This window comes from Bos grunniens, chromosome 7, assembly GCF_055505025.1.
Source record: "Bos grunniens cultivar Pamir isolate PY7600 chromosome 7, Bosgru_T2T1.0, whole genome shotgun sequence".
NCBI classification, from domain to species: Eukaryota; Metazoa; Chordata; class Mammalia; order Artiodactyla; family Bovidae; genus Bos; species Bos grunniens.
Genome location: NC_141171.1, coordinates 10,294,781 through 10,366,869, shown reverse-complemented (window position 1 = coordinate 10,366,869; position 72,089 = coordinate 10,294,781). Strand labels below are relative to the sequence as shown.

The 72,089-nt window shown below is 39.2% G+C and overlaps 2 protein-coding genes and 2 pseudogenes across 2 annotated transcripts; all 4 read left to right on the top strand.

Moving 5' to 3' along the window:
* Window positions 1-11,178: 11,178 nt before the first annotated feature.
* On the top strand, window positions 11,179-12,183 carry LOC147368343 (olfactory receptor-like protein OLF4). Its single transcript, XM_086413561.1, has one exon. It carries the CDS (start codon window positions 11,179-11,181, stop codon window positions 12,181-12,183), a length of 1,005 nt encoding a protein of 334 aa, XP_086269687.1.
* A 23,209-nt stretch (window positions 12,184-35,392) lies between these two features.
* On the top strand, window positions 35,393-36,456 carry LOC147368342 (olfactory receptor 7A17-like). Its single transcript, XM_086408781.1, has one exon. The coding sequence runs from the start codon at window positions 35,412-35,414 to the stop codon at window positions 36,375-36,377; it is 966 nt and encodes a 321-aa protein (XP_086264907.1). The 5' UTR covers window positions 35,393-35,411; the 3' UTR covers window positions 36,378-36,456.
* Window positions 36,457-47,554: 11,098 nt separating this feature from the next.
* LOC147368341 (olfactory receptor 7A5-like) lies at window positions 47,555-48,403 on the top strand (annotated as a pseudogene).
* A 9,046-nt stretch (window positions 48,404-57,449) lies between these two features.
* Window positions 57,450-58,393, top strand: LOC147368340 (olfactory receptor-like protein OLF4; annotated as a pseudogene).
* The last annotated feature ends 13,696 nt before the right edge of the window (window positions 58,394-72,089 follow it).

Sequence of the window (72,089 nt, the reverse complement as noted above, 5' to 3'; positions counted from 1 at the left end):
AGTACAGCCACTATGGAGAACAGTGTGGAGATTCCTTAAAAAACTGGAAATAGAACTGCCATACAACCCAGCAATCCCACTGCTGGGCATACACACTGAGGAAACTAGAATTGAAAGAGACACGTGTACCCCAATGTTCATTGCAGCACTGTTTATAATAGCCAAGACATGGAAGCAACCTAGATGTCCATCAGCAGATGAATGGATAAGAAAGCTGTGGTACATATATACAATGGAGTATTACTCAGCCATTCAAAAGAATACATTTGAATCAGTTCTAATGAGGTGGATGAAACTGGAGTCTATTATACAGAGTGAAGTAAGCCAGAAAGAAAAACACCAATACAGTATACTAATGCATATATATGGAATTTAGAAAGATGGTAACAATAGCCCTGTATACGAGACAGCAGAAGAGACACTGATGTATAGAACAGTCTTATGGACTCTGTGGGAGAGGGAGAGGGTGGGATGATGTGGGAGAATGGCATTGAAACATGTATAATATCATATATGAAATGAGTTGCCAGTCAAGGTTCGATGCACGATACTGGATGTTTGGGGCTGGTGCACTGGGACGACCCAGAGGGATGGTATGGGGAGGGAGGAGGGAGGAGGGTTCAGGATGGGGAACACATGTATACCTGTGGCAGATTCATGTTAATATATGGCAAAACCAATACAATATTGTAAAGTTAAATAAAATAAATTTTTTAAAAAAAGCTAAAAAAAAAAAAAAGAAAAAAAAAGAAAATCTCAGTGGAGTTACTTTTTAATGGAGTCACAGTTATACAAAATAGACTGGAAAACCAGAGTGCTATTCAGTATCAGAACTGCCTAGAATGAGAAGCAATATATTAATTTAATTTCCTCAGTTCTCTTCACTTGGATTATTATATCAGTTTGTTGCTGCATAACAAGTTGTCCTAAGAGCAAATGGTTATTAACGCACTTATTATCACATAGGAATATATGATGGGGTGAAGTTCTGAGACAGGTTATCTCTTCTTCATGGGTCTACTGTCAGGCTCTATTTCGTGTTTTAAGGGCGCCTCCATGATGTTGTGTGTGGTTGTAGTGCTCTTCTCTCTTGAGCCACTTTATGCCAATTTCTTCCTTTTATATATGTAGTAGTTGTTGAGTCACTCAGTCGTGTCTGACTCTTTGTGACCCCATGGACTGCAGTGTGCAGGTTTCCCTATCCTTGATTAGCTCCTGAAGTTTGCTCAAAGTCATGTCCATTGAGCTGTTGATGCCATCCAACCATCTCATCCTCTGTTGACCCCTACTCTTCCTGCCTTCAGTCTTTCCCAAAATCAGGGTCTTTACCAATGAGTTGGCTCTTCACATCAGGTGGCCAGAGTATTGGAAATTCAGCTTCAGCATCTGTCCTTCCAATGAACACTCAGGGTTGATTTCCTTTAGGATTGACTGGTTTGATCTCCTTGCAGTCCAAGTGACTCTCAAGAGTTTTCCCCAGCACCACAGATTGAAAGCACCAATTCTTCAGCATTCTTCATGGTTGAACTTTCTTTGTGGTTCACCCTTCCTTATGGTTCACTCTCACATCCATCCATGGTTACTGGAAAACCCATAGCTTTGACTATATGGACCTTTGTAGGTTAGTCTTTAATTTACAGAAAAAAAGTGGTTTATCAAATGTTAACTGCTTTATTTTAATTTGACTGTTCTTATATCCATATAGGACACTTTGTTTTCTTCCTTAGTAGAAGAGATATCTCCCAATCTTAGGTGTGAATCAACTACATGGGATTTATTTACTACCTTGAATCATGCAAAACCAGAAGTTTTAAATTCTAACTAATTCATTGGAGTATAATTACATACAATAAACTGCAAGTTTTAAACTATACAATTTGTTAAATTTCAAAAATTAGCAGTACACACTACATGGTTCATTTTTTAGAGTTCAAAATGTGAACAAGCTTAATAGTAAAACTTAATTCAGGTGCATGCTGTAAGGAATAAATGAATGTTAGATATATATTGATTTATTTTGATGAGTCCAAAGAAAGCGTTCAAGAATAGCTAATGTGTGAATGTATGTATGTGTGTGCATTTGTACATATTGTTCTTTCAATTAAACACACTCACACATATGCATATATACATAGATTCATTCATCATCTCATCTACCATGTTGAAAGAAAACCTGAGAGAGAGATTGAAGGGTATGACATTTGAATAAACACAACCTAGAAGATTTAAAGTAGAATATATTACTTTAATTTGAATAAGGGATTGCTTTTTTACTACCTTAAATTCCCAAAGCCTTTGAAGTCAGAACCACATTTACATTATGTAACAAGAAATTCTCTATACCAGGTAATGGTATTGAGTATCTCCAAATTAACTCTAATTTCTTTTATTGAAAAGGGATTTCAATATAGAATGACATGCCAAGGGTGAATGATTTGAGAAGCTTAAACTCATTTCCTGGCAACAATATTTTCTTGGTTAAGTATCTGTATTAGATGCCTCCTGCTGCTAACTCATTATCAGAGAAATGCAAATCAAAACCACTATGAGGTACCATTTCACACCAGTCAGAATGGCTGCGATCCAAAAGTCTACAAATAATAAATGCTGGAGAGGGTGTGGAGAAAAGGGAACCCTCTTACACTGTTGGTGGGAATGCAAACTAGTACAGCCACTATGGAGAACAGTGTGGAGATTCCTTAAAAAACTGGAAATAGAACTGCCTTATGATCCAGCAACCCCACTGCTGGGCATACATACTGAGGAAACCAGAAGGGAAAGAGACACGTGTACCCCAATGTTCATCGCAGCACTGTTTATAATAGCCAAGACATGGAAGCAACCTAGATGTCCATCAGCAGATGAATGGATAAGAAAGCTGTGATACATATACACAATGGAGTATTACTCAGCCATTAAAAAGAATACATTTGAATCAGTTCTAATGAGGTGGATGAAACTGGAGCCTATTATACAGAGTGAAGTAAGCCAGAAGGAAAAACATAAATACAGTATACTAACGCACATATATGGAATTTAGAAAGATGGTAACAATTACCCGGTGTACGAGACAGCAAAAGAGACACTGATGTATAGAACAGTCTTATGGACTCTGTGGGAGAGGGAGAGGGTGGGAAGATTTGAGAGAATGGCAATGAAACATGTAAAATATCATGTAGGAAACGAGTTGCCAGTCCAGGTTCGATGCATGATGCTGGATGCTTGGGGCTGGTGCACTGGGACGGCCCAGAGGGATGGTATGGGGAGGGAGGAGGGAGGAGGGTTTGGGATGGGGAACACATGTATACCTGTGGCGGATTCATTTTGATATTTGGCAAAACTAATACAATTATGTAAAGTTTAAAAATAAAATAAAATTGGAAGAATAAAAAAAAAAAAAAAGAAATTAACAGACTGTGACTTAAATAAACATTCTATCTTAAACCTCTAGAAGTCAGAAGCCTAAAATAGGTTTTTAATGGGTTTAAATCAAGACATCTGGAGAGTTTGGATCTTTTAAGATGTTCCAGGTGAGAATGAATTCCTTCTTCTATTCCAGTCTCCAGAGGACATCTTCATATATTGGCTTATGATCCTTCCTCCATCTGCAGTGCCAGCAGCACAGCATCTTCAAATCTCTGACCCCAATTTTTCCTCTGTCTTCCACATTTAGAGGATCATTGTGTTTACATTCCTGATAGCTCAGTTGGCAAAGGATCTGCCTGCAATGTAGGAGACTTGGGTTTGATCCCTGGGTTGGGAAGATCCCCTGGAGAAGGGAAAGGCTACCGATTCCAGAATTCTGGCCTGGAGAATTGGTCACAAAGAGTCAGACAGGACTGAGCTACTTTCACTTTCAAGGTGGATAATCTGGGATAATCTTCTTATCTTAAATATGAAAGTAAAGTGAAAGTGAAGTCACTCAGTTGTGTCTGACACCCCGTGGACTGTAGCCCATCAGGCTCCTCCATCCACGGGATTCTCTGGGCAAGAATACTGGAGTGGGTTGCCATTTCCTTCTCCAGGGAATCTTCCCGACCCAGGGATTGAACCCAGGTCTCCCACATTGCAGACAGACGCTTTAACCTCTGAGCCACCAGGGAATCACATCTACTGTCTCAATTACCTTGTTGTGTAATAAATATATTCCAAAGTTCTTTGGTCTAGGATATGAAATCTTTTGGAATCCCTTATGCTGCCTACCCTAAAATCTTCTTTTTTTTTCCCTTTTTAAAAACTATTTGGCTGTGGCATGTCTTAGTTGAGGCATGCAGGATCTTTTTTTTATGTGGCATGAGAACTCTAAGTAGCATATGGGATCTAGTTCCGCAACTAGGGATTGATTTCTGGCTCCATGTATTGGGAATGTGGAATCTTAGCCACTGGGCCACCAGGGAGGACCTAAAGTCTTTTTAATATATATTGTATTTGATGTCACTCAAGAGCTATAATATTTTAGAGATCTGGACACAATTATCATCACCTATGAAGTGAGTGAAAATGATTCTTTCAAATGACCCTTCCTTCATGGAGAAGACTAAAGCTAAGTGTACTTGACTCTAACACAGGACCACTGCAATGATATCCAAACTGTGGTCCACAGAAAAAGACCTGCAGCTTCAACACATAAAATTTTGCTGCAAAGGCAGTCCCTGGGCCCTCTAGAGACCTGATGAGTCACGATGTGCATTTGAACCACAAACCTTGGTGATTTGTGTACACAAAGAACCTATAGAAGTTCTGGTCTAAAGATAGATTTCCCTACCTACTCACAGGCTGCCCTGGTGATTCAGATAGTATGGAATCCACCTGCAACGCAGGTGACCCTTTGATCCCTGGGTGGAGAAAATCCCCTGGAGAAGCAAATAGCAATCAACTCCAGTATTCTTACCTGGGAAATCCCACCGACAGAGGAGCCTGGCAGGCTACAGTCCATAGCATCGCAAAGAGTCAGACACAACTGAGCAACTAAACACGCACACATTCTCACTGTTGGCATTTGAGGCAGGAAAGGTACAGGGTGCTATCCTGCTGTATACTGGGGATTAGAAACATGCTTTGCTACTGGTGCTGCTGCTGCTGCTAAGCCACTTCAGTCGTGTCTGACTCTGTGCAGCCCCATAGATGGCAGCCCACCAGGCTCCCCCATATCTGGGATTCTCTAGGCAAGAATACTGGAGTGGGTTGGATTGTAGCATCCTTTAGGCATTGTCAAATATCCCCAGGGACAAAATCATCTCTGATTGAGAATCACTGCCCAGAGTTTGAGAACTGAAAGTATCTTGACCAATTCCAATCAAGATTCCATCCTTTACTTGGTTTATACCTTTAAGCAGAACATTAAATCCCTCTGAGTACCATTTCTGCAGTGTTGAATGGAGTGCTTATACATTCTAACTCATAGAACACACAGTTGTCAAGATTAAACTTGACAGTCCCTGTAATTTTCTAAACTAGTGCTACAGATCAGATCAGATCAGTGCTACAGAACAACATCTAAATATATATTTTATAATTTTAATGTTTTATAATGAGGGGCAAATGACAGATGTTACTATCAGTAATAAATCCTTATTGCCTTTGTAAAACTTTCTTGAAACCAAAGATTTTAATATCCAAGTTTTACATTAAAGAAGTGGAGTTAGCCCCCATTTTGAAGAGAGAAATAGTAATTCTCAGATATTTCAGGAGTTGTATTGCAACCACTAATCAAAGCACTGAAGACCCTAAGGACCTAGTCAAGACATATGCCCATATGAGAAAATTTGAACTCAGGGATGTAATGAGGTTCTGGGAGGCCTAGCCTTTTGGAAGCAGAAGAGTTAAGTGAGAAGGAGTGATAAAAATTGAATTCACCTAACTTATAATGCAGTCTCCTAGGAACAGAGAATCAGCAGGAAAAAAATCCATTCTGTCCAGACCAATATCTCCCAGGAAAATCATGTATATAGAGGTTGGAGTGACAAGAAGAAACATGCCTAATGAGCTGCCAGAGGAAGCTGTAAATATCTCCTCTGCTGCAGTCCCTCAGCCTGTGCCACTGTGGTTGGATAGCACATGGTCCTCGCTTATACAGTCCTAAATCTGGCTGAGAGACCAATGTTGTTGTCTTGTTTAGGGACAAACTTTGGTCTCCATCACCAATTATTTAGGGGGTGGGGGATTTTGACCTTCACAGGGAAAACTTCCATGCAGACTTTCCAAGCAGGTGAGTCTGCGAGCCCCACAGATACTCTGGGAGAGGATCAGAGAAGAGGGAAGCCAGGAATGTGTACCTGAGGTCACCTGAGGACCAATGTAGCATAGCCCAGAGGTCAGAGATCATTGTGGCTGTTTGCTGGCTTTCCAAGTAAACGTTGTGCTTGGAAACATGAGTGTCACTTTTAACAATTAAATCATGCTAGTGGAAGCCCGATAGAAGAAGGAATGGGAGTCCTAAACTGCTACCAGTAAAAGTAGAACATGAGTCCAGGAATCTTGTTGATTACCAGGACAAATAGGGTACCTGGAGGGTCAGACAGTGAGGTAAGGACACTTCTTTTTATTGTAAGATGGGATATATTAGATTCTGTTTTCACATGGAGGAGAAAGATCTAAACTGAAGACTGTTTGCAAATATACCCTTGCAACACCTGTGAATGAAATCTACATATTACAGTATCTTCTCTCACAGTGGGTATTCACATAAAAAAAAAAAAAAAAAACATAGTTACATAGGTGAAAAGATGTATGTCAAGAGGTTTACTTTTCAATTATTTTATTACCTGTGAGGCTGAATATATTTGTGGATTTGTTAGGCGTTGAGTGTTTCTCTACTGAAAAATATCTCTGTAACTTTTGTTTTATGTAGCGGTATCAGAGTACTATTATTCCTTTTTAAAATTTAATTCTTTGAAACAAAGAATAGCTTTTTAAACAAAAAACTGTGTTGATGTATGGCAAAACCAATACAATAGTGTAAAGTAAAAAAAAAAAAAAAGAATACATAAATAAAAGCAAAAAAAAAAAAAAAAAACCAGAATGAAGCAGCATTAAAAAAAAAAGAAAAAAAAAAACTGAACATCATTTAGTGCTTTTATATATGTATAGATATATCTGTGGGGATTGTATAAGCATTCATAAATTATTTCAGTCAAATCTGTCAAATATAGCATTCTCTTCATCACTTTTCAGAAAGAATTTGGGTAATTTGACACTGTGGCTCAGTTGGTAATGAATCTGCCTGCAATGCAGGAGACCAGAGTTCCATCACTAGGAAGGGAAAACCCCCTGGAGAAGGAAATGGCAATTCACTCAGTATTCTTGCCTGGAGAGTTCCATGGACAGAGGAGCCTGGAGGGCTACTGTCTGTTCATGGGTTCTCAAAGAGTCAGACACAACTGAGAGACTTTCACTTCCTTTCTCTGACATATAACAACATATGAGTTACATGCATTCAGCATGTTGATTCAGTATTTGTTTATATCACTAAATGATCACCACAGTACATCTAGTTAACATCTGTCACCACACATAGTTCCAATTTATGTCTTGTGATGAGAAATTTTCAGATCTGCGTCTCTTAGCAACTTGAAGGTATGCTATAAATTATTATGAAAATATGTGGAGTTTGTTAATTTAAAACTGCTTCCCAACCAAGGGTAACTGTGTCCTCCAGGGGACACTTAGTGATATGAGTGGACATTTTTCACTACCACACTGATGAATGGTAGATGATGGGCAGAGATGCTTCTAAACATCCTACAGTATACAGGGCAGACCCCACCACACAGAATGGTCTGCCAGAGAATGTCCAGTAGTGCAGAGATGGAGGAACTCTGAGTTAAAGAATATTTGTGCTTCCACAATCAAGAGCTGTCACAGGTAGTTTCCACAATGTTCTCCACATCACATTTTTGCCAGTAAAATTACAGAATTCCCCTTATGTCTGTGATGTCTGTTTAGAAGTTTCAACCTCAATCTACAGTAAGTGTTTTCACCAGGCTGAGGCTTATGAATGAGACTTCCTGGTGATTTTTAAACTATTAGTTACTTTGAGTAAAGATTCATATATTTGATTAGCATGTCAATTTTTATTATCATACATCTATATATTTTATGCCTATTTCTCAGCAGTTAGCTGCATTTTCAATGATGTTGACAAATTATTGGTTCTGCAATTGACTTTTGGTTGGGTGTTTTTGACCATAAAAATGTTAAGTTTTATAGAGTCAAATATGTCTTTCTCCTTGCTTCTGATTTTCTCACCTTAATTATGATAGTCTTCCCACCTATTGATTTTATGTGTAGTTTTTTATATGTTCATCTAAAGTAGACTGTTTACTTTTGGGATCTTTGGTCCCTTTTTAAAAGATGTGCTATATAAGGAACCACTTCATTTTCTTCCAGGTAGACAGCCATTTATGCCAAGTTTTATTCAACAATCTGGACTTTTCCAACCAAAAAGAAATATAATGCTCCTATAGGATAGTGTTCGTATCTAAGGGGACCTAATTCCTAATCATTCAACAAATAATAGCAAAGCATCTGCTATGTGCCAAAATTTCTGGGTAAATTATATGTTATATTCTCCTGAGTCAAAGTCTTTTCTTAATTAATTATTACTTAATGTTGTAATTGTCCAATGACTGTTATTATATATCATGTTTCAGTTTTGATGTTCCACTCAGTTTTATTTAATCCAATTATGCAAAATCACCCTTTATTTTTACTGTTTTTGCTATTCTTTTTATTACATAATTTCTAACTTTCTTAAGTGCATTTTTAAATAAATGTACATATATTCACATATCTTTGGGAAAAAATGAGTGAACAATGCAGTTGAAGTCTCTACTGATATTGCATTATAGTGACAGAGTTGCAGTACAGTAGAGTAAAATGGTTTCCCTGGTGGTTCAGACAGTAAAGAATTTGCCTGCAATGCAGGAGACCTGGATTTGATTCCTGGATTAGGAAGATCCCTTGGAGGAGGGCATGGCAACCCACTCCAGTATTCTTGTCTGGAGAGTCTCAGTGGACAGAGGAGCCTGTGAGCTACAGTCCATGGTGTTGCAAAGAGTCAGATACAACTTAGCAACTAAGCACAGCACAGCACAACACAGCACAGACTACAACATAGTGTCCTCAGGTTTAAATTATGCACATACATTTATCCAGAATAATAGAATGAATTTTCATTTATAAGGCTTTATAAGTATGGTATGGAAAGACCTTTGTAAGTTGGACAAAGGCCAGAGCAAGAATTAAATTGTGCCCACTGGATTTATTAAAAAAAATATTAAGCACAAGAATAATAAATAAAATACCTCCCATAAGAAAATAGACAGGTCTTTCTTCATTCAGTATCAGATCACAGAAATATAATTTGTAAAATAATATGAAAAACACTTAGGACAAACAAATCTTCTACTGATTAATGTAACACACAGAAATTTTGTTGTATTCCATGTTTCCATTTTGATTTCTTAGTTTACTCCCTTTGCTTATTTTTCTCTTGGGGTATTAAATCAGTATGATTTTTCACATTACATATATATCACTGTTTCTGTCATTGGGAAAATATTTTTCTTTATGATTTTACCTGGGCATTAAGAATATGTAGCTGAATTTGCAATGTTCCCAAATGAAGGAGATTTTTATTAGTCACATTTTCTCAGGGGCACTGGAGGTCATTAGATCTTTTTCCTTCATTATATCTATCTGTCTCTAATACTTTTTTATATTTCTTTAAATACTGGGTGGTTGTTGTCATTGCTCAGTTGACAAGTTGTCTCCAATTTTTGTGACTCCATGGACTATAGCATGCCAGACTTCTTTGTCCCTCACCATCTCCTGGAGTTTGCCCAAATTCATGTCCATTGAATCAGTGATGCCATCCAACCATTTCATCTTCTGTTGCCCCCTTTTCCTTATGCTCTCAATCTTTCCGAGTATCAGGGTCTTTTCCAATGAGTTGGCTGTTTGCTTCAAGTGGCCCAAACAGAAAGGAACCTCAAGTTTATTGCTTCCTTGGAAATTTATGAAGTGGAATTTCTAGGTACCTTTTAAAAATTCTTTAGAAGAAACTTAATCTGATCCAACCAGCTTGAGTTGTCACCACTGATGGCCTAAGGAGGGTGGTTCTGGATGAGAAAATCATGACAGTAATACAGTCCAGGAAGCCACGGTGTGTCTGTACCTTGCAAAGTGAGAGCAGTTCTTAAAGCAGAAGCACCCGGTCATATATTAAAGTTACATAATAAGGTGAGAGAGGCCAGAACTCAGTGAACAGGTGGTACTAAGAGGATCTCCTTCAATTCACAGGGTGCCTTTGCAACTAAATTTCTGACGTGCTGGGAACAACATGGAAGGAAGGATTCTCTGTGTAGTGAAGGTTCAGCTGTAGCAGGGAGACCATGTTTTTCCTTAGCATCCCTGACACCATCTCTAATCACTCCGCCTCTTGCTTATTCCTTTGCCCTACTGGCTTCTTTGTTTTCATTTGAACATGTGGAACCAGCATCTTCCTCTGATCCTTTGCAGTGGCACCTCACTCTTCCAGGAACACACTTCTCCTATTATCACACTAGATGCTTTGCTCTCTTTCTTGATGTCTCTTCAAACAACCCTTTGTTTGCAGACCTTGCCTGAACACAGTGCAAAATAACTCCTTCTACTACTCTCTCCTTTGTATCTGGTTTTATTTTCTTCATAACATCTGTCACCTTCTGACATATTTTATAAAATATTTATTTTAATATCATCTATCTCCATTATTGAAATGTGGAGATTTGTTTTTCTGCACCCCTCTTTGTGCTTGGGACATGTTGGCTCTCAATACATGTTTCTCAAAGGCATTAAAACTTTAAAGTGAAAGTGTTAGTAGCTCAGTCGTGTCTGATTCTTTGTGACCCCATGAACTGGAGCCTTCCAAGATCCTCTGTCCATGGAATTCTCCAGGCAAGAATACTGGAGTTGATTGGCATCCCCTTTGCCAGGGGACCTTCCTGACCCAGGGATCTAAACGCTTGTAAATTTACTGAGAACGGGACAATAAAAATTCTAGTCCGAGATGAAATGAGGTATACCGTCAGAAAAATTCATATATATGCAACATATTAACATCAATTTCTTGCCTACAAAATAGAAATTATAGTATTTCAGCTATTTCAGGTATGCCTGTTTAAGTGAAAATTAATCATGTTGCTTTCTTTTTTCCCCAGTAGTCACATTTGCTATATGGAACTGGAGAACAATACACAAATTTCAAAATTTCTTCTTCTGGAATTTTCAGAGGAACCGGAAATGCAGCCCCTCATATTTGCGATTTTCCTTTCCATGTACCTGGTCACTCTGTTTGGTAACCTGCTCACCATCCTGCTTGTCATCTCAGACTCCCACCTCCACACCCCCATGCACTTCTTTCTCTCCAACCTGTCCTTTGTAGACATCTGTTTCACCTCCACCACCATCCCAAATATGTTGTGGAACATCCAGACACATAGCAAAATTATCACCGATGAAGCTTGTGTCACCCAGATGTATTTTTACATATTCTTTGCAGGATTAGATGACTTTCTCCTGGCTGTGATGGCCTATGATCGGTACATGGCCATTTGCCAACCCCTGCAGTACATGGTTATCATGAGCCCCTGGCTCTGTGGACTGCTGGTGCTTCTGTCCTGGATAATGAATATCATGTATTCCTTGTTACACAGTTTGATGGTGTTGCAATTGTCCTTCTGTTCAGACTTGGAAATCCACCACTTTTTCTGTGAACTCAACCAGGTGATACAACTGTCTTGTTCTGACACTTTTGTCAATAACATAGTGATCTATTTTTCAACTGCTCTCTTTGGTGGTGGTCCTTTTGCTGGCATAATCTACTCTTACTTTAAAATAGTTTCCTGCATAACTGGAATCTCATCAGCTCAGGGGAAGTGTAAAGCATTTTCCACCTGTGCATCTCACCTCTCCGTTGTCTCCTTATTTTATTGTACAGTCTTAGGAGTGTACCTTAGCCCTGCTATTACACACAGCTCACACACAAGTGCAACAGCCTCAGTGATGTACACTGTGGTCATGCCCATGCTGAATCCTTTCATCTACAGTCTGAGGAACAAAGACATAAAAAGGTCTCTGAAGAGATTCTATTTGGGGATGCCAGGTATAAATTTGCCAGTTACAAATTTGCCAGTTACATGAAGGAAATGAATGTTTTCTTGATCACATGACTCAAAGACTGGGAAGCAGATATTGCAATGCTTTGATCTTTGTAGAATAAAACTTACTTCTTCTATTTATTTCCTCAGATTTCCCTTTTATTTTGATTCAGCTTCTCTATGCAAATTTTAGTAACTGTCTTTAAGTTTTTTCATCAGCTTGATATTCAGACAGTATACACTGTTTCCTACTTCAAAATTTTCCTAACTTTAGGTTAGAAATGTTTGGAAGTCCCATTCTTCTGATGGCTCATCACAGATGTATTAAGAATAATTGCTTCTCAAAATGGTGATACCCTAGAGGGGTGGGAGGGATATATATAGTTATGTCTGATTCCTGTTGTTGTAAGGCAGAAACCAACACAACATTGTAAAGCAATTATACTCCTATTAAAAATAATTAATTAATTTAAAAAACTCATATGAAACCCCAAGTAATTTTCATTTGTCTTCCTGAAAGAATCATGAACCCTCCGCTGAATAACCAACAAATCACAGAAGAAATCAAAAAAGAAATCAAAATATGCACAGAAATGAGTGAAAATGAAAACCAACAACCCAAAACCTGTGGGACACTGTAAAAGCAGTGCTAAGGGGAAGGTTCATAGCAATACAGGCATATCTCAAAAACAAGAAAAAAGTCAAATAAATAACCTAACTCTACACCTAAAGCAACTAGAAAAGGAAGAAATGAAGAACCCCAGGGTTAGTAGAAGGAAAGAAATCATAAAAAAAAATCAGGGCAGAAGTAAATGCAAAAGAAATAAAGGAGACCATAGCAAAAATCAACCAAGCCAAAAGCTGGTTCTTTGACAGGATGAATAAAATTGACAAACCATTAGCCAGACTCATCAAAAAACAAAGGGAGAAAAATAAAATCAATAAAATTAGAAATAAAAATGGAGAGATCACAACAGACAACACAGAAATACAAAGGATCATAAGAGAGTACTATCAGCAATTATATGCCAATAAAATGGACAACTTGGAAGAAATGGACAAAATCTTATAAAAGTACAACTTTCCAAAATTGAACGAGGAAGAAATAGAAAATCTTAACAGACCCATCACAAGCATGGAAATTGAAACTGTAATCAAAAATCTTCCAGCAAACAAAAGCCCAGGTACAGATGGCTTCACAGCTGAATTCTACCAAAAATTTAGAGAAGAGCTAACACCTATCCTACTCAAACTCTTCCAGAAAATTGCAGAGGAAGGTAAATTTCCAAACTCATTCTATGAGGCCACCATCACCCTAATACCAAAACCTGACAAAGATCCCACAAAAAAAGAAAACTATAGGCCAATATCACAGATGAACATAGATACAAAGATCCTTAACAAAATTCTAGCAATCAGAATCCAACAGCACATTAAAAAGATCATACACCATGACCAAGTGGGCTTTATCCCAGGGGTGCAAGGATTCTTCAATATCCACAAATCAATCAATGTAATACACAACATTAACAAATTGAAAAATAAAAGCCATATGATTATCTCAATAGATGCAGAGAAACCCTTTGACAAAATTCAACATCCATTTATGATTAAAAACCCTCCAGAAAGCAGGGATAGAAGGAACATAACTCAACATAATAAAAGCTCTATATGACAAACCCACAGCAAACATTTTCCTCAATGGTGAAAAATTGAAAGCATTTCCTCTAAAGTCAGGAACAAGACAAGGCTGCCCACTCTCACCATTACTATTCAACATAGTTTGGGAAGTTTTGTCCACAGCAATCAGAGCAGAAAAAGAAATAAAAGGAATCCAAATTGAAAAAGAAGAAGTAAAACTCTCACTGTTTGCAGATGACATGATCCTCTACATAGAAAACCCTAAAGACTCCACCAGAAAATTACTAGAGTTAATCAATGAATATAGTAAAGTTGCAGGATATAAAATTAAAACTCAGAAATCTCTTGCATTCCTATACACTAATAATGAGAAAATAGAGAAATTAAGGAAACAATTGCATTCACCATTGCAATGAAAAGAATAAAATACTTAGGAATATATCTACCTAAAGAAACTAAAGACCTATATATAGAAAACTATAAAACACTGGTGTGAGGAGGAGCCAAGATGGCGGAGGAGTAGGACGGGGAGAACACTTTCTCCCCCACAAATTCATCAAAAGAGCATTTAAACGTCGAGTAAATTCCACAAAACAACTTCTGAATGCCGGCAGAGGACATCAGGCACCCAGAAAAGCAACCCAACTCTTCGAAAGGAGGTAGGAAAAAATATTAAAAACAAAAAAAAAGAGACAAAAGAGGGAGGGACGGAGTTCCGTCCCGGGAAGGGAATCTTAAAAAGAGAGAAGTTTCCAAACATCAGGAAACCTTCTCACTGCCGAATCTGTGCCGAGCTTTGGAAGCACAGAGGGCAACATAACAGGGAGAAAAAATAAATAAACAATTTAAAACTCGCAGATTGCGAGCCCTACGGTAACTCCCCCAGCAGAGAAGCAGCGCAGACGCCTGCATCCGCCATTAGCAAACCGGGGCTGGGCAGGGAGGCGCGGCGTGGGCTGCATCGCTGAGAGTAAGAATCTGGCCTGAATACCCTGAGCGCTATCTGAGCGAAATAATTTGGGCTAGCAAACCAGACTGTGGGATACCTACCACGCGAAAAGCCAGCCCTAACCTAAGACCGCCAGGCCCGCGCACAGAACAAAGGACTGAACAGAGATAGCCGGCTGCAGACCTTCCCCCTCCGGTGACAGGCAGCCAGAGCCGGAAGGGGGCAATCGCAGCCCCAGAGAGACATTATCTATAAAATTGTAAGCAGGCTTCTTTGCTAACTAAAACTTCTTGGGGGTCTGGACGGTCAACATCTGCCTGAGAAGGTGCGCCGGTTTTACATCCAGATAACTGAGTGGTGGGGAGGCGATAAGTCGCAGCATTGGCGCTCGCCTGGGAAAAGCAAATTGGCGCTCGGACCTGGGAAGAGCACAAAACGCAGGCCCAACTGAGTCTGCGCCTCTGAGGACTACCCGAGTGCCTGAACCTGAGCGGCTTGGACCTGGGAGGTGCATGCAGCCCAGGGCCAGCCTCGGATTGTTCCCGGCGGAACAACCTAGAGTCTGAGCAGTGTGGACAGGGAGGCTACACGCGCCGTGAGCGGGGGCAGACCCAGGGTGGCTGAGGCACTGCGAGCCCACGCCAGTGTTATTTGTTTGCAGCATCCCTCCCTCCCTCCCCACAGCGCGACTGAACAAGTAAGTCTAAAAAAAAAAAAAAAGTGGCCTCCACCGTGCCCTTTGAGTCAGGGCGGAAACCAGATACTGAAGAGACTAGCAAACAGAAGAAGATATAACAGAGGGAAACGCCTTGGAAGCTACAGGCAATAGATCAAAACCCTGTGGTTACTACGGACTACATAGGAAGGGGCCTATAGATCTTGAGAAATATAAATCTGACCAAGGAACTAGCCAAAAATGAACTGAACCCACAACACCCACAAAAAAAAAAAAAACAACAAAAAAGTCCTAGATATATTTTTATTATTTTTACGATCATTCTTTCTTTTTTTTTTTAAATAAAAAAAAATATATTTTAAGTCCTCTATTGTTCCTTTAATTTTCACTTTTATAACCTATTACTTTGCAAAAAAAAAAAAAAAAAAAAAGACCCTATTTTTTTCTTCTTCAGCAAACTTCATATATATATATTTTATAATTTTTTGACCTTGTTTTTTTTGTTTGTTTTTGTTTTTTTCTTCTTTTCTTTAACATTGTATTTTTGAAATTCCAAACTCTACTCTAGATTTTTAATTTTCGCTTTTTGGTATATGTTATCAATTTTGTACCTATAGTTTTTTTTTATATAATTTCTGTGACTTTTTTTTTTTTTCTTCTTCTCTGTTTCTTTCTCTTCTTCTTTTATATAACATTGTATATCTGAAATTCCAAACTTTACTCTAGATTTTTAATTTATGCTTTTTGGTATTTGATATCAATTTTGTACCTGTATTTTCTTTATAATTTTTGTGACATTGTTCGTATTTGTTTGTTTGTTTTCTCTCTTTATTTTTCTTCTTCTTTTTTTTTTTTAACATTGTATTTTTGAAATTCCAAACTCTACTCTAGATTTTTAATTTTTGCTTTCTGGTATTAGTTATCAATTTTGTACCTGTACTTACTTTATAATTTTCGCGACCTTTTTTGTTTTTGTTTGTTCGTTCTTTCTCTCTTTCTTTTCCTTCTTCTTTTCTTTAACATCGTATTTTTGAAATTCCAAACTCTACTCTAGATTTTTAATTTTCGCTTTCTGGTATTAGTTATCAATTTTGTACCTGTACTTTCTTTATAATTTTCGCGACCTTGTTTGTTTTTGTTTGTTCGTTCTTTCTCTCTTTCTTTTCCTTCTTCTTTTCTTTAACATCGTATTTTTGAAATTCCAAACTCTACTCTAGATTTTTAATTTTTGCTTTTATGTATTTGTTACCAATTTTGTACCTTTAAGGACCCAATCTTCAGGACCCATTTTTCACTAGGGAGTGAGATTACTGGCTTGACTGCTCTCTCTCCCTTTGGACCCTCCTTTTTCTCCACCAGGTCGCCTGTGTCTCCTCCCTAACCCCTCTCTACTCTACCCAACTCTGTGAATTTCTGTGTGTTCCAGATGGTGGAGAACACTTAGGGAACTGATTACTGGCTGGATCTGTCTCCCTCCTTTTCATTCCCCCCTTTTATCCTTCTGGCCACCTCTGTTACCTTCCTCCTTCTTCTCTTCTCTGTATAACCCCGTGAACATCTCTGAGTGGTCCAGTTGTGGAGTGCACATAAGGAAGTGACTACTGGCTAGCCCACTCTCTCCACTATTGATTCACCTCATCTCATTTGGGTCACCTCTAACTCCCTCCTCCCTCTTCTCTTCTCCATGTAACCCTGTGAACCTCTCTGAGTGACCCTCACTGTAGAGAAACTTATCATCTTTAATGTAGATGTTTTATCAATGGTGCTGTATAGAAGGAGAAGTTTTGAAACTACTGTAAAAATAAGACCGATAATCGGAAGCAGGAGACTTAAGTCCAAACCCTGACTCCAGGGAACTCCTGACTCCAAGGAACATTCATTCACAGGAGCTCATCAAATGCCTCCATACCGACACTGAAACCAAGCACCACACAAGGGCCAATAAGTTCCAGGGCAAGACATACCAAGCAAATTCTCCAGCAACAAAGGAACACAGCCCTGAGCTTCAAGATACAGGCTGCCCAAAGTCACCCCAAAACTATAGACATCTCATAACTCATTACTGGACATTTCATTGCACTCCAGAGAGAAGAAATACAGCTCCACCCACCAGAACACCGACACAAGCTTCCCTAACCAGGAAACCTTGACAAGCCACCTGTACAAATCCACACACAGTGAGGAAACGCCATAATAAAGAGAACTCCACAAACTGCCAGAATACAGAAAGGACACCCCAAACTCAGCAATTTAAACAAGATGAAGAGACAGAGGAATACTCAGCAGATAAAGGAACAGGATAAATGCCCACCAAACCAAACAAAAGAGGAAGAGATAGGGAATCTACCAGATAAAGAATTCCGAATAATGATAGTGAAATTGATCCAAAATCTTGAAACTAAAATGGAATCACAGATAAATAGCCTGGAGACAAGGATTGAGAAGATGCAAGAAAGGTTTAACAAGGACCTAGAAGAAATAAAAAAGAGTCAATATATAATGAATAATGCAATAAGTGAAATTAAAAACACTCTGGAGGCAACAAATAGTAGAATAACAGAGGCAGAAGACAGGATTAGTGAATTAGAAGATAGAATGGTAGAAATAAATGAATCAGAGAGGATAAAAGAAAAACGAATTAAAAGAAATGAGGACAATCTCAGAGACCTCCAGGACAATATTAAATGCTACAACATTCGAATCATAGGGGTTCCAGAAGAAGAAGACAAAAAGAAAGACCATGAGAAAATACTTGAGGAGATAATAGTGGAAAACTTCCCTAAAATGGGGAAGGAAATAATCACCCAAGTCCAAGAAACCCAGAGAGTACGAAACAGGATAAACCCAAGGAGAAACACCCCAAGACACATATTAATTAAATTAACAAAGATCAAACACAAAGAACAAATATTAAAAGCAGCAAGGGAAAAACAACAAATAACACACAAGGGAATTCCCATAAGGATAACAGCTGATCTTTCAATAGAAACTCTTCAAGCCAGGAGGGAATGGCAAGACATACTTAAAATGATGAAAGAAAATAACCTACAGCCCAGATTATTGTACCCAGCAAGGATCTCATTCAAGTATGAAGGAGAAATCAAAAGCTTTTCAGACAAGCAAAAGCTGAGAGAATTCTGCACCACCAAACCAGCTCTCCAACAAATACTAAAGGATATTCTCTAGACAGGAAACACAAAAACGGTGTATAAACTCGAACCCAAAACAATAAAGTAAATGGCAACGGGAACATACTTATCAGTAATTACCTTAAATGTAAATGGGTTGAATGCCCCAACCAAAAGACAAAGACTGGCTGAATGGATACAAAAACAAGACCCCTACATATGTTGTCTACAAGAGACCCACCTCAAAACAGGGGACACATACAGACTGAAAGTGAAGGGCTGGAAAAAGATTTTCCATGCAAATAGGGACCAAAAGAAAGCAGGAGTAGCAATACTCATATCAGATAAAATAGACTTTAAAACAAAGGCTGTGAAAAGAGACAAAGAAGGTCACTACATAAAGATCAAAGGATCAATCCAAGAAGAAGATATAACAATTATAAATATATATGCACCCAACACGGGAGCACCACAGTACGTAAGACAAATGCTAACAAGTATGAAAGGAGAAATTAACAATAACACAATAATAGTGGGAGACTTTAATACCCCACTTACACCTATGGATAGATCAACTAAACAGAAAATTAACAAGGAAACACAAACTTTAAACGATACAATAGACCAGTTAGACCTAATTGATATCTATAGGTCATTTCATCCCAAAACAATGAATTTCACCTTTTTCTCAAGCGCACATGGAACCTTCTCCAGGATAGATCACATCCTGGGCCATAAAGCTAGCCTTGGTAAATTCAAAAAGATAGAAATCATTCCAAGCATTTTTTCTGACCACAATGCAGTAAGATTAGATCTCAATTACAGGAGAAAAACTATTAAAAATTCCAACATATGGAGGCTGAACAACACGCTGCTGAATAACCAACAAATCACAGAAGAAATCAAAAAAGAAATCAAAATTTGCATAGAAACGAATGAAAATGAAAACACAACAACCCAAAACCTGTGGGACACGGTAAAAGCAGTCCTAAGGGGAAAGTTCATAGCAGTACAGGCACACCTCAAGAAACAAGAAAAAAGTCAAATAAATAACCTAACTCTCCACCTAAAGCAACTAGAAAAGGAAGAAATGAAGAACCCCAGGGTTAGTAGAAGGAAAGAAATCTTAAAAATTAGAGCAGAAATAAATGCAAAAGAAACAAAAGAGACCATAGCAAAAATCAACAAAACCAAAAGCTGGTTCTTTGAAAGGATAAATAAAATCGACAAACCATTAGCCAGACTCATCAAGAAACAAAGGGAGAAAAATCAAATCAACAAAATTAGAAACGAAAATGGAGAGATCACAACAGACAACACAGAAATACAAAGGATCATAAGAGACTACTATCAACAATTATATGCCAATAAAATGGACAACGTGGAAGAAATGGACAAATTCTTAGAAAAGTACAACTTTCCAAAACTGGACCAGGAAGAAATAGAAAATCTTAACAGACCCATCACAAGCATGGAAATTGAAACTGTAATTAAAAATCTTCCAGCAAACAAAAGCCCCGGTCCAGACGGCTTCACAGCTGAATTCTACCAAAAATTTAGAGAAGAGCTAACACCTATCCTGCTCAAACTCTTCCAGAAAATTGCAGAGGAAGGTAAACTTCCAAACTCATTCTATGAGGCCACCATCACCCTAATACCAAAACCTGACAAAGATCCCACAAAAAAAGAAAACTACAGGCCAATATCACTGATGAACATAGATGCAAAAATCCTTAACAAAATTCTAGCAATCAGAATCCAACAACACATTAAAAAGATCATACACCATGATCAAGTGGGCTTTATCCCAGGGATGCAAGGATTCTTCAATATCTGTAAATCAATCAATGTAATACACCACATTAACAAATTGAAAAATAAAAACCATATGATTATCTCAATAGATGCAGAGAAAGCCTTTGACAAAATTCAACATCCATTTATGATAAGAACTCTCCAGAAAGCAGGAATAGAAGGAACATACCTCAACATAATAAAAGCTATATATGACAAACCCACTGCAAACATTATCCTCAATGGTGAAAAACTGAAAGCATTTCCTCTAAAGTCAGGAACAAGACAAGGGTGCCCACTTTCACCATTACTATTCAACATAGTTTTGGAAGTTTTGGCCACAGCAATCAGAGCAGAAAAAGAAATAAAAGGAATCCAAATTGGAAAAGAAGAAGTAAAACTCTCACTGTTTGCAGATGACATGATCCTCTACATATAAAACCCTAAAGAGTCCACCAGAAAATTACTAGAAATAATCAATGACTACAGTAAAGTTGCAGGATATAAAATCAACACACAGAAATCCCTGGCATTCCTATACACTAATAATGAGAAAACAGAAAGAGAAATTAAGGAAACAATTCCATTCACCATTGCAACAGAAAGAATAAAATACTTAGGAATATATCTACCTAAAGAAACTAAAGACCTATATATAGAAAACTATAAAACACTGGTGAAAGAAATCAAAGAGGACACTAATAGATGGAGAAATATACCATGTTCATGGATTGGAAGAATCAATATAGTGAAAATGAGTATACTACCCAAAGCAATTTATAGATTCAACGCAATCCCTATCAAGCTACCAACAGTATTCTTCACAGAGCTAGAACAAATAATTTCACAATTTGTATGGAAATACAAAAAACCTCGAATAGCCAAAGCGATCTTGAGAAAGAAGAATGGAACTGGAGGAATCAACCTACCTGACTTCAGGCTCTACTACAAAGCCACAGTTATCAAGACAGTATGGTACTGGCACAAAGACAGAAATATTGATCAATGGAATAAAATAGAAAGCCCAGAGATAAATCCACGCACATATGGACACCTTATCTTCGACAAAGGAGGCAAGAATATACAATGGATTAAAGACAATCTCTTTAACAAGTGGTGCTGGGAAATCTGGTCAACCACTTGTAAAAGAATGAAACTGGACCACTTTCTAACACCATACACAAAAATAAACTCAAAATGGATTAAAGATCTAAACGTAAGACCAGAAACTATAAAACTCCTAGAGGAGAACATGGGCAAAACACTCTCCGACATACATCACAGCAGGATCCTCTATGACCCACCTCCCAGAATATTGGAAATAAAAGCAAAAATAAACAAATGGGACCTAATTAACCTTAAAAGCTTCTGCACATCAAAGGAAACTATTAGCAAGGTGAAAAGACAGCCTTCAGAATGGGAGAAAATAATAGCAAATGAAGCAACCGACAAACAACTAATCTCAAAAATATACAAGCAACTCCTACAGCTCAACTCCAGAAAAATAAACGACCCAATCAAAAAATGGGCCAAAGAACTAAATAGACATTTCTCCAAAAAAGACATACAGATGGCTAACAAACACATGAAAAGATGCTCAACATCACTCATTATCAGAGAAATGCAAATCAAAACCACTATGAGGTACCATTTCACACCAGTCAGAATGGCTGCGATCCAAAAGTCTACAAATAATAAATGCTGGAGAGGGTGTGGAGAAAAGGGAACTCTCTTACACTGTTGGTGGGAATGCAAACTAGTACAGCCACTATGGAGAACAGTGTGGAGATTCCTTAAAAAACTGGAAATAGAACTGCCTTATGATCCAGCAACCCCACTGCTGGGCATACACACTGGGGAAACCAGAAGGGAAAGAGACACGTGTACCCCAATGTTCATCGCAGCACTGTTTATAATAGCCAAGACATGGAAGCAACCTAGATGTCCATCAGCAGATGAATGGATAAGAAAGCTGTGGTACATATACACAATGGAGTATTACTCAGCCATTAAAAAGAATACTTTTGAATCAGTTCTAATGAGGTGGATGAAACTGGAGCCTATTATACAGAGTGAAGTAAGCCAGAAGGAAAAACATAAATACAGTATTCTAACGCATATATATGGAATTTAGAAAGATGGTAACAATAACCCGGTGTACGAGACAACAAAAGAGACACTGATGTATAGAACAGTCTTATGGACTCTGTGGGAGAGGGAGAGGGTGGGAAGATTTGGGAGAATGGCAATGAAACATGTAAAATATCATGTAGGAAACGAGTTGTCAGTCCAGGTTCGATGCATGATGCTGGATGCTTGGGGCTGGTGCACTGGGACGGCCCAGAGGGATGGTATGGGGAGGGAGGAGGGAGGAGGGTTCGGGATGGGGAACACATGTATACCTGTGGCGGATTCATTTTGATATTTGGCAAAACTAATACAATTATGTAAAGTTTAAAAATAAAATAAAATTGGAAGATTTAAAAAAAAAAAAAAAACACTGGTGAAATAAATAAAAGAGAACACAAATAGATGGAGAAATATACCGTGTTCATGGATCGGAAGAATCAGTATAGTGAAAATGAGTATACTACCCAAAGCAATCTATAGATTCAATGCAATCCCTATTAAGCTACCAATGGTATTTTTCACGGAGCTAGAACAAATAATTTCACAATTTGTATGGAAATACAATAGCCAAAGCAATCTTGAGAAAGAAGAATGGAATTGGAGGCATCAACCTGCCTGACTTCAGGCTCTACTACAAAGCCACAGTCATCAAGACAGTACAGTACTGGCACAAAGACAGAAATACAGATCAATGGAACAAAATAGAAAGCCCAGAGATAAATCCATGCACCTATGGACACCTTATCTTTGACAAAGGAGGCAAGAATATGCAATGGAGAAAAGACAGTCTCTTTAACAAGTGGTGCTGGGAAAACTGGTCCACCACTTGCAAAGGAATGAAACTGGAACACTTTGTAACACCATACACAAAAATAAACTCAAAATGGATCAAAGATCTAAACGTAAGACCAGAAACTATTAAACTCCTAGAGGAAAACTTAGGCAAAACACTCTCCGACATAAACCACAGCAGGATCCTCTATGAACCACCTCCCAGAATATTGGAAATAAAAGCAAAAATAAACAAATGAGACCTAATTAAAATTAAAAGCTTCTGCACCACAAAGAAAACTATAAGCAAGGTGAAAAGACAGCCTTCAGAATGGGAGAAAATAATAGCAAATGAAGCAACTGACAGAGAATTAATCTCAACAATATACAAGCAACTCCTACAGCTCAATTCCAGAAAAATACACGACCCAATCAAAAAATAGCCCAAAGAACTAAACAGACATTTCTCTAAAAAAGACATACAGAAGGCTAACAAACACATGAAAAGTTATACAACATCACTCATTATCAGAGAAATGCAAATCAAAACCACAATGAGGTATCATGTCATGCAAGTCAGGGTGGCTGCTATCCAAAAGTCTACCAGCAATAAATGCTGGAGAGGGTGTGGAGAAAAGGGAACCCTCTTACACTGTTGGTGGGAATGCAAACTAGTACAGCCACTATGGAGAACAGTGTGGAGATTCCTTAAAAAACTGGAAATAGAACTGCCATACGACCCAGAAATCCCACTGCTGGGCATACACACCAAGGAAACCAGAAATGAAAGAGACACATGTACCCCAAAGTTCATCGCAGTACTGTTTATAATAGCCAGGACATGGAAGCAACCTAGATGTCCATTAGCAGAGGAATGGATAAGAAAGCAGTGGTACATATACACAATGGAGTATTACTCAGCCATTAAAAAGAATACATTTGAATCAGTTCTAATGAGATGGATGAAACTGGAGCCTATTATACAGAGTGAAGTAAGCCAGAAAGCAAAACACCAATACAGTATACTAACACATATATATGGAGTTTAGAAAGATGGTAATGATAACCCTGTATGCGAGAGAGCAAAAGAGACACAGATGTATAGAACAGTCTTTTGGACTCTGTTGGAGAGGGAGGGGGTGGTTTAATTATTGGGTATAAAGAGATGACTATAAAATTATATTAGAACTTTTGACTATGCAAAGGGTCAATGCCCCTAACCCTTGTGTTACTCAAGGTCTAAGATTCTATGTAGAAATGTATGTATGGATCATCATGATAAAAAAAGACTCACTGGAGAGCTTTAATATCTGTTTGGTCATATAACACAAGGTCACAATTTGAGGAAACAAACTTGTCTTCCAATCTCCTACCCACCTGAAATGAAATCTCAATGGAGTCACTTTTTTTTTTATCACAATTATCTGACATAAAATTTAAAAGCAGAGTAACTTGTTGGAGAACTCTTGAGAGTCCATTGGACTGCAAGGAGATCCAACCAGTCCATTCTAAAGGAGATCATCCCTAGATGTTCTTTGAAAGATATGATGCTAAAGCTGAAACTCCAGTACTTTGGCCACCTCATGCAAAGAGTTGACTCATTGGAAAAGACTCTGATGCTGGGAGGGATTGAGGGCAGGAGGAAAAGGGGACGACAGAGGATGAGATGGCTGGATGGCATCACCGACTTGATAGACATGAGTTTGAGTGAAGTCCGGGAGATGGTGATGGACAGGGAAGCCTGGCGTGCTGCAATTCATGGGGTCACAAAGAGTTGGGCACGACTGAGCAACTGAACTGAACTGACCTGAACTTGTATTTAAATATTGTATAAATGTCTAGAATTATAAGGATTAGATTATTAATGTTGCTCTCAGTTCTGTTAGCTTTTATGTCATATCATTGGACATTGCTACATTAGAACTCATCCTAATGATAAATGTTTTAATATAACCCCTTCACTATCAAATGAAACTGTGTAGCATGGAGTTGTTCTGGTCTCTGCTGTGCTCCTCATGAGTCTATATTCATCTGTCTTTCTCTACTTTGTGATTCTAAAGGTTTTTGCATAGTGTACTTCTTTCTTCACTGGTAAATGATAGTTTTCTCCATTATGAGTGCCTCTTACGTTAGAGTTTATGGAAAAATGAGTTTATCATTAGTATGTCAGCATCATGGTAACATAAGATACTCCCTTTGTCTCTCCCTTTCATTCAACTATTAGTAAAACATCTATACTTTAAGAAAGTTCCCTCTGCCCAACACACCAGACCTCCAGAGATTCACATATATGTAGCACATAAAGGTAGGCTGATTAGAACATGTAGGGGAAGTAGTACCATAGCAACTTTAGAATCAGTGTCCCTGGTCCCAGTGCTATGGTTGAGGCAGCTGAGCCCATGGACCCAGAGCACCAGTGAGGTGGAACACTTGACCCTGGACTTCTAGATGTAGCCATCATCTAAAACCACAGGAAGATGGTGGTGGGGTGATGGTGGGGACCGTGACCCAGGTGACCCTGGATGATGAAAAGTACCCACTGTCCTGATTCCCACAGCAGAGATGCCAACCACAGAAAGAACACTGACAGCACCAAGGCACCAGTGGACCTGGAGGTATCAGTGATCCTGGAGGCACTGGCAGTGACTACAAGGCACCAGGCAAAACATTTGGTAGAAACATTGAAGGGCAGCACTGCAGTTTCTCAATTATAGGCAGTTGTAGGTCATATAGAAGAAACTAAAACCTTGTTCAATAGAGCTTAACTGAGAAACAAAGAAGGGCTTCTAGTTAGCAATCTGAATTCTTAGAATCAAAATAAACAAAGGTTTACCCATATAAAGCAGGTGTTTGCTATTTCAAATGCACTGGCAGAAGAGCAATCTAGTGAGCATCATGAAAAACCAGAGAAACATGGACTCACAAAAGGGAAATAACAATTTTCCATGAACTAATATTAACATCATGGAAAATTGTGATTAAATAGAAAATTCAAAGCAGCATCTGGAAGAAACTCAAGTTATAGTAAAACTGATAAAGGCACATTAATAAGCTCAGGGATAAAAATAATAATGAACATAAGGAGCACTTTCCAAAAAGATGAAAACTCATGGACATGACCAAGCAGAAATTCTGGAGCTGAACAACTCAATAAATGAGACAAAGGATGCCTTAGAAAACACTGGAAGTAAAGGATGCATTATGGATGTGAGTAACAGTGAGCTGAAAGGTAGAGAGATTTAGGAGAAGTGAAGACAGAACTAAGATTTTAATGAGGATATTCTGTGAGAAACATCTGACTCCATTAGAAGAGGTAAGAAAGATAATGAGTTCCCCAGTGGCTCAGACGGTAAAGCGTCTGCCCAAAATGTGGGATACCTGGGTTCAATCCCTGGGTCGGGAAGATCCCCCGGAGAAGGAATTGGCAACCGACTCCAATATTCTTGTCTAGAAAATCCCATGGACGGAGTTGCCTGGTAGGCTACAGTCCACAGGGTCGCAAAGATTCAGGCACGACTTAGCGACTTTACTTTCACTTTATCCCAGAATAAAAAGAGAGAGAAAGGAACAGAGATTAGATAGAGATATATAGAGATAATAGAATTTTCCAAGCCTGGGGAAGGAACTATATGTACAAGTCCACAAAGCTATCATAATAGGACACCTAAATGTCTCAATGCAAAAGACCTACTCCAAGACAGACATATTAAGGCTGTTGAAAGTCAATGACAAAGAAAGAATATTAAATGTAACCTACAAAGGTACCTTTATTAGGGTATCAGCAGATTTCGTGGGAGAAACTCCATAGGACGAGAGAGAATAGAGTGACTTTCTCAAAATATTGAAAGATAATAACTGTCAACCAAGAATACTCTACTCAGCAAGGTTAAACTTCAGGTGTGTGTGTGTGTGTGTGTGTGTGTGTGTGTGTGTGTGTGTGATCAGCTATTGTCTGACTCTTTACAACCCCACGGACTGGACTGTAGCCCACCAGACTCCTCTGTCCTTGGAATGTCCCAGGCAAGAATACTGGAGTGTGTTGCCATTTCCTCTTCCAGGGTATCTTCTGGACCCAGGGATAGAACCCTTGTCTCCTGAATCTTCTGTATTGCAAGTGGATTCTTTACCCCTGAGCTAGAGGGGAAGCCTCTTATTTCAGATAGGAAAGCAAAATAAAGGCTTTCACACACGAACTAAAGCTGGGAGTTTAGCATCACTAGAATGCCTTATAAGAAATGTTGAAATGTTCTCTTTTACCTTGAATAAAAAGGCACAAGGACACAAAACTATGCCTAAGGTGACAGAATCAGAAAAATTGCAACTCTATATCAAAATAAGTTGTTTAAAAATACCATGTAAGTTTTAGAGAGAAAAAGCATTAAAATAACTATAACTCCTTCAGTTTGGTAATTGAGTCACAATGTGGAAAGGAATATTTTCCAGTACCACTTGGTACAAAAGAATGAAATGGATCTGCACTACTATGCTAGTATACAAAAATAAACTCAATACAGATTAAAAACTTAGATTTGAGAACTTAAACATTGAAAATCATAGAACAAAACATAGGCTGTACCTCTTTGAGATCAAAATTGTAAATACATTTGTGGATGCATCTCTTCAGTCAATGAAAAAGTAAAAGCAAGCAAAGGGAAATACATCAGACTAAAAAGCTCTGAAAAAGTGAAGGAAACCACTAACAAAATTAAAAGGCAACCTTCTCATGGGGAAAGGTATTTGCAAATTATATTCAGTCAACACAATACAAAAAAGCAACCATATTAAAACAATGAGCAGGAGATCCTCAATGGACAGTTTTCTAAGGAAGGCATCAGATTCATCAATGGGCACATGAAAAGAGGCCCAACATCATTAATCACCAAAGGAATGGACACCAAAGCCACTATTTAAACAAGAGATACACTTCCCATGGTTAGAATGCTGTGTGCTGTGCTTAGTTGCTCACTCATGTCCAATTCTTTGCAAACTTTTGGGACTGTGTAGCTCACCAGGCTTCTCTTTCCATGGGATTTTCCAGGCAAGAATACTGGAAATTGCCCTTTCTTCCTCCAGGGATGGATAGAATGGCTACTATCAAAGAGAGAAAAATCAACACATGCTGGTGAGTACCACATTGGACCAGGAAAGGATACCCAAGTTTCACAATTTCTTCTCAAACCTGTGTATCTCCTCTCTGTATCTCTTATAAATACATTTATCATTGGATTTTGGGTCCACTTGGATAATCTAAGTTGATCTCACTAGAAGTCCTCAATTATATGTGTAATAGACATTTTTTTTCCCACCAAATAAGGTCACATTCACAGGTACAAGGGGTTAGGATGTAGACATATCTTTTGAGGGCCCACCATTCAATCCACTATGCTGTGTTCCAATAAAAACTTTTTACAAAACAGGCTGTGACTACATTTTGTTCTGTGATAACAGTGTTCTGAATCCTGATTTAGAGTGGAGATTCAGACAAAGGGAATAAGTAAACCAGAGACAAAACTGCAAAATAGAAAGAATATCAAAATATAGCTCCTATACTGTTAATGGGTTTCACGTGTGTGTGTGTGTGTGTGTGTGTGTGTGTGTGTGTGGCTCAGTTGTGTTCAGCTGTTTGTGACCTCATGAATTGTAGCCCATCAGTCTCCTTTGTCCATGGAATTTTCCAGGAAAGAATATTAGAATGGGTTGTGTTGACTAAAAAATATAGTCACAACCTGAAAGTAGAGAGTTACTTTATTTGCTGGTACTGTCCCCAGCCTTGGAGACAGCATCTCAGTAGCTCTGAGAAAACTGCTCCAAGGAAAAAGGAGGGGGAGTCAGGCTATACACCTTTGCAACAAAGGCAGCAGGCAGGCTGAACATCAAAGTCAGATATCAAATTAAGGAGTTTAGCATTCTTTGTATGGGAAGATGTAAGCCTCTGGACTCACTGAATTCATTCCTTTCATACGCACCTTGGCTATCTTGGGCCAAACCCTGTTTCCTTGTTCTTCTTTTTTTTTTTTTTCAGTTTTCTTTTTTTTAAATTTAATTTTATTTTTAAACTTTACATAATTGTATTAGTTTTGCCAAATATCAAAATGAATCCACCAGAGGTATACATGTGTTCCCCATCCTGAACCCTCCTCCCTCCTCCCTCCCCATACCATCCCTCTGGGTTGTCTCAGTGCACTAGCCCCAAGCATCCACTATCGTGCATCGAACCTTGACTGGCAACTCGTTTCTTACATGATATTTTACATGTTTAAATGTCATTCTCCCAAATCTTCCCACCCTCTCCCTCTCCCACAGAGTCCATAAGACTGTTCTATACATCAGTGTCTCTTTTGCTGTCTCGTACACCGGGTTATTGTTACCATCTTTTTAAATTCCATATATATGCGTTAGTATACTGTATTGGTGTTTTTCCTTCTGGCTTACTTCACTCTGTATAATAGGCTCCAGTTTCATCCACCTCATTAGAACTGATTCAAATGTATTCTTTTTAATGGCTGAGTAATACTCCATTGTGTATATGTACCACTGCTTTCTTATCCATTCATCTGCTGATGGACATCTAGGTTGCTTCCATGTCCTGGCTATTATAAACAGTGCTGTGATGAACATTGGGGTACACATGTCTCTTTCCCTTCTGGTTTCCTCAGTGTGTATGCCCAGCAGTGGGATTGCTGGATTTTGTTCTTCTTAAGGAGGGGCAAATGTGGCAAATGGCTGCTTCTTGCATTCCCCCACTGGGGGTGTGGCAGCATCTGCTGGATTGCAGTTTTAGGAGCCACTCCCACCCCCATTGAACATTTGCAGGCCAGAGATAGCTGATGGCTGTGACATTTCTTGTTTATTGATATGGCAGGAGATGTTTTCATTTTACAGTTGCTATTTGCTACTCCCAGGAATCTTTTTGACCCAATGATGGAACTCAGGTCTCTTGCATCTTCTGCACTGGCAGGCAGCTTCTTTACCACTGATCCATCTGTTCCCAAACAGCTGCTCCCTGTGTCAGTGTGTGACAGCAGGCAGGTGGCTAAGGATGAACAGAAAAATCGGGGCAGGGCCTGGTGGCAGGAAATCCCACGTCTCATAAACAGCGAGGACCATAGGCAGACAAGGGAAAGCAAGAACCTTCAGATGGACAGGAAGCCACATGTTTTGGGTGATAACAGTTCTGTAACAAGCTAGAGGGGTGGTATGGGGTGGGAGATGGGAGGGAGTTTCAAGAGGAGGGGATATATATATATATATATATATATATATATGTTATATATATACATATACACTTATGGCTGATTCATGTTTGGCAGAAAACAACAAAATTCTGTAAAGCAATTATCCTTCAATAAAAAGCAAATGTTTGGAAAAAATGATATATTCTGAACTGTGGTGCTGGAGAAGATTCTTGAGAGTCCCTTAGATAGTAAGGAGATAAAACCAATCAATCCTAAAGGAAATCAACCCTGAATATACATTGGAAGGACTGATGCTGGAGCTGAATATCCAATACTTTGGCCAGCTGATGAGGAGAACTGACTCATTGGAAAAGCCCCTGATGCTGGGAAAGTTTGAGGGCAGGAGGAGAAGGGGGCAGCAGAGGATGAGATGGTTAGATATCATCCCTGACTTGATGGATATGAATTTGAGCAATCTCCGATGATAATGAAGGACAGAGGATCTTGGCGGGCTGCAGTCCATGGGATCACAAAGAGTTGGACACAATTTAGTGGCTAAACAACAACAGTTCTGTGGGTGATTTTAAATATATATCTAAATATGTCATGTAACAAATCTTTTTAAAGAGGAGTAAATAACTGCTCTAAATTATAGTTAAATCTGATTTGTCAAACGTCACATGAAGCCAAAGATTGTATATGGTTTTGTAGCAAACAATACAACTCTTTTGTTGAAGAGGGATTACCAATATTCTGGATATATCAGGAGCTATTGATCCCTGCGTTAGGTAGTTAGAATAGGAAACAGGAGTCCAGAATGGCAGTGGCTAAAAGACAAGGAGGGAGAAGGCAATGGCACCCTACTCCAGTACTGTTGCCTGGAAAATCCCATGGATGGAGGAGCCTGGTAGGCTGCAGTCCATGGGGTTGCACAGAGTCGGACACGACTGAAGTGACTTGACAGCAGCAAAAGACAAGGAAGGGAAAAGCCTGTAAATATAGAACAAAGGGAAGGTCCAAGGACCAGAGTGAGGACCTCAGGTAGAATAAATAGTGCCTCTGGCTAGCCCAATTTACATAGACAGGCCCAGGGGGAGGGAAAAAAAAAAAAAAACATATAAAAAGAGGAGCCAAAGGGCCGGGGGTCTCTCTCCCATGCGCTGGGGCACTCTTCTCTTTGTCTTTGGGTCGATATGCCCTCAAGCCTCAAGGATGGATTTTCCTGCTATTTTCTAAATTAAATAGAGCTGTAACACGGAGCTGTAACACTGATTTGTCTAAGAGCTTTAACATGGTCTGTTTGAGACCTGAGAGCTGTGACACGCCAAGGGCTTTAATGTCCGTCACTCCAAATATTTGTAGTGATGAGACAGAACCCAGGAGCATACAGTTGCCTGATACTTGGAATAAGACAATAATTTAGAAGTCCATGGAAACTAGTCAAAATAGGTTCCTCCTTTTTAGATTAAAAAATGCTAACTGAAGGTTAGGATAAAGTGCAAGGAGGTTAGATCTCTGGAAGGCTGGAGAATTCATAAGAAGTAATACAAACTAGATTCAACTGATATCCAACCTTGTCTCATGGGAACAGTTTCAGCAGGAAAATTTTATTCTGTTTCTAGTGTCCCACAGGGAAGTGATGTACTCTGAGATTGGAGTAACAAAGGAAACAGTGCCTAATGAGCAGACATAAGGAGCTGTAAATATTTCCTGTGTTACAGTCCCTGTAGATGTAGAACCTTGAGCTGCACAGGACATGGTTGATGCTTTTGGAGTAAAAATTCTGGCTGGGGTACCTTCCTGGCAACAGAGCTTCAGTTTTCACCATCAACCATCCAGGGAGGAATTTGTATATCCACACAGATTTTCCTCTCATAGACCCCATCTAGGTGAGTCTATGAGTTTAATAGGTAGTTCAGGAAAGATTCAGAGAGAATGGAAGTGAAAAACTTTTATTTGAAATCACTTGAGAGCCTAATAAGTCTAGTACAGACTCGAGATATTTGCCGTGCTTGTTTGGTAGGTTGGCTAATTAATTTATAGTTCATTTTTTAATATGTTAAAAAGAGAACTGTCTGATGGACTCAGCAACATGAATCCTTGTTGATGATTAAGTGATGGGAATTCAAGTCCAGTTGGATGAGAGTGGGGAAGGAAGTGGGAGCATAAAGTTGTTCCAGTAAAATTAGAGGATATTAAAGGAGTTTCCTAGATAACGGGAGTAGGAAAAGTAGGTTTAGAGGCCTGTGCAGTGAACTAAAGACATTTTTTAAAGATGTGATGCATTAAAGCACATTCTGCGTTAGTTAGAAAGATATATTCCCATGGAGGTAGATACTATCTTGCAACAGAGACATACATTTCACAGCATAATCTCTCATGTTGGATATTCACATGAAAAAATATGGATTTAATATGAAAACAAGTATGCTACTGAGCTTTAATTTGTAAGACTTCTTTAGGAATAAGTGGGAAAGCAATGGAGAAATTTATGAGACAGAAGAAAAAAAATCAGTTAAATCTCATCACCAATGATAATCATTCACATAATAACATGAAAGAACTATGCTAAGCTTTTTACATACATTTGCCTACCGATGTAGAAGGATGGACACCACTATTCCCACTGAATAAGGATATTAATGTTTAGAATGGATCTATAGTCTTTCTTAAGTTCATACAGCTAACATGTGTTAGATCTACAGTTCAGATGCTGGTTTTCTGATTCAGTTTTTTTTTTGTATTGAAGATCATGTAGAAAAGTCTTTCTTGGAGAAGGGAATGACAACCTTCTCCAATATTCTTGTCTGGAGAATTCCATGGACAGAGGAGCTGGGTGGGCTACATTCCTTTTACCAGTTATGTTTTAAAACTTAATTTATTGTTGAACTTTGTATATTTTCTGTTGCTAATATTTCTAACATAACAATGGTTTCTAATAATTTTTAATCGTTTTCAAACAATAATCAATTGTTGTTAGTTTTCTAGTGCAATGTTCAACCAGTAGGATGTTTCTTTTTCCTCCTTTGCCATTTTAACAGAAAAAGAATAAAAGCTTTTACATTATAAAGCACTATAAAACATGTTTTGACAGCATAAAGATAATGACTCATTTTTCTTTTGATAAATTGCTGTAGGCTGCTCCATTAGGTATTCTGAGCATCAAGGGGATAAAACTGGGGTTGGAATGCTGCCACTACTAAGGAAGCTTTGTCATCACAGTCTCTCAGGGACCAACTGAGCTGATTAGATCTTGATTTGTAAATGAAGGGGTTCAGCATGGGGGTGACCATGGTATATATCACTGAGGTCATTAGATTTGTCTTAGAAGATGAAATGCCTGCAAAACTGAGGTATACATAATCTAAGACATGTGCTCTAAAATAAGGCAACCAGGAAGAGATATGACCCACAGGTGATCCTTGTTTTCCTCCCCACGTCCTTTTCTTCTTTTTCATATTTCGAACTGCTTTTTAAATTTATCTTTTAATAGAGCACAAAATGGTCATATTAAAATGAAGCCCCATAGGAGGCTCACCAACTAGAACTTAGGTACTGTTTCTACATTCTCTAGGGTAAAGATGCTTTGATGTTGACAACTTGCTTTGTATTATTCCTTTCCTAATCATTGTGGCTGGAGTTGAGAACTAGGGAGTGATGGGGCTTCCATGGTGGCTCAATGGTAAAGAAGCTGCCTGCAATGCAGGAGCCTCAGGTTCAATCCCTGAATTAGGAAGATCCCTTGGAGAAGGAAATGACAACCCACTCCAGTATTCTTGCCTGGGAAATCCCACGGACAGAGGAGCCTTGGGCTACAGTCCATAGAGTCACAAAGAGTCAGACAGGATGGAAGCAACTTAGCATGGACACACAGGGAGTAATAAGCCCAGTAAGTAATCAAGTGCTCTATTTGTGTGAGATTGTTTTGTGGGGAATGAGCAGTTCTCCAAAATGTGACCTGTAAAAGACAGACACAAAAGTGTTACCCAGAAGATGAAAATAAGGATCTGTTTCTATTCAAAGGAATCAATTTAAATTTTAAAGCAAAACAAAAATGTGAAAGGAAGAACATATGCATGAGGGACTCTTTGTGTCTTGCAGTTTTGGCAACAGCAGGGAGGTCATCAGCATCCTTTGATGTCATCTCCTTTACTCCCCTTGCTCATTCCCCTGGACACTTTGGCTTCCTTTGAGCCTTGACTATTTGAAACAAGTCCCACCCTCAGTGACTTCGCACTGACTCTTCGCACTCTCCTCTCCCAGATAACACAATATCTCACTTTGTCTTCCATCAGGTCTCTGTTCAAATTTCTCCTTGTTTGAGGTCTCCCTGAGCTCCCAGTAAATCATAACACCTCCACTCTATCTTATAAGTCAAAGTAGCTAAGTAGTGTCTGACTCTTGTGACCCCACAGTCTTGCAACCCCAGAGGACCCTCCAGGCTCCTCTGTCCATGGGATTCTCCAAGCAATAATACTGGAGTGGGTTGCCATTTCCTTCTCCAGGGGATCTTCCTGACCCAGGGATCAAACCGAAGTCTCCTGAGTTGCAGGCCAAACCTTTACCAACTGAGCTACAAGGGAAGCCCCTGTCTTATACCTGCTTTGTTTTTCCATGTACTCTATTTTATAGAGTGATTTTTTTCCACAGCATCTTTCACTATAAGACATGGCAATGTGTTTTTGTATTTATTAAATTATATTTTTATTCACTATTGGACTGTAGGGAGTTTTGTTCTTAGCATCCTATACATTCACCCCAGAAGATAGTAAGTATTCAACATAAATTTCTCAAATGTGTGGAAGAATTTTGCATTTAAACTGGGTAATACATGAGCTGTTGTCTAAAAGCCTGAGTGTGAAACATGAATTTCTAATCACAGATGTCATAGAAGATACCTTGAATACTATAAAAATGTGTAATTTACAGCTTTTCACTATACTAATGCCCACATGTGCAAAAATTAATCATGTTCTTTTTTTGTTTCCTAATAGTGACCACCAAAATATGTTACCAGGCAACAAAACACAAATTTCAGAATTTATTCTTCTGGGATTTTCAGAGGAACCAGCACTGCAGCGCCTCCTATTTGGGCTTTTCCTCTCCTTGTACCTGATTACTGTGGTTGGAAATCTTCTTATCATCCTGGCCATCATCTCAGACTCCCACCTCCACACCCCCATGTACTTCTTCCTCTCCAACCTGTCCTTTGTAGACATCTGTTTCATCTCCACCACCATCCCCAAGATGCTGGTGAATATACAAACACAAAGCAAAGTCATTTCCTATGAAGACTGCTTCACTCAGATATATTTTTTCCTACTATTTGTACAGTTGGATGACTTCCTCCTGACCGTCATGTCCTATGACCGGTATGTTGCTATCTGTCACCCACTGCACTACACAGTCATCATGAACGCCTGGCTGTGTGCACTGCTGGTTCTGGTGTCCTGGATGATAGGTGCCCTGAATTCCTTGTTACAAACTTTACTGGCCCTGTGCCTGTCTTTCTGTACAGTCTTGGAAATCCCCCACTTCTTCTGTGAATTCAAAGAGGTGATCCAACTTGCCTGTTCTGACACCTTTCTAAATAAAACCATGATGTACTTTGCAGTTGGGCTGTTGGGTGGTGGTCCATTTGCTGGGATATGTTACTCATACTCTAGGATAGTTTCCTCCATACATAGAATCTCATCAGCTCAGGGGAAGTATAAAGCATTTTCCACCTGTGCATCTCACCTCTCGGTTGTCTCCTTATTTTATTGTACAGCCTTAGGAGTGTACTTTACCCCTGCTGTTACCCACAATTCACATTCAAGTGTAACAGCCTCGGTGATGTACACTGTGGTCACACCCGTGCTGAACCCCTTCATCTACAGTCTGAGGAATAAAGACATAAAGAGGGCTCTGAGAAAATTCTTAAGGATGGCAACTATATTAGAACCAATTGTGTTGAGGCAGAAGAAGTGTTGATTTTTGCAAGAAGCAATGCCTTTGAGGCTAAAATTGTGATTTTCTGATCATATTGTTAAAAGAGCACTTGCTCCTTCAATTTACTGCCTGATATGTCCATTTATTTCATTTCAACTTCTTTATACAAGTTAACTAGCTCTCTTGACTAACCTTTATGCTATTTGCTATCTTTTTTTCCTTTGTCATTTTTCTACTTCCACAAATTGATTTGCAGACTTAAGTGGAATATATGGAAATTCCCATTTACCTCATGATTCTTCATGCATTCCTTGAGAATAATTTCTTCTGAGGTGAAATGTTTTATATTGAACAATTTATTTTTCAGTTTACTAAAAGAAAAATCATGAGTTGTACTATTTCTCTGGGAAAAAGTACCAACTTGGCAACTGAAGCCATTTCCACAATTTCATTAGACAGTCAAATATGAAACAAAAGTTTATCATTTTTTTCCTGCATAATTTATTTGTTCATCACAACCACACCCATGCTGAACCCCCTTATCTGCTTTCTGAGCAAGAAAGACATAAAGAGAACTCTGAAGAGATTCAATGGGATGGCAGTCACAAAGCAGTCAATTGCCCTGGGGGTGATGAGCTACCCTTGATTTCATAGAAAATAGTCCTGCAACCAGATGCAGGACACAATGCAACCAGTCCATTGTGTAATAAAATTCACTCCTCTCTGTTTCTTGGAATATCCATTTTATTTTAATTCAAGCTCTCTATACAAATCCAGTGACTCACTTTATTAAGTTTTCTTCTCAGTCTATTATATAGGTATTTTTAAAAAGTTTTGTTTTTTTTCTATTTCAAAATTCTCCAAACTTTGGATATGAAATATTTGGACGTTCTCATTTTTTATGGAGTAACATGAGGAAGAATTTCTTCTTAAATGACATATATCATCCCAAGTAATTTTTGCCTTGTTTTCCTGAAAGAATAGTTATGAGATGAATTACTCATATAAAAAAAAGTACAAGTGAAATCTAATGAAATTTATATAATTTTAAAAGAGAGTTGATTGAATCATAGAATATGGAACTGTGGATAAGGAGCATTGATTGCAGTGTTATAAGCAGATTTTCAACTGCACAGGGTGTCATTGCCCCAACCCCTGCATTACTCAAGAGTCAACTCTTTATATATGTATATGTATGTGCATCTCACGATCAAAGGTGACTCACTAGAGAACTTGATCGCCTATCCAGTCATGTGAGTCAGGTCACAATTTATGCAACCAAACACATCTACCAATCTACTGCTTAACAGGGAGGAAACTTCAATGGAGTATTTTTTAACACCATTTTCTGTAATAAAATTCAAAGGCAGGAATGTTGAATACTATCTTTAAATATCAGAATAAATGCATAGAATGAGAAAATTATTATAATCGCCCTCAATTCTGTATAATTTTATATTTTACTCAGTTATTGCTGCATAACCACTCACCCTAATAGTAAATGTTTGAATGTAATGTCTTTATTATCAAGTGAGATTTAATATTGAATTGTTCTGATCACTTCTGGGCTCCTCATAAGTCTACATGCACTTGTAATTTTATACATTACAACTCTACAAAAGCTCATCCAGGAGGTTGTATGCAGCCATGTGGCAATTCTTTCTTCACTAATATATGATAGTCTACTCCACTTATGTATGTATTTTAACCTTGCAACTTGTGGGAAACATAGTTTATCATTGGTGATGTCAGCATCATGGTGGCAGAAGATGCTCCCTGTGTCTCATCTCTTCAATCTACAACTAGTAAAACATCCATAACTAAACAAAGTTTTTCTACCCAACATGTCAGGGCACAAGAGATACACACTGTTGTACATCTGAAGGTGAATGGTTTTTTCACCTAGAGGAGATGGAACTGGGAGAACAACAGAGGCAGTGATCCTGGTCTCAGCCACACAGCTGAGGCAATTGAGCCTATTGCCCCAGAAGGAACTGGTAGCATCAGTGGAGGTGGTACACGTGACCCTGGCCTCCTGGATACAGCAACATCTAGAGCCACAGAGAGCCAGGCAGTACAGATGGTGTAGCCCTCAACCTTGGTCACCCTGGATGGGGCAATAGAGCCCACCATTTTCAGGATTCTCCCAGCAAAGATGATGGCAAACAAAGAATGTTATAGACAGCCAGAAAAAAATAAGAGTAACCTACAAAGGTATCATCATTAGGCTATGAGCAAATTTCTCATCATGTCAATGAAATATCTTACTTATAATATTGTTATACAAAAACTTTTCTACCAAAATATCCAGAAAAGTTATCCTTCTGATATGAGAGAAAGAAAGGTTATCTCACAGATAAAGAAAAGCTGTTGGAGTTCAACACTCAGAACTATTTCATAAGCAATATTGAAATGCTGTCTTCTATTTAAAATGAAAAAAACAAAAGTACCCGAAGACTGAATAAGGTGATAGATAGAACCAGAAAATTGAAACTGTATATCAGACAAGGTTGTTAACAATTAAAGTACAATGCTTAAAGGAAAAAGCATTAAAAATAACTGTAGCTACTTCATTGGTAACAATCACAAAATGAAGAAGAATATTTTCGGAACTGAACAACTTCAGGGAAAAGAATGCAACTGAACCACTCTATCACATTACATACAAAGATAAACTCAACATAGGTTAAATACTTAAATGTGAGGTCTGAAACATTAAAAATCATAAAATAAAACGTAGGCAGTAGCACCTTAACTTCAGTTTTAGAAATATTTGGGGGGGGGCTATATTTCTCCAGGCAAGAAATATAAAGGTAAAAATAAACAGAACTATGTCAAACAAAAAAGCTCTGCAGTGAAGGAAACCAGCCACAAATCTAAAAGGAAACCTACTCGTGGGAAAATGTATTTGCACATTATACATCCGATAAGGGACTGTTATTCAAAAAAAGAATTCAGCCAACTTAATTAAAAACATAACCAAATTAAAGACAGGTAAAGGACCTTCAATAGACTCCCCCTTCCCCCAAAAGGAATACATACAGATGGTCAACAGGCTCATGAGAAGAGCTTTGACATCTTCAGAGAACTAGAATTCAAAACCAAGTGAGATACATTTCCCACTAGTCAGAATGCCTATTGTTAAAGAGACAAAAGTCAACAAACATTGGTAAGGACTCCATGGGACCAGGAAATGATACCCAAATTCACAATTTCTTCCTCTTGAATATCAGATGAATCAAAACTGCAGTCCCTCATGTTTGAGAGTTTCCTGTCCATGCACCTGATCACTGTGTTTGAAAACCTGCTTATCTTGAAAGCTCCCTGATGGTCCAGTGGCTAAGACTCCACACTCCCAATGCAGGGGCTCAAGGTTCGATTCCTGATTGGGAAACTAGATCCCACAGGTCACAACTAAAAATCTCACATGTTGCAGTGAAGATCTCATACATCACAACTACGACCCTGTGCAGCCAAATAAATTAAAAGACAAAAACTGCTCATCATCCTGGCCACCATCTCTGACTCCTACTACCACACACCCATGTGATTATTCTCAATTTGTTCTTTTTAGACACGTTTCACCTTAACCACCATCCCAAAAAAGGCAAAATAATAACCTGTAACTATACATTCAGCCACTCTTTGTAGATTTGGACAACATTTTCCTGACCACAAAGGCCTATGACCACTTCATAGCCATCCGTCAACCCCTGCACTATTCTATAACTGTGAACCTTCTGCTCTGTGGACTGCTGGTTCTGGTGTTTGATTCATGAGTGTCCTGTATTCCTGGCTACAAAGATCAATAGGGTCACAACTGTCCTTCTGTACAACTTTGGAAATCCTCCACTTTTCCTGTGAAATCAAACAGGATGTTCAACTTGCCAATTGTGACACCTTTCTTAGTGACATGGTGATGTATTTTGAAACTGTAATATTCCTGAGTGGTGATCTCTTGCCTGAGATCCTTTATCCATATTCTAAGAAAGTTTCCTCTATACGTGTAATGCCATCAACTTGGGAGAAGTATAAAGTGCTTTTCACCTGGCCTCTCACCTCTCAGTTCTATCCTTGCTTTATTGTATGAGCTTTGCTTGTACCTCAGCCTTGCTGCTCCACAAACCCTTCTGCTCAGAGTCGAGTGCATTTGCCTCGATGATGTTCACTGTGTTCACACCCATGTCGAACCCCTTCAGATCTGCAGTCTAACGTACAAAGACATAAAGAAGGTTCTGAAAATATTCTTTGGAATGGCAGGTATAAAAGGACTAACAGTTATAGAATTAAAGAAGTTCCCACTTTTGCAGGATGCAAAGCATTTGAGCCAGAATTTGATACTTTTTGATCAAAGTGTAGAAGTAGAAATTGCTCACTCCCTCTATTCCCTGAAATTTTCATTTCTTTGATTCAAATTCTTCATAGCAGTGAAGTAACTCACATTTATGTTTTTTCTCTGTCTGATTTATAAACAATTTTCCCCTTTGTCCATTTTGAAATTTCTCAAAAAATTCTCCAAACTTGATTCACAATATTTACAATTCCCATTTTTTCATGGGATAACATGGATTTCTTAAGAATTATTTCTTCTCAAATGATACATATTATCCCAAATATTCTTTCTCCTGTGTTACCGAAAGAAAAGTAATAGCACCACAGTGGGGAAAAATCTACATTTACTAGCCAAGGTATTTTATGTAATTTTATATTGGAGGAAAACTGACTATAGTTTTAATTTTGCATACACCATTCCTTAATTATTGCCTTATTTGCTTATGTAAATTATTTCCTTAATTGGTGTTCTTGACAATGGAGGCTTTAACCTATAGTTTGCTTTAGAGGTGGTTATTCAGATTTATTCTTCTCTTTAGGATCCTGTTCTCTTATTTACCGGTGTCCACAGTACCTACCCTAGTTACTGGCAAGTGTTAGTCAACTACAGATTTCCAAGTGGAGTTTACACAGAAGAACACACCTGAATACATTTACTTAATATGAAAGGGGAAAAAGTCAATAGGTAGAAAATTTAAACTACACTTTGTATTACTAAGCAAAATATTTCACTTTCATGCCCTGTATCTATTCACTAAAGTATGGATTTTGGTGTTCTTGGGAAAACATCCTATTATCATTAGGGTAAAGGATTGGTTGCTGTGTTTAAAATGATACATTATGTGTAATCACCTATAAAGCATGTGAAAAACTTTTTCAAAATTATATATATAAAAGATTTTTGGTGAAGAAGATTAAACTGAATAGTGAAAGTGTTAGTGAATTAGTCATGTCCGATTCTTTTTGACCCCATGAACTGTAGCCCACCAATCTCCTCTGTCCATGAAACTCTCCAGGCAAGAATACTGGAGTGGGTTGCCATGTCCTCCTGCAGGGGATCTTCCTGACCCAGGGATCAAACCCAAGTCTCCAGCATTGGAGGCAGATTCTTTACTGTCTGAGCCACCAGGGAAGCCCAAAACTGTGTTAACCTGACTCCAACACAGAACCACTTTCTTGCTACCAAAGCATGATTCACAGACCTGGACCTGCATCATCAAGCTGGACAAGCTCCAACGCCTGGGAGCTTGTCAGAAACAGGGTCTCTGGGTCGACAAGAGACTTGGTGAATCTGAGTTTGCGTTGAACTAGAAACCTTGGTGATTTGTATGTACAGTGAATTTAGAAATATTTTTATCTAGAATAGGGATTCTCACCATCTTACTATTGATTTGGAACAGGATAATTGTTTATATTGGGTGCTGTTCAGTTCAGTTCTGTCAATCTGTTGTGTCTGACTCTTTGTGACCCATGGACTGCAGCACGCCAGGCTTCCCTGTCCCTCATCATATCCTGGAGCTTGGTCAAACTCATGTCCATCAAGTCGGTGATGCCATCCAACCATCTCATCCTCTGTTGTTCCCTTCTCCTCCTGCCTTCAATATTTCTCATCATCAGCATCTTTTCCAAGAAGTCAGTTCTTCACATAAAGTGGCCAAAGTATTGGAGTTTCAGCTTCAGCATCAGTCCTCCCAATGAATATTCAGGACTGACTTCTTTTAGGATGGACTGGTTGGACTTCCTTGCAGCCCAAGGGACTCTTAAGAGTCTTCTCCAACTAAAGCTGCTAATGTTCCATAGTTTATAGAACATTAGCAGCATCCTTTCAGATACTGTAAAATAATTCCAAAAACTAAATATTCTCGGATTGAATCACTGCCCCAGAGTTCCAGAACTGAGGGATTCCAATCAGACTGCATCCCTTACTTGGGATAAAACATTAAGTCCCACTGAGTCTTATTTTGACAATGAAAAACGATGCTCATAAAAACACTATTTCATAGAATACACTGGTTTTAAAATTAAATTCGACAATTTCTATAATATCCAAGGGCTTCACTGGTGGTTCAGATGGGAAAAAAATCTGCCTGTAAGCAGGAGACCCGGGTTCAATCCCTGGGTCAGGATGACCCCCTGCAAAGGGAATGGCAGCTCAAGTATTCTTACCTGGGAAATCCCATGGACAGGGGAGCCTGGCAGGCCACAGTCCATGGGGTCACAAAGAGTCAGATATGATTGAGTGACTAAGACATGCATACACATAACCTGATAATCTAGTTTATGGGTCATAATAATAGCTCCGTTCAGTTCAGTTCAGTCGCTCAGTCGTGTCCGACTCTTTGTGACCCAATGAATTGCAACACGCCAGGTCTCCCTGTCCATCACCAACTCCTGGAGTTCACTCAGACTCATGTCCATCGAGTCAGTGATGCCATCCAGCCATCTCATCCTCTGTCATCCCCTTCTCCTCCTGCCCCCTATCCCTCCCAGCATCAGAATCTTTTCCAATGAGTCAACTCTTCGCATGAGGTGGCCAAAGTGCTGGAGTTTCAGCTCAATATCTCTTTTATAACTGCAAATATTTTGTATTGAGGACTAAAGGACAGCTCTGAACTTGTGATGTAAGTAGAAAGCTCTCAATTGGCTTGGAAAAACTATCATGAATTCAGGGAATATAATACCCAAGTTTTTATACTAAAGGAGAAAAGTTACCCCCCTTTTTGAGGAGAGAGATAGTTCTTTCCAGAAACTTTGGAGATTGTGTCCCCACCACAAATCAAAGATTTGAAGACACATGTGACCTATTTAAGAAAAATCCTCGGTAATACACTTTTGAGAAAATTTGAACTCAAGGATGTGATGAGGTGCTAGGAGGCTTAAAGCTTTGGAAGCAGGAGAATTACTGGAGAAGGAGTAGTAAAAACTTAATTCACCTAACTTATGAAGCAGTCTTCTAGGAACAGAGAATCAGCACTAAAAAGAAAAAAAACAAACAAAAAAAACAAACAAACAAAAACATTCTGCCCAGACCAGTGTCTCCAAGGGAAGTCCCGTACTTATAGATTGGAGTCACAGTAGGAAAACATGTTTAATGAGCTGACATAAAGGCAATGGCAACCCACTCCAGTACTCCTGCCTGGAAAATCCCATGGATGGAGGAACCTGGTAGGCTGCAGTCCATGGGGTCGCTAAGGGTCGGACATGACTGAGAAACTTCACTTTCACTTTTCACTTTCATGCATTGGAGAAGGAAATGGCAACCCACTCCAGTGTTCTTGCCTGGAGAATCCCAGGGACAGCCGAGCCTGGTGGGCTGCTGTCTATGGGGTGGCACAGAGTTGGACACGACTGAAGTGACTTAATAGCAGCAGCAACAGGAAGATGTAAATACCTGCTGTCCTGCAGCCCCTTGGCCTGTGCCATAGCTGTTTAACTAGGATGTGATCCTTGCTTTTGCAGCTCTGTATCTGGCTAGAAAATTATTCCTGTTGTCTTGTTCGTGGACAAAAGTTTGTTCTGCATTGTCAGTCATTTTCCTTCTATGTAGAAAGCTTGCTCTCAGATTTTGCAGACAGATGAGTCCAAGAGCTCAACAGACACTTTAGGAGAGGGTGAAAGAGGATGGAAGCCAGGAACCTGTACCTAAGGTCACCTGAAGACCACTGTAGCATAGCCCAGAGGTCACTGTGGTTGTTTGCTGGCTTTCCTTATCTTAGTGTATATTTATTTATTGTCTAAAAAATAAACTGAACATTGCACTCGGAAATGCAAGTGTTGATGCTGACAATTAAATAGTGTTAATGGAAGTTCAATTAGAAAAAAGAAATGATAGACATAAAATGTTTTCAGTAAAATTAGGCAGTAGGTCTATGAATTGTATTTATTAATGTGCATGCATATGCTTAGTCATTCAATCATTTTCAGCTCTTTGCAACCCTTTGGACTACAGTCCACCAGGCTCCTCTGTCCAATGGACTTTTCAGGCAAGAATATTGGAGTGGGTTCCCATTTCCTCCTCCAGGGGATGTTCCTGACTCAGAGATTGAACCTGCATCTCCTGTGTCTCCTACATTGCAAGCAGATTCTTTACCTGCTAAGCCATTAGGGAAGCCCATATTTACCAGCAGGAGTAGACAAATAAGGATAAGCCTCAAGGAAAACAGAAATCTTCTGCTGCTTCATATAAAACATTTCCAACTTTTGTTGTGTTCTGTGTTTCCTGCTTTGAATTGTTACTTTATTCCTTTTGCTTATTTTTCTTTTAGGATATTCAATCTGCAAGTTCTTTCACATCATAAAGATATAACTGTTTCTGTCCTTGGAAAAGAAAATTTTTGCTTTATTATTTTTCCTGGGCATTGCCGGGGTCCAGCCCCGGTGGATCCAGGGAATTCAAAGCGGGGACAGCATCGGCAAGGATCAGGAAACAATTGCTTAATTAAACATTAAATATAAAGAGTGGTTAAATAAGGATAGCTCAGTGAGGAAACTCAGTGGAGAAAAGAGGCTGAATAATTCAGCCAGAAGGTGAGAGAAAGAATGACATGGGGAGACCAAGTTTTGGTGAACAAGGCCCGCACTTTATTTTCCAAAGTAGTTTTTATACCTTAAGTTATGCATAGAGGATAAGGGGGGAAGAGGTAGAGTCATGCAGTAAGCCAGGCTTTCTTCCTGCAAACTTATCATATGCAAAAGTTTAGGTGATTTGCATCATCTTCTGGCCCAGAGGCCTGTTAACATTTTAAGACCCTTTCTTCAGAAAACTTCTTTTTCTCTAAAGGTGATTGGTCAGGCACCACCCTCCAAAAGCATTAGATAAAGTTGCATTCCTATAGGGCAAAGGTGTGGTGGGCTATAACAAGAAAAAGAATTAACTCCAGGGTCCAAGGATACAAACATTAAAGCTACTACTTACATCAATTATATTAATCAATACACCGTCAGGGACACAGCAGGTAAGGGATATGGAAACTTAGCAGCAGACATCGGCCCAACAAGAGAAAAACCCTACACCAATACAATTTCTAATCAATCTTTTAACTGCTCAAAGGAATCTGTATTCAGACAGTTTAGAACAACTCATGCCTCTCACCGTTGTGAACTAAAACACTCTTGTCATGCCCAGGAACCTTATTAACTGGAGCTGTAATTTAACTCTTTTTCAGAGAGAGGTGGTGGGGGACAGCCCCCCATAAAGTCAGAGGTGTAGGTGAGACCACAAAGCAGTAAAGTAGGAAGACTCTGGTTTTGGGAGTAGATGCTGGAGAATTTCCAGGGGGACTCCTGAGGCTCGATCCCACCTTTGCGTATGCACAGCCTCCTTCCTCATGACCTTTGCCACAGGCAGAGTTCCTCACGCTGGCTCCCAGCAGGGCATCAAGGAGATGTCTCTGGATTTGGAATGTTGCCAAACCAAGGAAGCTTTTCTTCACTGTATTGTCTCGGGATACATTTGGGCTATTGGAAATTTTCTCCCCTAGTATTCAAAGGTCCATTTAACTTTCCTCTCTATTTTTTTTCTCCTCTCTCTTTCTCACACTCTTAATATTTTTCAAATATAGAGAAGAAAGTGGCCATGTAGAAAAAGAACCTCAAATTTATTGGTCCACTAGAAGTTCATGAACTGGAATTTCTAGTACCATTTATACATTCTATACAGGAAAGATAATCTGATTTGACCAGCTTGAGATGTCAGAACTCATAGCCTAAGGATGCTGATTATAGGTGAGAAATGCATGGAGTTACACAGTCCAGGAGTTCTTGTTAATTCACACCTTATGGATTGAGAACAATTCTTCAAGCAGAGGCACTTGGGCTTATATAATAAGGGGACTTATAATACAGAGGCAAGAATTCAGTCAAAGATGGTATACTACAAAGGATGTCATCTACTTTAATTCACATGATATTTTTGCAAGAAAATAGAGAATATGTAAGGAGGGAGTCTCTGTGGACTGAAGGTTCAGCTGTAGCAGGGAGGCCACCTTGCTCCTCAGCATGCCTGAAACCATCTCTAATCATTCCCTCTCTTTCTTATTCTCTGACCCACTGGCTTCCTTTTTGGGTTTGAACATGTGGAACCAGCATCTTCCTCTAATCCTTTGCAGTGGCCGTTCCCTCTGCAGGCACTCACTTCTCCTGATACGGTACTAGATTCTTCCCTCTCTTTCTTGAAGTCTAATGCAAAAATATCTTCCTGTTTGCTTACCTTACCTGAACACTCAGTTTAAAATAACATCTCCTACAACTCTCTCCTTCATAACTGGTTTTGTTTTTTTCATAGCATCTGTCTTCACCTAACATATTATATAATACTTTATTTGCTCATTATCTCTCAGCATCCTTGAATTGTGGGAGATTTGTTTTTCATCATCTCTACTTATTGCTTGGATCATGTTGGCACTCAATATGTATTTCTCAAATGCATGAAATAATTTTGCATTAAAGCTGTGTAGAATATATGACCTTTTTGTAAATATGCTGAAAATGGGACAAAAATCCCTAGTCACAGATACATTGGGGATATAGCAGGTGGTACTGGTAAAGAACCTGCAGGAGACTTAAGACTGGGGTTTAAGGATCTTCCTGGGTCAGGAAGATCCCCTGGAGGAGGGCATGACAACCCACTCCAGTATTTTTGTCTGGAGAATACCATGGACAGAGGAACCTCATAGGCTGCATTGCATGGGGTCTTCGCACAAAGTCGGACACAGCTGAAGTAGTTTAGTACACATACTCTCAAAGAGAACTTATCTATACGTAAAATAGTAAAATCAGTTTCTTGATGTCACAATAGATATTGTAGTAGTTCAGATATGTGACTTATGTCCATATGTGTGAAAAGTAATTATGTTATTTTCCTTTCTCCTGGTAGTCAACTCCAGAAGATGGAACCAGGGAAAAACACACAAAATTTTAAATGTCTTCTTCTCAGATTCTCAGAGGCACCAGAACTACAGCCCCTCATATTTGGGATTTCCTCTCCATGTACCTGATAACTGTGTTTGGAAACCTGGTCATCATCCTGGCCATGTGCTCAGACCCTCAATTCCACACCCCCATGTACTTCTTCGTCTCCAACCTGTCTTTTGTAGACATCTGTCTCACCTCTACCACGATCCCAAAGATGCTGATGAATATTCAGACTGAGAGAAAAGCCATAACCTACAAAGGCTGCATCGCCCAGATGTATTTTTACATACTTTTTGCAACATTAGATGACTTCCTGCTGACTGCGATGGCCTGTGACCGGTTTGTGGCCATCTGTCATCCCCTGCACTACACAATCATCATGAGCCCTCGGCTCTGTGAACTACTGTATCTGGTACCCTGGGTAGTGAGTGCCATGTATTCCTTGTTACACAGCTTAATGGTGTTGTGATTGTCCTTCTGTCCAGATTTGGAAATTCCCCACTTTTTCTGTGAACTCTATCAGGTGATACAACTTGCCAGTTCTGATACTTTTCTTAATAACATGATGATCTATCTTGCAACTTTCCTACTGGGTAGTGGTCCTTTTGCTGGGATCCTTTACTCTTACTCTAAAATAGTTTCCTGCTCATGGGCAGTATAAAGCATTTTCCACCTGTACATCTCACCTCTCAGTTGTCTCCTTGTTTTATTGCACAAGCCTAGGATTGTACCTTAGCTCTGCTGCTACCCATAGCTCACATTCAAGTGCAATAGCCTCTGTGATGTACACTGTGGTCACACCCATGTTGAACCCCTTCATCTAAGATCTGCTCCTTCTGTAACCCTGTAACCTGGAAGGGTTAATTTTGATAACTCTGGATCTGTTTCTCTGGCTTTAACTCTTGTTTTGCTGTTTCTGTTATTACAAACATACACAATGGCATGCTTCAGTGAACCCTTCTGGTTGCTGTTCAGTGTCTAAGTTGTGACACACAGTTTGCAACCCCTTGGTCTGCAGCACACCAGGCTTCCCTGTTATGTTTTGTTATGGTACATAACTACATATAAATATCTCTCTTATAACTACAAGCATTTCATAATGAGGGACTAAATGATAGCTCATAACTTCTGATATAACTGGGAAATGTCTTATTGGCTTGGAAACTATCATGAATTCAGATAGTATAATGCCCAATTTTTATATTAAAAATATACACAAAGTTACTTTGTCTTTGATGAGATGAATAGCAATTTTTAGAGATTTCAAGGGTTATGTCCCCACCACCAATCAAAGCTTTGAAGACCCATGTGACTCAGTCAAGACAAATTTCTCAATATTACACTTTTGAGAGAATATGAACTCAAAGATGTGATGAGGTCCCGGGAGGCTTAGAGCTTTGGAAACAGGATAGTTAAAGGAGAAGGAGTGATAAAAACTGAATTCACCTAACTTATAATGCAGTCTTCTAGGAACAGAGAATCAGCAGAATAACGAGTCTATTCTGTCCAGCCCCGTGTCTTTAAGGGAAATCACATACTTAGAGTAACAAAGGATAAACACGCTTAATGAGCCTACACAGGAAGCTGTCGATATTTCCTCTGCTGCAGTCCCTCAGCCTGTGCCGCTTTGGTTGGACAGGATGTAGTTGTTGCTTTTGCAGACCTAAATCTCACTGAGAAACCCATACTTGATCTCTTCTTGTTGTCTTGTATTTAGACACAACTTGGGGCTGTATCATCAACTATTTAGGGGAGAGTTTGGACTTCCACACAGAAGCCTTCTCTCAAAGTTTCTGAGCAGGTGAGTCTGAGAGCTCCACAGATACTGCAGGAGAGGATCAGTGAGGAGAGAAGCCAAGAACATGAACCTGAGGTCACCTGTGAGGCAATCTAACATACACAGGTACCAGAAATCACTACAGTCTTTTGTTGGCTTTCCTAATAATTTAATGTATTTATTTATAATGGTCAGAAATAAAATTGAACACTGCATTCCAAAACGCAATTGTCTATGTTGACAATTAAATGGTAATAGTGGGAGTTCAATTAAAAGAATAAAAGGGAAACATAAAATACTTTTATGAAAAGTAGATCATAAATACCCATAGATCAATAATCAACAGGAGTAGACAAATAGGGTATTACTCATGGAAGATTATACAGAGAAGTGAGGCCACTTTTTAAATTGTAAGATGAAATATATTAGACTATATTTCCACTCAAAGAAGATAGATTTAGACCAATGAATGCTTGCAGATACTTCCCTGCAAGAGCAGAGTATGAAATGTATATACCCGGATCTCTTTGCTCAACCCTGGGCATTTACATTAAAAAATCTTTATTTCATTGGTGAGAAGAGGTATGCTAATGAGTTTCACTTTGCAATTGCTTTTTAATTTGATTTTTTATTTTTTTAACACCAAAAGCATTTTGTATTGAGGTATACCCAGTTAACAATATCGTGATAGTTTCAGGTGAATAGTGAAGGGACTCACCTATACATATACATTTATCCATTCTCCCTCAAAACCCCCTCCCATCCAGGCTGACACATAACATTGAGCAGAGTTCCATGTGCTATGCAATAGGTTTTCAGTGATTATCCATTTGAAATATAGCAATGTGTACACGACCTTCCCAAAGCCCTTAACTATCCCTTCCTCCTGGCAACAGTGAGTTTGTTTCTTAAGTCGGTGAGTCTTTTTCTGTTTTGTGAGGCTGAATATATGTGTGTGCTTGTTAGCCATTCAGACTTTATTAAAAAAAAAAAGTCCATAGAAATCTGTTGTTTTATATAGTAGTGCCAGTGTGCTGTTATTCCTTTTTATTGTCCTTTGAAACAAATAATTGTTTCTTTACACAAAACAGACTGTTGGCCATTTAGTTCTTTTATATGTGTGCATACTCAGTCATTTCAGTCATGTCTGACTCTTTGCGACCCCATGCACTGTAGCCCACCAGGCTCCTCTGTTTGTGAAATTTCCCAGGCAAGAACACTGGAGTGGGTTGCAATTCCCTCCTCCAGGGGATCTTCCCCATCCTGGAATCTAGTCTCCTGCATTGCAGGTGGATTCTTTACCTAGTGATCCACCCGGGAGTCCCCCAGGTCTTTAGATACATGTGATATATTTGTGGGGATTGTATAAGAGTTTATTAATTGTGTTTGTCAAATCTATCATTCATAGTATTCTCTTCATTATTTTTAAAAAAGAATGTAAGTTGCAGTTGACATACAAAATGTATTTGTTGCTGCTGTACAGCACAATGAATCAATATTTGTTCATATTGCTAAATGACCACCACAATAAATCAAATTAGCATTTGTCAGCATGCGTAGTACAATTGCAATTTTTTTGTGATGAGAGCTTTTGGGATCTGCTGTTCCTTAGAAACTTATAAATATGCAATAGAGTATTATTAACTATTAGTCACATTACTGTACATTATAACCCTTCCATTGGTTTTTTATTGTTCAGTTCAGTTCAGTCACTCAGTTGTGTCCAACTCTTTGCAACCTCATGAATCGCAGCATGCCAGGCCTCCCTGTCCATCACCAACTCCCGGAGTTCACTCAGACACATGTCCATCGAGTCAGTGATGCCATCCAGCCATCTTATCCTCTGTCATCCCCTTTTCCTCCTACCCCTAACCCCTCCCAGCATCAGAGTCTTTTCCAATGAGTCAACTCTTTGCATGAGGTGGCCAAAGTACTGGAGTTTCAGCTTTAGCATCATTTCTTCCACCCAGGACTGATCTCCTTTAGAATGGACTGGTTGGATCTCCTTGCAGTCCAAGGGACTCTCAAGAGTCTTCTCCAACACCGTAGTTCAAAAGCATCAATTCTTCAGTGCTCAGCCTTCTTCACAGTCCAACTCTCACATCCATACATGACCACTGGAAAAACCATAGTCTTGACTAGACAGACCTTTGTTGGTAAAGTAATGTCTCTGTTTTTGAATATGCTATTTAGGTTGGTCATAACTTTCCTTCCAAGGAGTAAGCGTCTTTTAGTTTCATGGCTGCAATCACTATTTGCAGTGATTTTGGAGCCCAGAAAAATAAAGCCTGACACTGTTTCCCCATCTATTTCCCATGAAGTGATGGGACCAGATGCCATGATCTTCGTCTTCTGAATGTTGAGCTTTACTCTCCTCTTTCACTTTCATCAAGAGGCTTTTTAATTACTCTTCACTTTCTACCATAAGGGTGGTGTCATCTGCATATCTGAGGTTATTGATATTTCTCCCAGCAATCTTGATTCCAACTTGTGCTTTTTCCAGCCCAGTGTTTCTCATGATGTAGTCTGCAAAAAAGTTAAATAAGCAGGGTGACAATATACAGCCTTGACATACTCCTTTTCCTATTTTGAACCAGTCTGTTGTTCCATGTCCAGTTCTAACTGTTGCTTCCTGTTCTGCATATAGGTTTCTCAAGAGTCAGGTCAGGTGGTCTGGTATCCCCATCTCTTTCAGAATTTTCCACAGTTTATTGTGATCCACACAGTCAGTCTTTGGCATAGTCAGTAAAGCAAAAATAGATGTTTTTCTGGAACTCTCTTGGTTTTTCGATGATCCAGCAGATGTTGGCAATTTGATCTCTGGTTCTTCTGCCTTTTCTAAAACCAGCTTGAACAACTGGAATTTCACAGTTCATGTATTGCTGAAGCCTGGCTTGGAGAATTTTGAGCATTACTTTACTAGCATGTGAGATGAGTGCAATTGTGCAGTAGTTTGAGCATTCTTTGACATTGCCTTTCTTTGGCATTGGAATGAAAATTGATCTTTTCCAGTCCTGTGGTCACTGCTGAGTTTTCCAAATTTGCTGGCATATTGAGTGCAGCACTTTCACAGCATCACCTTTCAGGGTTTGAAACAGCTCAACTGGAGCTATTCCATCACCTCCACTAGCTTTGTTCATAGTGATGCTTTGTAAGGCCCACTTGACTTCACATTCCAAGATGGCTGGCTCTAGGTGAGTGATCACACCATTGTGATTATCTTGGTGATGAAGATCTTTTTTGTACAGTTCTTCTGTGTATTCTTGCCACTACATTAATTTAGCTGCCACTTTAATATTCTCCATGTGTCAATATTTGCTATAAACAAAACCAAAAATCCTTAGAGGTAATAAATAATCTTTTATACTATTATATGTTCCCAGTAAATTTTCATATCCCTGTTATTCCTTAATGCTCTTTGTGGCCTTGTGACTAAATCCTTTTCTAAAAGTTCATCACCTTTCACCATAATTTGGGAAATATTTATCTTGACCTTTGGACTAAATGTCACCATTATATTCGATAAGCATGTTTGAATCCATCTCTCTTTATATGAGATGAAATTATCATTTATTTACTGCTCCATCCTCACATTTTAAAAGCACTTTGGTTATAATATTATTTCATTTTCAAGTCTTTGGCAATTTTAATGTTGAATTAATGACCCATGTTGGTATCTCTGAATTAATAATTTTTAATCTTTGTATAAGTTAGCCACAGATTTTCATTCAATTTTGTTGCATACTCTTTTTTTTAAATAAAACATGTACTTAATCTAATTTCATTCTTACTGACATTTTTGTCTATAAGTTCTTAGTTTCCTTTAAATCTTCTTGTTCTAAATTATGCACTTACACATATTCACATACATTTTCACAAATGTTTGAACATGATGTTGTGTACCTCATAAATGTTCTTTATGTTTTAATGAGGTCTTTTTTCTGCTGTTTGTTCCTCTCTTTTTTAAAATCAATAATACCTTAGGAACTTGCTTCCAATCAAGTAGTATAAGTCTGCTTCATTATTTTAGTGTCTGTATAACATTTCATGGTGTGGCTATGATACTCACATACATGGGGAGTCTGTCATATTATTTTTCAACAAATTACTATTATAGTACAGAGATACAAATATTTGATATTATTCACCTAAAATTGTGCTTATCAATCAAGGATGATTAATTCCCCCAGGGGACATTGACTACACCCATAGACATTTTTCACTATCACACTGGGATGAGGTAGGTGGTGGGCAAGGATCCTTCTGAATATCCTAGAATATATAGGAAAGATACCACTACAGAGAATAACCTGGCTCAGAATATCCAGTAGTGCAGAGACTGAGGAACCCTGAATTAGAGAATATCTGTTTTTAATGTTTACAGCTCTCTTCAAATTGTTTCCCCAATGTACCACACTTCACTTTTATTCTAGCAAAATTAGAGAATACTCTTCTTCTTTGTGTTTATATATATATATATATATATATATATCAATCTCCCAATTCATCTTATCCCAATTTCCCCTCTTAGTTTCCATATGTTTGTTCTCTCTATATCTGTCTCTGTTTCTGCCTTGCAAACAGGTTCATCTGTACATTGTTCTAGATTCATTTTTCCTGAGTATTTTTGACCAAAAATTTTCTGTTTCATAGAGTTTAATGTATGATTCTTTTTAAAAAAAGTATATATTTATTTATTTGGCTGCACTAGTGTTAGCTGGGTCTTCCCAGGTGGCTCAGCGGTAAAGAATCTACCTACTTGCCAATGCAGGAGCCATAAGAGACTTGAGTTTGATCCCTGGGTTGGGAATATCCCCTGGAGAAGTGAATGGCAACCTATTCCTGTATCCTTGCCTGAAAAATTCCATGGACAAGAGGAACCTGGTAGGCTATAGTCCACCACAGGTTCACAAAGAGTCTCAGCCACTGAACCACCAGAAAAGTTCCCTATATTGTTCTTTTTTTTTCCTCTGAATTTATAGCTTTAATTATTTTAGTTTTCTAAGTGCAGATTTTACATGAATTTGCTGTATGTTCATCTGAAATGGACAGTTTACCCTGATTTTCTGAAGCTGTGTTAGATTAAAAACAAAAAAAGTTCCTTATTTCCTCCCAGAAAGACAGTCATTTATTCCAGCTTTTATTCAAAAATTCAGCTTTTCCCAGCTCAATTAAAATGTAACTTTCCTATGTATTAAATGTTCATATCTCATATGATCTTATTCCTAATCATTCAACAAATAATAATGGAGCAACTGCTTTGTGCCAAAAAATTCTAGATACGTTATATGTTATAATCACTTAAGTGAAAGTCTTAGCTAAAATAATTATTAATGCATACTGCTCTTGTTCAGTTACTGCTATCATATATCATGTTTCAATCAGTTTTTGATGTTCCATTTAGTTTTCTTTAATACAATTGTATGAAATCTCCCTATTTAACTGGCTTTATGTTGACTGCCATTATTGCTTTTAACTGAAATATAATTGATTTAGCAAATTATATTAGCTTCTTTTTATAGATTACTCCCCATTTACATTGCAAAATATTGGCTACGATAAATACATACTACTTAAATAATATATAGTAGTATATTTCTGTAGTTTTGCCACTAATTTGTATTTAATCACTTCCCATTATCTTAAATGTGGATGCAGGCATGCTCAGTCTCTTCAGTCATGTGTGACTCTGTGTGACCCCATTGACTGTAGCCCACCAGCCTCCTCTGTCCATGGTATTCTCTAGGCAAGAATACTGGAGTAGGTTGCCCATCTTCCCCATCCAAGGACTGAATATGCATCTACTGTGTCTCCTGCATTGCAGACTGATTCTTTACTGCTGAGTCACCAGGGAAGCCCCTGTGTTTGTAAATAGGTACACAAATATTCACATACATTTGGGAAAAACAAAGTGAGCTATGCAGGTGCATCCCCTGCTCATTTGATGGTGGCATATACTGTTGAAGTCTGAGTACAGTATGCGATGACCACCTTTATGGCAGAAAGTGAAGAAGAACTAAAGAGCCTCTTGATGAACGTGAAAGAGGAGAGTGAAAAAGTTGGCTTAAAACTCAGCCTAAGGGAACTAAAATCATGGCATCTGGTCCCAACAGTTCAGTTCAGTTCAGTCGCTCAGTCGTGTCCGACTCTTTGTGACCCCGTGAATCACAGCACGCCAGGCCTCCCTGTCCATCACTGATCCCGGAGTTCACTCAGACTCACGTCCATTGAGTCAGTGATGCCATCAAGCCATCTCATCCTCTGTCCTCCCCTTTTCCTCCTGCCCCCAATTCCTCCCAGCATCAGAGTCTTTTCCAATGAATCAACTCTTCACATGAGGTGGCCAAAGTACCGGAGTTTCAGCTTTCGCATCATTCCTTCCAAAGAAATCACAGGGCTGATCTTCAGAATGGACTGGTTGGATCTCCTTGCAGTCCAACGGACTCTCAAGAGTCTTCTTTAACACCACAGTTCAAAAGCATCACTTCTTCCGTGCTCAGCTTTCTTCACAGTCCAACTCTCACATCCATACATGACCTCTGGAAAAACCATAGCCTTGACTAGACAGACCTTTGTTGGCAAAGTAATGTCTCTGCTTTTCAATATGCTTTCTAGGTTGGTCATAACTTTCCTTCCAAGGAGTAAGCGTCTTTTAATTCCATGGCTGTAGTCACCATCTGCAGTGATTTTGGAGCCCAGAAAAATAAAGTCTGGCACTGTTTCCACTGTTTCCCCATCTATTTCCAATGAAGTGATGGGACCGGATACCATGATCTTCATCTTGAGCTTTAAGCCAACTTTTTTACTCTCCACTTTCACTTTCATCAAGAGGCTTTTTAGTTCCTCTTCACTTTCTGCAATAAGGATCACTTCATGGCAAATAGATGGGGTAACATTTATTTTTGGGGTCTCCAAAATCACTGCAGATGGTGATTCCTGCCATGAAATTAAAAGATGCTAGCTGCTTGGAAGAAAAGTTATGACCAACCTAGACAGCATATTAAAAAGCAGAGACATTATTTTGACAACAAAGGTCTGTCTAGTCAAAGCTATGGTTTTTCCAGTCATCATGTATGGATGTGAGAGTTGGACTATAAAGAAAGCTGAGCATCAAAGAATTGATGCTTTTGAACTATACTGTAGGAGAAGACCCTTGAGAGTCCCTTGGATGGCAAGGAGATCCAACCAGTCCATCCTAAAGAAAATCAGTCCTTAATATTCATTGGAAGGACTGATGCTGAAGCTGAAACTCCAGTACTTTGGTTACCTGATGTGAAGAACTGACTCATTTGAAAAGACCCTGATGCCAGGAAGATTGAAGGCAGGAGGAGAAGGCGACAGAAGAGGATGAGATGGTTGGATGGCATCACCAACTCAATGGACATGAGTTTGAGTATATTCTGGGAGATGGTGATGGACAGGGAGGCCTGGCATGCTGCAGTCCATGGGGTCACAAAGAGTCGGACGCGACTAATCTGAACTGAGTATAGTAAAATAAATATATGTATGAAAAGTGAGAAAATCATAAGAAGAAAGTTATTCAGTGTAAAAGGATGAATAATCATGGCATATACATGATTTATAGAGTATGGTCTAGGGAGGGCTTTGAATGCTGGTAAAAGAACAGAACCAGAAGTAGTGTGCCCACTGAACCTACAAAGGAGAGATTAAAGCTTAAAGAACATGAATAACAAAGAAAGTATGCCATATAAGAAAAATGAGAAAGGACTTTTCCTCACCCCCTACTGATATCTATTGAAGTTAATGTCTTGACTGTGAAATGTAAGTAGTAGCATGTATGTTGGGTTGGTGCTAATGGTAAACAACTTGCCTGCCAATGAAGAAGACATAAAAGACACAGTTTCGATCCCTGCATAGGGGAAGATCCCCTGGAGAAGGAAATGACAATCCACTCCAATATTTTTGCCTGGAGAATCCCATGGACAGGGGAGCCTTGCAGGCCACAGTTCATGGAATCGCAAAGACGGACATGACGGAAGTGACTGAACATGCATGCGTGCTAGGTTGCTAATGCTTGCTTATGTAAAAGTTAATAAGTTATTGTTCTATATCTTGGTAGTTACCTACACGGCATGGAACCACAAAATATTTCAGAAGTTTCAGAATTTCTTCTCATGGAATTTTCAGAGGCACCTGAGCTGCAGCCCCTCGTATTTGGACTTTTTCTGTCCATGTAGATCACTGTGTTTGGAAACCTGCTTGTCATCCTGGCCACCATCTCAGACTCCCACCTCCACACCCCCATGTACTTCTTCCTCTCCAACCTGTCCTTTGTAGACATCGGCTTCACTTCCACCACTGTCCCAAAGATGCTATGGAACATCCAGACACAGAACAAATTGAGCACCTTTGAAGGTTGCATCATCCAGATGTACTTTTACATTCTCTTTGCAAGTTTAGATGATTTCTCCTGGATATGATGGCCTATGACCGGTTTGTGGCCATCTGTCACCCGTTGCACTACATGGTCATCATGAACCCCCGACTCTGTGGTCTCCTGGTTCTGATATCTTGGTTCGTGGGTGTCATGTACTCCTTGTTACAGAAGTTAATGGTGTTGCGATTGTCCTGTTCAGACTTCAAAATACCCCACTTTTTCTGTGAACTCAATCAAGTCTTACAACTTGCCTGTTCTGACACCTTTCTTAATGACATGGTATTGTATTTTGCAGCTACCTTGCTGGGTGGTGGTCCTTTTGCTGGGATACTTTACTCTTACTCTAAAATAGTTTCTTGCATACGAGGAATCTCATCAGCTGAGGGAAAGTATAAAACCACCTGTGCATCTCACCTCTCAGTTGTCTTTTTATTTTATTGTTCTGTCCTAGGAGTGCACCTTAACCCTGCTGCTCCCCACAGTTCAAGATCAGGTGCAGCAGCTTCGGTGATGTACACAGTGGTCACACCCATGCTGAACCCCTTTATCTACAGTCTAAGGAATAAAGACATAAAGGGGGCTCTGAAGAGATTCTTTGAAATATTAGGTAGAAAAGGCCAACTCTGCTGGGGGAAATGAAGTGACCTTGACAGCATGACTCAAAGGCTCAGAATCAGAAATTGTGATTCTTTGATCATTGAAAAATCAAATTTGCTTCTTTTCATTGTTCCCTGGAATTTTCATTAAAATAATTCCATGTATTGATTTATTAAGCTTTCTTTTTTTTTCTAATTTTATTTTATTTTTAAACTTTACATAATTGTATTATTAAGCTTTCTCCTCAACCTGATATATAGGCTTTTTATTTGTACTTATCCCTACTTCAAAATTTTCCTACATTTGGATCAGCAGTATTTGGAAATAGTCATGTACTTCATGAGAGGACTGAGTTTCTTAAGAATAATTTATTCTCAAATGACATATGTCATTACAAGTAATTGTTCTCTTATTATTCTAAATGATAGTTATTAGTTTCATTACTCATATTTGTTTAAAGTAAAGTTGACAACTAAGGTATTTTAAATAACTTTTAATAGATTACGTTGAACATTCAGATATGGAACTGTGGATATAGAGAGCTGACTGAAAAATTATATTTAGATTTTTTACTGCACAGAAGGTCAGTGCCCTTCACCACAGTGTTGTTCAGAGTGAACTTTGTATATCAAAATATATACATGACCAAAGGATGGCTCACTGGAGGACTGAAATGCCTATCCAGTCATGTGATTCAAGGTTACATGTTTAGTGCAAACAAGCACACTTTTCATCTTTTCCTGCTTATCTGGAGAGGAAACTTAATGTACCAATTTTTAATATAGTTATCTGAAATAAAATTTAAAGACAGAGTAATCATGAATGCTACCTTTAAATATCAGAATAAGTGCATAGTTGAGAAACCAATTAATATAATTGTCTTCAGTTCTGTTCACTTTTATTTTTGATTAGTTAGCTATTGCTGCATAACTCATTTTTGTAGTAAATGCTTTAATATAATGCTTATTAACAAATGAGTTTGTATCAGATCAGATCAGATCAGTCGCTCAGTCATGTCCGACTCTTTGCGACCCCATGAATCGCAGCATGCCAGGCCTCCCTGTCCATCACAAACTCTCGGAGTTCACTCAGACTCAAGTCCATCGAGTCAGTGATGCCATCCAGCCATCTCATCCTCTGTCGTCCCCTTCTCCTCTTGCCCCCAATCCCTCCTAACATCAGAGTCTTTTCCAACGAGTCAACTCTTCGCACGAGGTGGCCAAAGTACTGAAGTTTCAGCTTTAGCATCATTCCTTCCAAAGAAATCCCAGGGCTAATCTCCTTCAGAATGGACTGGTTGGATCTCCTTGCAGTCCAAGGGACTCTCAAGAGTCTTCTCCAGCACCACAGTTCAAAAGCATCAATTCCTTGGCGCTCAGCCTTCTTCACAGTCCAACTCTCACATCCATACATGACCTCCCCCTGGACTGCAGCCCTCCAGGCTTTTCTGTTCATGGAATTTTATAGGAAAGAACATTGAAGTGGGGTTGCATTTCCTACTTCAGTAAATGCAACTCAGATGCAACTCAGGTAAAAGAAACAAAAGACTTGTGTTACTGTGTCACCTAACTGAAAAACACAGAAAGGCCTCCTGTTACGTTTGTTGAATTGTTAGAATCAGAATGAACAGACCTTTACCTAAGTGAAAAAGGCGTTTGTTATTTCAAGTGCACTGCCAGAGGAGCTACCCACTTGGCACTATAAAAAACCACAGTAACACAGAATCACACACACACAAAAAGACAATTTTCCAGAAAACAATCTTAACACCATAGAAGATTGTGATCAAGCCAGTGGAAAACTCAAATAGTGTCATGGAGAAACTCAGGAAGCTATAGGAACACTCACAAATGCACTTACACTCATAAATTTAAAAAATAAATGAAAATAAGAAACAATTTTCAAAGAGATGAAAAGTCTTAAGCATAACCAAACAGACATACTGGAGTTGAATAAATCTATAAATGAGTTGAAAGATGTATTAGAAAGCACTAAAAGTTGAGCAGATCATATGGCGAAGAGAAATAGTGACCTTAAAGGTAGAATGATTTAGGATTAAGAGAACTGCTTTTCTTTCTTTCTTTTTTTTTTAATGAAGAGAATCTACAAGTATTATAGGACTCCTTTAGAATAAGTAACAAGTATATTGAGTATCTTAGAAGAAAAAGAGTGTGAGAGAAAGAAAAGATGCTATTTAAAGAAATAATAGCTGAGATCTTTCCCAGAATAGGGAATAAACAACAGGTGGAATATAACAGGTGGTCCAACTTACCAATTATAAAGCCTTTCTTAATGACATAGGGATATATTTTGAAGCTGTATTCATGGGTGGTGATCACTTATGATCCTTTGCTCATACTCTAAGATAGTTCCCTCAGGTGGTGCTAGTGGTAAAGAACCTGCCTGCCAATGCTGGAGACTTAAGATATCCCTCAGTCAGGAAGATACCCTAGAGAAGGAAATGGCAACCTACTCCAGTATTCTTGCCTAGAGAATCCCATGAACAGAGAAGCCTGGTAGGCTACAATCCATAGAGTTGCAAGGAACCAGACATGACTGAAGTGACATTGCAGAAGTATGCACCCATTTCTGTGTCTCACCTCTCAGTCTTCTCCTTATTTACTACAACAGTCTAGACTATACCTTTGCTCTGCTGGTACCCATAGCTCACAGTCAAATGCAACAGCTTCAGTGATGTTCACTGTGGTTACATCTGTGCTGAACCATTTCCTCTTAGCTTAAGGTATGAAGATATAAAGAAAGCCTTGAAAATATTCTTTGGGATGGCAGTAATAGAAGGACTAATTGTCATAGGGTTAAAGAAGTCCTCATTTTTAGCAAACTGCAAAGCATTTGAGCCAGAATTTAATATTATTTGATCAGAGTGTATACATAGAATTGTTCTGTCTCTATTTCCTGAATTTTCATTTCTTTTTTTAAAATTTTATTTTATTTTTAAACTTTACAATATTGTATTAGTTTTGCTAAATATCAAAATGATTCAACTTCTTTATACCATTGAAGTAACTCAGATTTCTGTTTCCTTCTCTGTCTGATTTATAAATAATTTTTCCCTTTGTTCATTTTCTACTTTCTCAAAGCTTTCCCAAACTTGATTTAAAATATCTCTAATGCCTATTTATTTAGTAGGGCAGCATGGATTTCCTAAGAATAATTTCTACTCAGATGACATATATCAAACCAAATATTTTTTTTTCTTGTGCTACTGAAAGACTGTAGTAAAAAATAGGACTAATGTGGGAATTCCTGTGGTCATGTATGGATGTGAGAGTTAGACTGTGAAGAAGGCTGAGCACTGAAGAATTGGTGCTTTTAAACTGTGGTGTTGGAGAAGACTCTTGAGAGTCCATTGGACTGCAAGGAGATCTAACCAGTCCATTCTGAAGGACATCAGCCCTGGGATTACTTTGGAAGGAATGATGCTAAAGCTGAAACTCCAGTATTTTGGCCACCTCATGCAAAGAGTTGACTCATTGGAAAAGACTCTGATGCTGGGAGGAATTGGGAGCAGGAGGAGAAGGGGACGACAGAGGATGAGATGGCTGGATGGCATCACTGACTCGATGGACATGAGTATGAGTGAACCCTGGGAGTTGGTGATGGATAGGGAGGCCTGGCGTGCTGCGATTCATGGGGTCACAAAGAGTCAGACACGACTGAGTGAATGATCTGATCTGATCTGAATGTGGGAAAACTACTTTTATTATTAGCCAAGGTGTTTGGTATGACCTTATAATAGAGGATATCTAAGACTACAGCTTTTCATTATGTGTACCACATTCTTCTGAAAATCACTGCCATAACTGTCCTTGAAAATGGAGACTTAAACCTACAGTGTGACTGTGTGGATCAAAATAAACTGTGGGAAATTCTGAAAGACATGGGAATACCAGATCACCTGACCTGCCTCTTGAGACATCTGTATGCATGCAGGTCAGGAAGCAATAGTTAGAACTGGACATGGAACAACAGACTGGTTCCAAATAGGAAAAGGTGAACATCAAGGCTGTGTATTGTCACCCTGCTTATTTAACGTATATGCAGAGTACATCATGAGAAACTCTGGACTGGAAGAAACACAAGCTGGAATCAAGATTGCTGGGAGAAATAACAATAACCTCAGATATGCAGATGACACCTCCTTATGGCAGAAAGTGCAGAGGAACTAAAAAGCCTCTTGATGAAAGTGAAAGTGGAGAGTGAAAAAGTTGGCTTAAAGCTCAACATTCAGAAAACGAGGATCATGGCATCCGGTCCCATCACTTCACGGGAAATAGATGGGGAAACAATGGAAACAGTGTCAGACTTTATTTTTCTGGGCTCTGGTGACTGCAGCCACGAAATTAAAAGACGCTTACTCCTTGGAAGGAAAGTTATGTCCAACCTAGATAGCATATTCAAAAGCACAGACGTTATTTTGCCAACAAAGGTTCGTCTAGTCAAGGCTATGGTTTTTCCTGTGGTCATGTATGGATGTGAGAGTTGGACTGTGAAGAAAGCTGAGTGCCAAAGAATTGATGCTTTTGAACTGTGGTATTGGAGAAGACTCTTGAGAGTCCCTTGGACTGCAAGGAGTTCCAACCAGTCCATTCTGAAGGAGATCAGCCCTGGGATTTCTTTGGAAGGAATGGTGCTAAAGCTGAAACTTCAGTACTTTGGCCACCTCATGCGAAGAGTTGACTCATTGGAAAAGACTCTGATGTTGGGAGGGATTGGGGGCAAGAGGAGAAGGGGACGACAGAGGATGACATGGCTGGATGGCATCACTGACTCGATGGACTTGAGTCTGAGTGAACTCCGGGAGTTGGTGATGGACAGGGAGGCCTGGCATGCTGCAATTCATGGGGTTGCAAAGAGTTAGACACGACTGAGTGACTGACCTGAACTGAATCCAGTCTTAAGGGAGGGCAGCTGCGACCAGTGCACTAAGCGTGGGCAGTTGCGACTGGTGCACTAAGCATGGCCAAGAGGAGCTACCCCACGTCCAAGGTCAGGGGCAGAAGCTGGGAGGACCCCATGCCCAAAGGGCGGTGGCCAAGAGGACCCCACATCCGAGGTCAGGGGTAGTGGCCTAGAGTGCCAGGCTGAAATGGCACAGGAACGGCCGAGAAGAGCTACCCAAGTCCGAGGTCAGGGGCAGAGGCCGAAAGGAGCTACCCTGAGTCTGAGGTCAGGGGTGGCGGCTGGGAGGAGCTACAACACGCCCCCACACCCAAGACCAGGGGCGGCAGCCGGGAGGAGCTACCCCATGTCTAAGGAGTGGTGGCTGCATGGGTATAGGAGGGCCTAGAGGAGCTATCCCTAGGTCAGGAAGGTCAGGAAGGGCAGCAGTGAGGAGATATCCCTCATCCAAGGTAAGGAGCAGTGGCTGCGCTTTGCTGGAGCAGCCATGAAGAGATACCCTATGCCCAAGGTAAGAGAAACCCAAATAAGATGGTAGGTCTTGCAAGAGGACATCAGAGGGCAGACACACTGAAACCATGCTCACAGAAAACTAGTCAATCTAATCACACTAGGACCACAGTCTTGTCGAACTCAATGAAACTAAGCCATGCCCATGGGGCAACCCAAGACGGGCGAGACATGGTGGAGAGATCTGACAGAATATGGTCCACTGGAGAAGGGAATGGAAAACCACTTCAGTATTCTTGCCTTGAGAACCCCATGAACAGTATAAAAAGGCAAAATGATAGGATACTAAAAGAGAAACTCCCCAGGTCAGTAGGTGCCCAATATGCTACTGGAGATCAGTGGAGAAATAACTCCAGAAAGAATGAAGGGATGGAGCCAAAGCAAAAAGAATACCCAGCTGTGGATGTGACTGGTGATAGAAGCAAGGTCTGATGCTGTAAAGAGCAATATTGCATAGGAATCTGGAATGTCAGGTCCATGAATCAAGGAAAATTGGAAGTGGTCAAACAGGAGATGGCAAGAGTGAACATTGACATTCTAGGAATCAGCAAACTCAGATGGACTGGAATGGGTGAATTTAACACGGATGACCATTATATCTACTACTGCGGGAAGGAATCCCTTCCTTCCATCATGGTCAATAAAAGAGTGGGAAATGCAGTACTTGGATGCAATCTCAAAAACGACAGAATGATCTCTGTTCGTGTGCAAGGCAAGCCATTCAATATCACAGTAATCCAAATCTATGCCCCAACCAGTAATGCTGAAGAAGCTGAAGGTGAACGGTCCTATGAAGACCTACAAGACCTTTTAGAACTAACACCCAAAAAAGATGTTCTTTTCATTATAGGGGGCTAGAATGCAAAAGTAGAAAGTCAAGAAACACCTGGAGTAACAGGCAAATTTGGCCTTGGAATACGCAATGAAGCAGGGCAAAGACTAATAAAGTTTTGCCAAGAAAATGAACTGGTCATAACAAACACCCTCTTCTAACAACACAAGAGAAGACTCTCACAGGGACATCACCAGATGGTCAACACCAAAGTCAGATTGATTATATTCCTTGCAGCCAAAGATGGAGAAGCTCTATACAGTCAACAAAAACAAGACCAAGAGCTGACTGTGGCTCAGATCATGAACTCCTTATTACCAAACTCAGACTTAAATTGAAGAAAGTAGGGAAAAATCACTAAACCATTCAGGAATGACCTAAATCAAATCCCTTATGATTATACAGTGGAAGTAAGAAATAGATTTAAGGGCCTAGATCTGATAGATAGGGTGCCTGATGAACTATGGACTGAGGTTCATGACATTGTACAGGAGACAGGGATCAAGACATCCCTGTGGAAAAGAAATGCAAAAAAGCAAAATGGCTGTCTGGGGAGGCCTTACACATAGCTGTGAAAAGAAGAGAAGTGAAAAGCAAAGAGAAAAGGAACGATATAAGCATCTGAATGCAGAGTTCCAAAGAATAGCAAGAAGAGATAAGAAAGCCTTCTTCAGTGATCAATGCAAAGAAATAGAGGAAAACAACAGAATGGGAAAGACTAGAGATCTCTTCAAGAAAATTAGAGGTACCAAGGGAACATTTCATGCAAAGTTGGGCTTGATAAGGGACAGAAATGATATGGACCTAACAGAAGCAGAAGATATTAAGAATAGGAGGCAAGAACACACAGAATTACTGTACAAAAAATATCTTCAAGACCTAGATAATCACGATGGTATGATCACTCACCTAGAGCCAGACATCCTGGAATGTGAAGTCAAGTGGGCCTTAGAAAGCATCACTACGAACAAAGCTAGTGGAGGTGATGGAATTCCAGTGGAGCTATTTCAAATCCTGAAAAATGATGCTGTGAAAGTGCTGCACTCAATATGCCAGCAAATTTGGAAAACTCAGCAGTGGCCACAGGACTGGAAAAGGTCAGTTTTCATGCCAATCCCAAAGAAAGGCAATGCCAAAAAATGCTCAAACTACTGCACAATTGCACTCATCTCACATGCTAGTAAAGTAATGCTCAAAATTCTCCAAGCCAGGCTTCAGCAATATGTGAACCGTGAACTTCCTGATGTTCAAGCTGGTTTTCGAAAAGGCAGAGGAACCAGAAATCAAATTGCCAACATCTGCTGGATCATCGAAAAAGCAAGAGCGTTCCAGAAAAATATCTATTTCTGTGTTATTGACTATGCCAAAGCCTTTGACTGTGTGGATCACAATAAACTGTGGAAAATTCTGAAAGAGATGGGAATACCAGACCACCTGACCTGCATCTTGAGAAATCTGTATGCAGTTCAGGAAGTAACTGATAGAACTGGACATGGAACAACATACTGGTTCCAAATGGGAAAAGAAGTACTTCAAGGCTGTATATTGTCACCCTGCTTATTTAATTTATGTGCAGAGTACATCATGAGAAACTCTGGACTGGAAGAAACACAAGCTGGAATGAAGATTGCCGGGAAAAATATCAATAACCTCAGATATGCAGATGACACCACTCTTATAGCAGAAAGGGAAGAGGAACTAAAAAGCCTCTTGATGAAAGTGAAAGAGGAGAGTGAAAAAGTTGGCTTAAAGCTCAACATTCAGAAAACGAAGATCATGGCATCCGGTCCCATCACTTCATGGGAAATAGATGGGGAAACAGTGGAAACAGTGTCAGACTTTATTTTTTGGGGCTCCAAAATCACTGCAGATGGTGATTGCAGCCAAGAAAATAAAAGATGCTTACTCCTTGGAAGGAAAGTTATGACCAACCTAGACAGCATATTGAAAAGCAGAGACATTACTTTGCCGACAAAGGTCCGTCTAGTCAAGGCTATGGTTTTTCCTGTGGTCATGTATGGATGTGAGAGTTGGATTGTGAAGGCTGAGCGCCGAAGAATTGATGCCTTTGAACTGTGGTATTGGAGAAGACTCTTGAGAGTCCCTTGGACTGCAAGGAGATCCAACCAGTCCATTCTGAAGGAGATCAGCCCTGTGATTTCTTTGGAAGGAATGATGCTAAAGCTGAAACTCCAGTACTTTGGCCACCTCATGCGAAGCGTTGACTCATTGGAAAAGACTCTGATGCTGGGAGGAATTGGGGGCTGGAGGAGAAGGGGCCAACAGAGGATGAGATGGCTGGATGGCATCACTGATTCGATGGATGTGAGTCTGAGTGAACTCCAGGAGTTGGTGATGGACAGGGAGGCCTGGCGTGCTGTGATTCATGGGGTCGCAAAGAGTCGGACACGACTGAGTGACTGAACAGAACTGAACTGAATACTCCATTGTGTATATGCACCACAGCTTTCTTATCCATTCATCTGCTGATGGACATCTAGGTTGCTTTCATGTCCTGGCTATTATAAACAGCAGTGCGATGAATATTGGGGTACATGTGTCTCCTTCAATTCTGGTTTCCTTGGTGTGTATGCCAAGCAGTGGTAATGCTGGGTCATAAGGCAGTTATATTTCCAGTTTATTAAGGAATCTCCACATTGTTCTCCCTAGTGTCTGTACTAGTTTGCATTCCCACTGACAGTGTAAGAGGGTTCCCTTTTCTCCACACCCTCTCCAGCATTTATTGCTTGTAGACTTTTGGATATCAGCCATTCTGACTGGCGTGAAATGGTACCTCATTGTGGTTTTGATTTGCCTTTCTCTGATAATGAGTGATGTTTTGCATCTTTCATGTGTTTGTTAGCCATCTGTATGTCTTTTTTGGAGAAATGTCTGTTTAGTCTTTGGACCATTTTTTGATTGGGCCATTTTTTTTCTGGAATTGAGCTGCATAAGTTGTTTGTATATTTTTGAGATTAGTTGTTTGTCAGTTGCTTCATTTGCTATTATTTTCTCCCATTCTGAAGGCTGTCTTTTCACCTTGCTTATAGTTTCCTTTGTTGTGCAGAAGCTTTTAATTTTAACTAGGTCCCATTTGTTTATTTTTGCTTTAATTTCCAGTATTCTGGGAGGTGGGTCATAAAGGATCCTGCTGTGATGTATGTCGGAGAGTGTTTTGCCCAAGTTCTTCTCTAAGGGTTTTATAGTTCCTGGTCTTATGTTTAAATCTTTAATCCATTTTGAGTTTATTTTTGTGTATGGTTTAGAAAGTGTTCTAGTTTCATTCTTTTACAAGTGGTTGATCAGTTTTCCCAGCACCACTTGTTAAAGAGATTGTTTTCTCTCCATTATATATTCTTGCCTCCTTTGTCAAAGATGAGGTGTCCATAGGTGCGTGGATTTATCTCTGGGCTTTCTATTTCATTCCATTGATCTATATTTCTGTTTTTGTGCCAGTACCATAGTGTCTTGATGACTTCGGCTTTGTAGTAGAGCCTGAAGTCAGGCAGGTTGATTCCTCCATTTCCATTCTTCTTTCTCAAGATTGATTTGGCTTTTTGAGGTTTTTTGTATTTCCATACAAATTGTGAAATCATTTGTTCTAACTCTGTGTAAAATACTGTTGGTATTTTTATCTTGATAGGGATTGCATTGAATCTATAGATTGCTTTGGGTAGTATACTCATTTTCACGATATTGATTCTTCTGATCCATGAACACGGTATATTTCTCCATTTATTAGTGTCCTCTTTGATATCTTTCACCAGTGTTTTATAGTTTTCTGTATATAGGTCTTTAATTTTCCTACCTTTGAATCAAAAATGTCTGGAAATTCCATTTCTTTGATGGGGTACCATAGGTTTATTAAGAATAATTACTTCTCAAATTAAATATGGCATCCTAATTAATTTCTCCTCTTTCCCTGAAGTGATGAGTTGCATTATTCATTAAAAAAATACATTTAAAAACTAAGATAATTTGTATTATTTTTTTTAATTTGGTTGAATCAGTGATACAGAAAGATAAGTTTATAGGAGGATTTTTGCCTATGCAGTAGGTTGGAACCCAGCCCTCTTTTTGTTCAAAGGTGAACCTGTGTGTCTATATACACTGCTTTGCCCAAAAGGTTGATTTTTTCCGCCCATACCACAGCATCCTGGGCTTTCCTGGTGACTCAGAAGGTAAGAAACTGCCTGCAATACAGGAGACCCAGGTTTGATCCCTGGGTCAGGAAAATCCCATGGAGAAGGAAATGACTACTTTCTTGCCTGGTGAATTCCACGGAGAGGGGAGCCTAGTGGGCTACAGTCCACAGGGTCCCAAGGAATCAAACACGACTGGAAGCAAATAGCATGCACACATATTGGATGACATATTTTAATATTTTCATTGAATTATTTCATTGCTTCCTTTTGAAAACTTCCAATGATTCTTATAAATATGACTCTTCCCATTGCTCTAAATAAAATAACTCAATTTTTTTCTAAATTTCATCATAAACACTAAGGGGGAAGCAGATAAACTATAACTCTTATATATCCCCTATATATTCAATACAAAGGCATTTCTTCAACTTCATTATTATAAATTACTCATAAGACAACTTGAATCTACCTGTTCATGGTATTCAAGGTAAGCACCAGCATGCTAACCTTGGTGCAGCAATGTTTCTGCACCAACATACATGTCCTGAAAAGCTCTCCTGGGTAGCTGGAAAGGATATCTGTGAAGTCATCCTTTAATACTGTTACCTGACAAAAAGATAAATAATGCTACAGTCAGAAGGGTTATCTTCAAATATAAGAATAAATGTCAAAATTAAGATCAATATAGTCATAGCTGTGGTTTTTCCAGTAGTTATGTATGGATGTGAGATTTGGACCATAAAGAAGGCTGAGCACTGAATTGATGCTTTTGAACTGTGGGGCTGGAGAAGACTCTTGAGAGTCCCTTGGGCAGCAAGGAGGTCAAACCAGTCAATCCTGAAGGAAATCAACCCTGAATATTCATTGGAAAGACTGGTGCTGAAGCTCCAATACTTTGGCCATCTGATGTGAAGAGCCAACTCATTGGAAAAGTATCTGATGCTTGGAAAGGTTGAAGGCAAAAGAATAAGGGGGCAACAGAGGATGAGATGGTTGGATTGCATCACTGATTCAATGCACACATTGTTACTCTTTTTCAGTCACCCAATAGTGTCTGACTCTTTGCAAAACTCTTTGCAACCCCATGTGCTGCAGCACGCGAGGCCTCTCTGTCCTTCATCATCTTCCAAAGTTTGCCCAAGTTCATGTCCATTGCATTGGTGATGCCATCTAGACATCCCATCCTCTGACATCCTCTTCTCCTTCTGCCCTCAATCTTTCCCAGCATCAGGGATTTTTCCATTGAGTCGGCTGTTCACATCAGATGAACAAAATACTGCAGTTTCAACTTCAGCGTCAGTCCTTCCAATGAATATTCAGGGTTGATTTCCCTTAAGATTGACTGATCTGATCTCCTTGCTGTCCAAGGGTCTCTCAGGAATCTTCACCAGCACCACTGTTTGAAGGCATCAATTCTTCAGCACTCAACCTTCTTTACAGTCCAACTTTCACAACCATACATGACCACTGGGAAGAACATAGCCTTGACTATCAATGGACATTTGTTGGCAGAGTAATTAATGTCTTTGCTTTTAGCACACTGTCTAGATTTGTCAAAGCTTTCTTGCCAAGAAGCAAATGTCTTCTGATTTCATGGCTTCAGTCACCATCAACAGTGATTTTAGAGCCTAAGAAGAGGAAATCTGTCATCACTTCCACTCCCCCCCGCCCCCGCCATTTGCCATGAAGTAATGGGACCAGATGTCACGATCTTAGTTTTTTTTTTTTTTTTAATATTTAGTTTTAAGCCAGCTCTTTCACCCTCATCAAGAGGCTCTTTATTTCCTCTTCACTTTCTGCCATTAGAGTGGTATCATCCACATATCTGAGATTGTTGATGTTTCTCCCACCTGTCTTGATTTCAGTTTGTAACTCATCTAGCCCAACTTTTCTCATGATGTACTCAGTGTATAGGTTAAACAAACAAGGTGACAGCAGACAGCTCTGTTGTACTCCTTTCTCAATCTTGAACCAAACAGTTGTTCTATTCAGGGTTCTAACTATTGCTTCTTGACCCACATACAGGTTTTTCAGGAGACAGGTAAGATGGCCTGGTATTCCCATCTCTTTGAGAGCTTTCCACACTTTATTATGATCCACATGATCAAAGACATAATTAATGAAACATAGGTAGGTGTTTTTTTTGGAATTCCCTATCTTTCTCTATGATCCAGTGAATGTTGGAAATTTGATCTCCAGTTCCTCTTCCTTGTGTACATCCAGCTTGGCCATCTGGAAGTTCTTGCTTCACATAATGCCAAAGCCTGTCATGAAAGATTTTAAGCATGACCTTACTAGCATGCGAGATGAGTGAAGTTGTTTGATGGTTGGTATATTATTTAGTATTACCCATTTTGAGAATTGGAATGAGGATTGACCTCTTAAAGGATGATACCATCAACGTGTTGCATTCAATATGTCAGCAAATCTGGAAGACAAAGCAGTGGCCACAGGACTAGAAAAGGTCAATCCTCAATGGACATGAGTCTGAGCAAACTCAGGAAGATAGTGAAGGATAGGGAAGCCGGGCATGCTCCAGTTCATAGGGTAGCAAAGAGTTAGACATGACTTAGTGACTGAAAAAAACAAAAACAAAGAGGAGCAGAGTATATTCACTGATGTCAATTCTGTTTGTTCTGGTTATTTAATCAACAATTTCCTCAGTTATTGCAGCATAACAAGCCAATCTAAAATAAAATGATTTATCATCATGTCTTTATTATTGAATGGGGCAGTCAGGTGGGGAGTGGTACCGAGCCCTGCCTGGCACCTGATGAATCTATATTCAGTTGTGAGTCTCTACATTGTGTTTCTAAGGCTCATCCATGAATCTGCCTGTGACTCTTGTGCCCTTTTCCCTCAAACATATTTATACTCATCTTACTCCATGTTTATAACTAAGTTACCCATTTACAGAAAGTAAATGAGCTTTTAAATGTGAATATTCTTAATTTAAGGTCACTGTTGCTATGTCCATATATGTTGTTGTTTAATGGCTGTCATGTCTCCAACTCTGTGACCCCATGGGTTGTATCCCACCAGGCTCCTCTTTCTATGGAATTTCGCAGGCAAGAACACTGGAGTTGGCTGCCATTTCCTTCTCCAGGGGATCTTCTCAACCCAGGGATCAAACTCAAGTCTCCTGCATCAGCAGACAGATTCTTATAAACACACGCACAAAAATAAATAAATAAATAACCCCCCCCCCCCAAATAAAAGGAATCTTTCAAAAGAAAAATGGAACTGTAGGAATCAGACTTCCTGACTTCAGACTATACTTCAAAGCTAAAGTACCAAAACAGTATGGTATTGGGACAAAAATATAAGT

Excerpts from the sequence above, each read along its gene's own strand:
- LOC147368343 (XM_086413561.1), top strand. The coding sequence starts at position 11,179 with ATGTTGCTTTCTTTTTTCCCCAGTAGTCACATTTGCTATATGGAACTG.
- LOC147368342 (XM_086408781.1), top strand. The coding sequence starts at position 35,412 with ATGTTACCAGGCAACAAAACACAAATTTCAGAATTTATTCTTCTGGGA.